This window comes from Eleutherodactylus coqui, chromosome 6, assembly GCF_035609145.1.
Source record: "Eleutherodactylus coqui strain aEleCoq1 chromosome 6, aEleCoq1.hap1, whole genome shotgun sequence".
NCBI classification, from domain to species: Eukaryota; Metazoa; Chordata; class Amphibia; order Anura; family Eleutherodactylidae; genus Eleutherodactylus; species Eleutherodactylus coqui.
The window spans coordinates 22,664,734-22,736,822 of record NC_089842.1 but is presented as its reverse complement, the minus strand read 5'-3'; the positions used below and the strand labels follow the sequence as shown (position 1 = coordinate 22,736,822).

Here is a 72,089-nt window from a genome sequence, read left to right as displayed (position 1 = left end):
TTCCAGTGCCCCAGGACTCGGCTAAAGTTCTCGGCATCAAATTCGGCCGGGGAGATTACCCCATGCAAAATTGGGTGGTCAGGCACGATGGTGCCACTCAGAAGGTGGCCCAGTGGAAGGGTTGGTCTTTGACCCTTCGGGAAAGGGTTAACCTGATCAAAACATACCTGCTCCCTTTATTCATCTACCTGGGCAGCGTATGCATTTTGCCAGAACCTCTCTGGACCCGGGTCTACAACCTGTTCTTCCTAATGTTGTGGGGGAACAGGTTGAACCTAATTAGGAGAGATGTCACATATCGCACGAGGAGACTAGGGGGGTTATCTATGGTCAACCCCGTGGTGTTTCTCGTAAACACCTTTGTTAAGATCAATATAGGCAACCTCTGGCAAGAGAGGGCTCCTCCGTGGGTATTCTCCTGTTGGGGATGGCTTCGGCCTTTCTTCCAGGAATGGGAGACAGGAGGGCGAGTGAAGGATCTTCGCACGCCGCACGGGCATCTCCTGGCTTACGCTACCGTGGTTCTGAAGATGATACGTCGGTGGGGTCTGGGGATGTGGGAGATCAGAACTCTGTCGAGGAAACTCCTCGATAAGAGGGTTCTGTTGACAAATTTCCAGAAGCCCGTGGCGCTCAAGGACTGCCCAAGTCGGGACCTGGAGGGAGGGTTACGTTTATTGAATTCTGACAGGATCCCCTTGAAGTTTTGGGACTTGACTTGGCGCTGTTTCCACGGGAGACTGTATGTAAGGGGCAACTTGAAGAGCAGGCCTCTGGTGGATAGGGGTTGCCCCCGCCAGGAGTGCAGCAACGTACTGGAAAGCATGGAGCATTTCCTGCTTCAGTGTCCCTTTAATACAGAGGTGTACAAACGGGTGGGAGCCTCCATTGGTTGGCCCAGGTTGGCACGCCTCTCGTATGCGGAATGGGTCTATGGGGCATTCGGGGACCTTGGTGGCAGGGACCGGTGCACTTTATTCTTAGTCAGCCTAGTAGTCAGGTTTCACATTTGGAACGCACGGTGTTTAGTTTCGACGGAAGAGAAAATCCTCTCCGTGGATGAGGTGAATAGAAACATCCTGGGTGACCTGGTGAAGGTGCGCTCTCTGGATTATGAGAGGTTGGGCACGACTAAGGCCTCTCTCCTATGGAGAGGGTTTGTATTTCGTTAGGGACAGTCTTCTTATTGTTAGGGTCTTTGTAGGGACAGAATAGGGAGAGGTAGGGACAGTTTCTCTGAGGGTAAGTTTTAGGGAAGGAGTAGGGACATTGTAGGGACAGATTAACTATAGGGATAGTTTTTCTCTATTTGGTCGGTGCCCGGCTTATCCTATCCAGTCCTGGTGGAGGGCTGTGTGTGACACTAGTAGAGTTTTTGTTTTCGGTCAAAGATAAAGTATGTACGGCTGCAGGTAACTGAACCTTAGGCTTTCGGGTATTAATGTGTAGTGTTGGTTTATAGTGGTGTAATATAAGATATGTTATATGTTTTGTTTTGTATATAGGGCTAGGGGTTATAGATAGGTTGGGTGGGGGTTTATTGGGGGGAGGGGGGGGGATTTATGCCTCAGCCGTAGCTTGACACGTCCCGGACAATGAACATTGGGCACGGACTGTTGGTGTGGGCGTGGCCCTCAGGCTGCGGCGGGCAGGGTGTGTGTATGCGGTGCAGCTCGGCTCGTCCTGGACATAGACATTGAGCACGGACTTGGGATGCAAGCGTGGCTCCCAGGCTGCACCGTAGGGGGTTGTTTGGGGTGTGTGGTGGTTTGGTCTGGGTATAGGGTTAGTTTAGGATTATGTAAGGTTTTATTCTTTAGGTGGTGGGCATTTAAAAAAATAAAAAATAAAAAAAAAAATAAAAATATAAAAATAAAAAAATAAAATATAAAAAAAAAAAAAAAAAAAAGGGATTGGGTTGTTCTTCTTATTATTGTTATTATTATTACTTTCGTTGTTGTTTGCATTATTGTTATATCATTGCTTCGGTTATTAGTCATATTTTCTTTCTTCTTTTGGGATTTCTGGCTGGATCCTGTGAGTTAGGGATGTTTTCTTACATGTGTGTATATTGTTATATGTAGTATGTAGCGTATATGTATTGGTGAGGATGAGTGAGTGTAGTTTGGAGTGCAGGTTGGTGTAGTGTGCTGCGTGTATTGTTTGGACCAGATGGACCTTTTTCTTTTGTCCTGCAGTAAGGCAAAGTACAGTTAATATGTGATAATTTGTTTTGGTTTTATGTTTATGTCTTTTATGCCAAGTGAGCGATATTTATGTTCTGTTTATTGTTATGTTTTTCACTTTTATAATAAAAAGATCTACAGGATATAACTCAGGGTCAGTACAGGATAAGTAATGTATGTACACAGTGACTCCAGCAGCAGAATAGTGAGTGCAGCTCTGGAGTAGGTTGTGTCTTGGAGAGCTCTGCAGGAACCAGGGTGTGGTCAGGAGTCCCAGGTGGAGATCTTGCTGGGATCCCAGGAAGAGTGCACTTTCTTGGGTGCGTGCTTGCTATGGAGTCCCGCACCTCCTCCCTCCGATCTCGGTCGGAGGGAGGGAGGGCAGTGATGGCGGCGGCATCAGCGACTGCAACATCTTCGCTACAGGTGCCAGAGAAACCAGCAGCGAAGAGGAGGCTTGGAGCTACAAGCAGCACGGTGAAGAGAGCGGGTTCTGGTCGTAGCTGCAGTGACACGGCCCGGGTTGACAGCGGGGCCACGACGGACGTCGCAGCAGGTGAGGTTGTGACCCGCAGTCAGGCCCGCAGGATAAAATGTGAGCCACAGACAGAGACAAAACTGTCTAAATGGAGTGATAGACGGGAGGAGGAATCTGTGATAGACCTGGCCTCCAGGTTGGCAAAATATATGCAGGATTACCAGACTGCGGGAAAGATGATCGTCCTGCAGAAGGGAAAACTGCAATCTGCTAGAATGATAAAAGAGCAGAAGTCATCCAAGGAGGATAAAGCAGTGGCCAGGAGGGCAATAAGAGACTGCAAAGACTGTATTAAAATGTGGCAGGAAGTCAGAGAGAAGATCTTGGAGGAGAGCGGCCCCTTTAAGGATAAACTGATAAATGACGATCGGTTTGCAAAAATGGCGGCAGGGCGCAGTGGCCATGCGCAAACTGACACATCAGGTGATGGTGAGAGCTCGGATGAAGAGCAGTATGAGGATGTGCAGGAGAGTATGGGGGAGCAGCCTGTGTGCTCTGGTGAGCAATCACTAACCCAGAGCAGCACCACAAGTGCCAGAAGTCTCCTGCCTGAGGAGGTAGAACTGCCACCGATCTCAGAGGAGTCTGAGGTGGAGGGGAGAAGGAAGACAGGAGCACTACAAGTGCAGAAGACCCCACACCTGGAAGCCCCTCCTGATATGGGGGGCTTCATGTTTGGCAATGATTTGCCAGAAAAAGACTCTGTAGTTCATAAAAGAAGGCAACAGAAGAAACCAGAGAAGGTGCAGGAGAGGATGGTTTTTGTAGCAGTCCCTGAGAGCACTGGTCCAGCTGAAAAGTCGGATCAGGGCTCTGACCCCAAGAACCCCCCTAGCTCAGGCTCTGAGGTGGGCCGGGAGCGGGGCGTTGGGAAGAAAAGGGCCGAGCTGGTCAGACCCCCTGTCCCTGTGTTAGGTGGTAATGGGGACAGAGAGGTCAGAAAGAATAGTGCAGGAAAGGCCAGTACAGCTGGAGGAGACCGAGGTGATGGCAAGGAGAGCGGCAGCGGTGCCACTGGCAAGGAGAGCGGCAGCGGTGCCACTGGCAAGGAGAGCGGCAGCGGTGCCACAAGCAACATTGCAAGCGTGGCCTGTGATGCAGAGGGGGCTTCTGGCCAAGTAGGATCTCAGGCTTCCAGCGATGCGGAGGCCAAAAAGAAAAAAGGGAAAAACAAGAATAAGAATAAAAACAAAACTGATGAGGTCCTACCATCTACCTCCGGAAAGGCCAAGACCCAAAGTTCAGATCCAGCTAAAGGAGTGAATGTGAGAGAGAATGCTGGTGATGGGAGAGAGGATGCTGGGGGTGCTGGTTGTGCCTCTGCTACATCTGGCAACGGTGATGCCACACAAGTGGATGCTGGTTTGGGTGGAGGTTTAAGGGAGGGTAATGCAGTAAGGCAAGAGGGGTTACAGGTTCCAGTCGCATAACTCCTACCAGGTGTTGTCGCCGCTGGAGGGAGTGGGTCCTCCTTGTCTCCAGGCTCTAGGGAGGGCATTTTGCAACAGCGTCTCCTGGAGGCTTTACGGAAGGGGGAGAGTACAATCACAGTTGGAGGAAGAGAGGTGAACCTATCTCTCTGGAAAGAGAGACATGGCTTGGGTGCCTTCCGAGAGCAAAGGGGGGAGACCGCATGGTCCCTACCGACACCCGGGCAGGACGCAGGTCGTAGGAATGTGGTCCGTCTTCGTTGGAGAGGCAATGATGCATGCCCCCCGAGGGCAAGGGTAGTGGAGCTTCTGCTGAAGATGGGCTTCAGGGCGGTTGACATCTTTGCCCTGATCCATCCCTACGGCACGTCTGAGTTTGACATCAGTTTCGTTCGCCCAGAGGGCCTATAAATCTTCTGGGGGAATTACGAGCTGGTGAAAAACGAGCCCGGCTGGCGAGACTTTGCCATCCAGGTGGTGTCTCGCCAGAACGACATCAAGAAGGTGACCGTTTTGACTCGTAACGAGTCACTTTCTTGCTTTGACATTATGACGTGGCTCAGTAGGTATGGAGAGGTGACGGAGATGCCCCAAAAGAACAGGGATGAGCACGGCATATGGTCTGGGGCCTGGACGTTTATGGTCAAGCTGAAGCGTTCAGGTAACTCAGTGGCACACATACCTTCTGCAGCCTTCCTCGGCAGGGATCGTATCTTGGCCTTTTACCAGGGGCAGCCGAAGCTCTGCCACAGGTGCGGCGACCCCTCACACTTGAGCGTCGCTTGTAAGACCTTGAAGTGCGCTCTGTGTGGGGGTCTGGGTCATCTAGCCGCCTCCTGTACAGAGATTAGGTGTAACCTGTGTGGTGACCTCGGTCACCCATTTAGTCGCTGTCCGCGCTCCTTTGCCAATGCGGTTTCAGCACCTACGGATGGGGGTCATGACGTGGCCTCCGGGGGTGAGGGGACCAGCAGAGGTGGAGGAGCTCAGGAGCCAGGGAAGAACCGGAAAAAGACGCCTGCGGAGCAGAGGCGTCAGGAGAAACGCAGACGGAGCAGGGAGCGGACAGGAGCGCCCACAGCAGGTGGGTCGATGGTGGCCCCTGTTCCAGAAGCAAATCTCGCGGCTGAGGCTTTGAGGGACAGCGATTTAGATGAGGAGGACAGGAGGATCCAGAGGGAGGAGACCAACTCTGCAGATTCCTCCCACTGTGAAAGTGTGGATGGGGAAGGCAAGAGATGGCTAGAGAAACGGCGTAAGCTAGGTGCCACGAGGAGGAAACGAAGGGGGGATTCAAGATCTTCTCCCACCCCGGGCCAAGTACTGGAAGGAAAAGCCTGCTCACCTCCAGTTGGACTCTCCAATAGGTTCCGAGCCCTCCAAGACGTCTCTTCCTCCTCTTCTGAGGGGGAGGCGGAGGGAAAGGTTCCTAGGGCTAAGGAAGGGTCAACAGGGGGCGCTGAGTCTCCACCTCGTGAAGGCATAGTTCCTTCCGGGGTGGAGGCTACTCTGGAACCTGGAAACAAGGATGACGGGGTCGGGGGATCCCCTGCTATGGACACATCTGTGTCCAAAAAAAGAGGCAAGGGGCTTTCCTCTGACCCCGAGGAAGCGGGTGTGAGGAAGAAAGCTGTCTAATTTAATCACTCATGATGGCGGCACCCACTCCGCTGACTCTGGCATCAATTAACGTTGCTAGCATTAAGTCGGATACGGCTAGATTTGCGGCCTTTGATTTTCTCGGCCGCGTTGAAGCCGACATTTTATTTTTGCAGGAGACCAGGCTGTCTGACTTGGCAGCCATACATAAGGCAAAAAGGGAGTGGAGGTCAGGCCTTCCTACTGGTCTCTTGCGGCCAAGCCGTATAGCGGAGTGGCGGTACTTTTTACCGCAGCGGTTGAATGCCGACGAGTTATTGAATTAGAAATGGGAAGGTGCCTGATCTTAGATGTCCTCATGAAGGGACAAGAATTAAGACTCGTCAACATCTACGGTCCCCAGTCAAAAAAGGACAGGAAGAGTCTCTTTATGAGGATCAAGCCCTACCTTTTTACCAGCCGCCAAGTTGTCTTTGGAGGTGACTTTAATGCAGTCACAAGAGCCCGCGATAGGGGAGGCTCTGGAGACAGGCGGTTGACTTTTGACAGCGTCGCACTTAATAGCATAGCTAGCGAGGCTCGCCTGGTGGATGTCCACATCCGGCACACCCCAGGCCACGAGGGGTTCACCTATTATAGAGGTCAGAGCAGGTCTAGAATAGACAGGTTTTATTTGAAGGAGGAAGCCATCTCTTCACCAGTGTCCGTTGTTGAGGTGGAATTCTCCGACCACTGTCTAATATTGTTTTCTCTGAATGTTGCAGAGACCCCCCGGATGGGCAGAGGTTTTTGGAGACTGAATTCATCACTCCTGGAGGAAGTAGAGATAAGACAGTCCTTTGAGGATTTTCTGCAGAGCCAGGTACCATTACTGGATCTTTGTAGCAGTAAGTCAGAGTGGTGGGAGATGTTCAAGAGGAGGGCGGCGAGGTTCTTCCGAGAGCTCTCCAACCTCAGATGCCTGGACAGGTACCGCCTGTACAACGGCCTGAGGAGGAAACTCGAACATCTCCTTTCGACTGGAGGTAGCCGCAAGGAGATCTCCAGAGTGAAATCTTTGCTCAAGAAGTGCCAGTACGATAGACACGCATCCTTGGTTTTTGAGAGGGATTTCGGGAAGTACCGCTCGCCCGACCCTTACAGAAACTGTAGGATGTCAGTGAATAGTAAAGTGGTCACTGGACTGATCGATAGTACAGGATCCCTGAATCGATCCAGATCAGGGATTCTGGAGGTCGTCAGATCCTACTACTCGCAACTCTTGGGAAAGAGGGATCTAGATTCGGAAGTGATGTCGGCTTTCCTGGCTGAAACTGTCCCTGAGCCGGGGGTAGACACCTCTCTTGATGTTTTGACAGGAGAGATCAGAATAGAGGAAGTTAAACTGGCGATTGATGGGCTCCGGCTCAAAAAATCGCCAGGACCGGACGGACTAACATCCGAGTATTATAAGACCTTCAAGGACCTCTTGAGTCCCCTCTTGACGGAGGTATTAAATGAGTGTCTTTCCTCGGGCACTCTGCCAAAGTCAATGAGGAGGTCAGCTTTGATCCTTCTGTCAAAGGGTAAAGACTCGAGCCGTATTGAGAACTGGCGTCCCATAGCACTTCTCAATACGGACAGGAAGGTTCTGGCAAAAGTGCTGTTTAATCGGTTGGTCAAGTTTGCACCCCGGCTCCTCTCGGGCGCCCAGCATTGCTCTGTTCCAGGCCGTAGCACCTTTAGCGCTGTTCTTGGTGTCCGGCAGGCAGTGGAGCAGGGTAGGGCTGGTCACTGGGAGGGGTACTTGCTGTCCGTGGATCAGGCCAAAGCGTTTGATCGGGTTAACCACGAGTACCTCTGGTCAGTCCTTCTGAGATACGGCCTGCCAGTGGGGTTTGTTGATTGGCTGCGAACATTGTATGCAGGGGCTGAGACTTTCCCGCTGGTGAACGGTTGGCTTGGCCGCCCTTTCGAGGTGGGGTCCGGTGTCCGTCAGGGCTGTCCTCTAAGTCCCCTGTTGTATGTGTTTGCGATAGATCCCTTCCTTAGGAGGGTTGATCGTGGACCTATAGCAGGGGTCGGGATGGACCGGGCGGTGCCGGAGGCTACCCTGAGGGCAGTGGCATACGCCGATGATGTCACGCTCTTCGTATCCTCAAGGGAGGAGGCGGAGTTTGTGGTGTGAGGTGGATGGCTACTCAGAGGCATCTGGGTCCAGGGTCAACTGGGATAAGTGCGAAAGTCTCTGATTAGGAAGGGGGGATCCTGTGTTTGATCTCCCGGACACTCTTCCGGTGCCCCAGACTTCAGCAAAAGTTCTTGGCATCAAATTTGGCCAGGGGGATTACCCCATGCAAAATTGGGTAGACAGGCTGGACGGTGCCACTCACAAGGTCAATCAGTGGAAGGGTTGGTCTTTAACCCTTCAGGAAAGAGTTAGCTTGATCAAAACATACCTGCTCCCTTTATTCATCTACCTGGGCAGCGTATGCATTTTGCCAGAGCCTCTCTGGACCCGGGTCTACAACCTGTTCTTCCTAATGTTGTGGGGGAACAGGTTGAACCTGATCAGGAGAGATGTTACATACCGCACGAGGAGACTAGGGGGGTTGTCTATGGTCAACCCTGTGGTGTTTCTTGTAGACACCTTTTTTAAGATCAACATAGGCAACCTCTGGCAAGAGAGGGCTCTTCCGTGGGTCTACTCCTGCCGGGATGGTTTCGGCCCTTCTTCCAGGAATGGGAGACAGGAGGGCGAGTGAAGGACCTTCGCACGGATATCTCCCGGCTTACGCTACCTTGGTTCTGAAGGTGATACGCCGGTGGGGTCTGGGGATGTGGGAGATCAGGACTCTGACGAGGAGGCTCCTCGACGAAAGAGTCCTGTTGACCCATTTCCAGAAGCCCCTGGCGCTCAAGGACTGCCCAAGTCGGGACCTGGAGGGAGGGTTACGTTTACTGAATTCAACCCGGGTCCCCTTGAAGTTTTGGGACTTGGCTTGGCGCTGCTTTCACGGGAGACTGTGCGTAAGGGGTAACTTGAAAAGCAGGCCTCTGATTGACAGGGGTTGCCCCCCTCAGGAGTGCAGCGACGTGCTGGAAAGCATGGAGCATTTCCTGCTTCAGTGCCCCTTTAATACAGAGGTATACCAACGGGTAGGGGTCTCCATAGGATGGCATCAGCTGGCACACCTCTCCTATGCGGAGTGGGCTTATGGAGCCTTCAGAGGCCTTGGTGGCAGGGACCGCTGCACTTTATTTCTAGTTAGCCTAGTGGTCAGGTTCCACATCTGGAGTGCACGGTGCCTGATTTCGACGGAACTGAAAGTCCTCCCCGTGGATACGGTATGTAGGAACATCCTGGGTGACCTGGTGAAGGTACGTTCTTTGGAGTATGAGAGGCTGGGCACATCTAAGGCTTCTCTCCTATGGAGAGGGCTTGTTTTTCGTTAGGGACAGTCTTTTCTTAATCTTCTAGGGGCAGAGTAGGGAGAGAGGAGGGACAGGATAGGGAGAGAGGAGGGATAGGGCAGGGACAGTTTTCCATGAAGGGTCAGACTGAGGGGCAGACTAAGGACAGTCTAGGGCAAATTAGGGAGAGAATAGGGAAACCTTTTTTTTAAATTCAAGGGATAGTACATTGTGATGTCTGTGCCCGGCTTATCACCTCCAATCCCGGTGGCGGGCTGTGAGTGCACCATGAAGCTTTTTGTTTTGATTTGGGCAAAATGGAATGAAGTAGGGCTGCAGGAGAACTGACCTTAGGCTTTCGGGTTATGTATATAGTATATATTATGTATGTTGGTTGGAGTGTATTATGGTTTTGTATATATTGTATATTGTACATATTCACGTTTTGGGTGGTAGGTAGGTTGGGTGGGGAGTTGGGGGGAGTGGGATTCACGCCTTGAGCCGTAGCCTGGCACGTCCCGAACATTGAACTCTGGGCACGGACTGGTGGAGCGGACATGGCCCCCAGGCTGCGGCGGGCACAGTGTGGTATTAATAAAAAAAAACCCTGGTGTGGCTTGGCACGTCCTGAACTAAGAACTCTGGGCACGGACTGGTGGAGCAGGCTCTTGGCCCCCAAGCTGCACTGGGGACCAAAAAAAAAGAATATTTTTAGTTAGTTTTATGCCAGTTGGCTCGGTCTTTCTGTTGGAATTTGCTTATTTATGTTGCTATTTCAGTTATTTATGTTGTGTTTATGTTATTGCTTACATTGCTTGTGTGGGTACAGTGCGGCACGGCTGGACCTGGAGTTATAGTTTACAGGGTTTTATGTAGTTATAGTTTCCTTAGTTTTATATTTTAGGTATATAATTGTATATTGTGTTATGGTTGTATATTGTGTTATATGTTGAGTGTGTATGTGTGTGGGTGTGTACGGCGGGGGGAAACCCGGATATGGACATTTACTTTGTTTATGGATCACGGACTGTGGGGGAAGGGCCTTATATTGCTTTATATGGTTATTCTTATTGTTACAGTTTGTCTTTGTTGTGTTTTTTACTTTTATAATAAAAGATCTACAGGATGTAACTCAGGATCAGTACAGGATAAGTAATGTATGCACACAGTGACTCCACCAGCAGAATAGTGAGTGCAGCTCTGGGGTATAATACAGGATGTAACTCAGGATTAGTACAGGATAAGTAATGTATGTACACAGTGACTCCACCAACAGAATAGTGAGTGCAGCTCTGCAGTATAATAGTGGATGTAACTCAGGATCAGTACAGGATAAGTAATGTATGTACACAGTGACTCCAGCAGCAGAATAGTGAGTGCAGCTCTGGAGTATAATACAGCATGTAACTCAGGATTAGTACAGGATAAGGAATGTATGTATACAGTGACTCCACTGGCAGAATAGTGAGTGCAGCTCTGGAGTATAATACAGGATATAACTCAGGGTCAGTACAGGATAAGTAATGTATGTACACAGTGACTCCAGCAGCAGAATAGTGAGTGCAGCTCTGGAGGATAATACAGCATGTAACTTAGGATTAGTACAGGATAAGTATATGGCTATGTTCAGATCTGCATCCTATTTTCTGTTTTCAAAGGGTTTTTTAGCACTAGTTTTACAACTGCACACAATGTGATTTACGGAATAGTTTCCATTTGTGTCACTGAGTACAATGTAAAAAACAATGGAAATCTCTATTTTTTTTCACTTTTTGTTTGCATGGAAAAAATTCCTTCACTTTTTTTTTGTTGTCAAAAAAACGGAAACCAGCTGGAACGGAAGCTGAAACAAAGTCCATCGAAGTCAACAGAGAATTTACTAGATTAGTTTTTTCCATTTGTCTGCACTTAGGATGAAACATAAAAATGGAAAAAGAAACACTGATGTGAAGTCAGCCTAAATAGCAGTGTAGTCAGGCAGGACAAGGAGGAATGAATGTAGGGTGGCTGCAGACAAGAGGAACGTGCAGGACCTCTACTGAGGACAAGCAGCATTCTCCTCAATATCAGATGGAAATCACGTATAGGTTTTATCCAAAGCCAGAAGTGGATGCGGAAGGAGGAGAAGTGCAGTAATGATTGCAGATCTGGAGTATGAGCTTGGTTCTGGTATTCACTGAATGTGCTGGAGTTTTTATATTATGAGCTTGGTTGTGGTGCTGTATTTATGTTATGAACTTGGTTGTGGTGCTGTATTTATGTTATCAGCTTGATGCCGATGCAATATTTATCCACTGGGCTGTTCTGGTGTGGGTATGCTGCTATCTTGCTGCTTTGTGCACAACCAGACTACTGCCTGCCTATCAATGTAATATAGATTGCTTTTTTTTTTTCTTATGACAGTTGGGCAAGAAAAAAATTATTTACAGGATGCCACCTAACCAAATGTTGGCCCTGAATGCAGATCTGTGCTGTGATACATCCCTGGCAATTCTATCAGTGTGTCCGGTCATTCAGTAGGAAAGCTGGGTGCCATCCCCTTCTGATAACTAAAGCCATATAATTTAAGACCAGTAACATCGGAATAGGACATAAAACAAACCTCCCCAGAGTCCTTCCTAATCAGTCCCAATGCTGGATGAGCAGGAAACCATTATTTTTTATTCTGGGCTTTCTAGTTCATGAACAAAATGCAAAAACACAGTTAAGAGTGACACAGACAGAGCAGTTATATAGGGTTATAAAACAATGCAGATTTCTAAGTCATTCATGGTCTTTGAGAGGCCGGGCAGACAATCCTTGTGGGCACTGTAATCGCAGCAATTAGTGGTAGTCCCTGTGGAAGAGACTCGGCAATGGATGACTCAGGGGTGGAGCTCCGACATGGTGAATGTGATTGGAATATCCCTGGAAATCCCAGAATAGTTGGCAGTGCGGAGTACGGAAAATTGAGACAAATGAACAGTGAGCAAGGGGTCTGGTGGGAAGATGCCCAGCTTAGGGGCACAGATGCAGGTGTATGGTCTGGTATGGAATGAGGAGAGTCAGGATGATGCCAGTGGAAGGATGGGTTATATGAGGACACGCGGGAGGGCTCTTATGCAGCAGGACTGAGTCTGTCAATGTAGCAGAATGCAGAATATGAAATGAGGTGGGGCCGAGTATGTTAGATATAGCAGAGCCGAGTATACCAAGGAGGAGCTGCTCCTAGTAGCAGTGCCAAACGTGTCATGTGCAGCACAGCACAATTTCTCAATGCTCTAAGCTTGCCAAGTGCAGCACATCAGTATTTGGCAGATGCAGCAGAGACGAATATGCCAATGTAGCAGGGACGAGTTGATTAATGTAGCAGAGCTTAAAAGAGAAGTAAGTGTTGAGCGTGTAAAGTACAGCAGGGGCAAACATGTCTGGTGCAGCAGAGTTGAGCGTGTAGGGTTCTACAAACTAGATATACCAACACAGATGCAGCAGAGCTGAACAGATAGGGCTCCCCAAGCTACTGTAGATATAAATGTATTAGGGATGAGTAAAATGGGACTGTTCTCAGTAAGAGAAACCAAGTATTCTTGTAGATATGATACCTTTTAATGGCTAACAAAAATACATGATGTTAGGCCTCCTTCCCACGAACGGATTTCCGCCGCGTAATTCGCGGCGAAAATCCGCTGCGTTGCCCGCAGCTATTAGGTTCTATTGAACCTAATAGCACAATGCTCACGATGCGTAATTCCAGCGCGGAATTACGCACCGCGATTTCTCCCGTCCTCACCCGCAGCATGCTCTATTTTCTGCGGGTGAGGACGGGCTGTACGCACTGACGGCTTCCATTGCAGTCAATGGAAGCCGTCCGTTCACGCTATCTCCCGCTGTAACCAGCGGGAGATAGCGTGAAAAAACGCTTTCCCGCCCACCGCCGCGCGTCATCTGACGCCAAATGACGCGGCCGGCCGCGTCACGTGACACGGCCGGCCGCGTCACGTGACACGCTCGGTGACGCGGCGGTGGTGGGCGGTGACGGGCGGTGACGCGGCGGTGGTGGGCGGGGAAGCGATTTCACGCTATCTCCCGCAGGTAAGTATAGGGGCTCTGGGGGGCGCCGTGACGGGCTTCACTGCGTAATATTACGCGGCGGACCCCGTCACGCTCGTGGGAAGGAGGCCTTATAGTGAGCTTTCAGACCTCTCAGGGTCCTTCCTCGGGCATGATGGAACAAATCTAAAGATGTATTTACTATAAACACATGATCACATGGGAGAGCTCGACATGGTGAGCTTAATTTGCACTAGATAAATACCAGAGACTGAGGGTAAGGGGGCACAGACATGTTGGGATTAATAACACTTAGATAAATAGCAAGGAGGGATGAGCATAACAGTAAATAATTAGTCCAGTGACAAGGAATGTGAAATCTTTCCTTCAGACCTGCAAATAAGGAACAATACCTCTGTAGCGCCACCTATTGGATGGCAGCGTTCCTTCAAATCAATGTATGAGTTTTTACCAAGTCTGTAAAATAATGATTGGAAATAGCACCCTATTTGGGTGCTCTCCTTGGGGAGAGATGATACCATCCCCTGACCCACTCACCCTCAGGTGTCTCCACACAACCCCTGGGTGATCTCTTTAAAGGGGTTCTGTCATTAAAACAAAAAAATTCTATACTTATCTATTCCTCCCCGTCAGTCTACTTACCAAATCTTCACCTCACTGAACTTCTCCTGTCTTCTGTAGTCCGGGATAGGGGAGGGGAAGTGTCACCTCACTTCTAGCTGACTGATTCCTCTCCTTCCTGTGAGGTTACGTACATTGACGGCCGTTTCCTTACTGCTAGCCAATGTACGTTATGTCACAGTTCACAGGCCAGCACGGGCAGTGCCGATCCACTTCAGAGACTGCTCATGCGAGCTGTTTCTGAAATAGATTAGCATTCCTTCGTAGGCAGTGAACAACGTGATCTTCACTGCTCGGCCCAGAAGAAGAATGTGAAGTATGCAGCCTTCATAAGAAGCCGGACGGCGTGCAGAGATGTGACCTGGGGGCTCTTCAGAAGTTCAACGAGGAGAAGATGTGGTAAGGAGACTGACGGGAGAGGAATAGGTAAGTATAGAATTTTTTTTTTTAATGACAAAACCCCTTTAAGGACACTCCTCTTGACCTCCTTCAGACTTTCATATTCTCCACTAATGCAAGAACCCCAATCCGAGGTTCAAGTAGAGTGAAGTAGAGTGTGTCCGATACAGCAGAGTACAGTGTGTCAAGTGCAGCACAGCAGAGTATGTCAGGTGCAGTAGAGAACGATTTCGCAGTATAGATGCTCTAAGGAGCAGTGTATACGAATTTTGCAGATGTAGCAGAGCTGAATATGACATTGCAAAAGATGAGTTTATTAACGTAGAAGTGTCAGGTAGGGCAGTAAGAGTTGAGTGTGTCAGATACAATGGATGCAATCGTGTCTGGTGTAGCAGAGCTGAGCATGTAGGGTTCTACAAAGTAGATTTATCGTTATAGCAGAGCATTATTTCTCAATGTAGCTGCTCTAAGCTTGTTAAGTGCAGTAGAATGTTGCAGACGCAGCAGAGCCGAATATGCCAATGTAAAATATGAATTTATTGATGAAGCAGAGCCAATGTCTGGATCGGCAGAGTGGAGCACAGAGGGTTCTACAAATTTAGATTTATCAATATAGTAGAACCGAGTTTGTCACATGCAGTAGAGTGTGTCAGGCATAGCAGAGTGCAGTGTGTTAAATATAGTAAAGCCGAGTATGTTAGGTGCAGCAGATGTAGATGCTCTAAACTTCATAAACTCAACACATCGGAATTGGGCAGATGCAGCAGAGCTGAATATACCAATGAGTTTATTAATGTAGTAGAGCTGAGCAGAACAGTAAGACTTCAGTGCGCCAGGTACAATGGAGCAAATCATGTCCGATGTAGCAGAGCTGAGCACATAGGCTTCTACAAATTAGGCGAGCTGAAACAAGGCGACTAGTGAACTAATTCCCGCTCGCCAACTGCTTGCTTGGCATGTTTACAAGGAAGAACTTTTGCGTACTTTTTCTATATCGAGCGATTATTCGGACAGTGCTTGTCCCATGTAAAGCCACCTGGGAAGGCTAGAAACTGTACAGGTGAGCAGTGTGGGCAGGTCTAGCAGAGCTGAGTCTGTAGTCAATGTAGGAGAACCAAGTATGTAATTTGTTCACAAGCCATTATTCAAGCGGTTTTACATAGGACTGCAAGTAAACCTACTGAACCATTATAAGTGTATATTATAATGGATGGCAGCGTGGGGGGAGGCTTCATTCCTTGGGATGGGGGTCAATTTATAACAAATAAAGGGGACATAAAAATTTTCCCGCATCTCCTCCGCACTCTCAGCACTAAATCAGCTGCAAACAGCCGAAGCATCTCTGAAAAGCAGAGGGCCAATGAGAGAGCAGACGGGGGCTCAGGCTGCCTGTGATTGGCCGAGAGACAGAGCCCCTTGGGAGATAGGGAACGAAAAAGAATAAATGTAAGGACCCCCCTCCTCCTCCTCCCTCCCCACCTCAACCAGCTGTGTGACTTCAGGTCTGCAGCATCCCCAGTATAGAAGAGCAGGCAGACACTACACCGTATAGCTTACAGCACGCAGCGGGCTCTGCTACATGCATTGAGTCTTGGCATTGCGTCCACCCATGCACACACCATACAGGACATCAGCAAGCATCCCGTAGACTGTCACCGCACTCTACACCGCAATACAGGGACAGGAAAACTAGTGTCGCTCTCACCTGCGCTGCAGCATGGCCACCCCAACCGAGAGAAGTGGAACAGGTAGGAAGAAGGAAAAGTGCGTGCATGCACATATATATAGAGCATACATATTCCACAGCGCTGTACATCACTAGATACTGGGTTCTGTTCCCATTGGGGCTCACAGTCCCTCGGTGTGTATACGTATATTTATACACATATATGTGGTGTGTGTGTGTGTATATATATATATATATATATATATATATATATATATATATATATATGTGTGTATATATATGCATCTGCGTATTTGGCCCTTAGGTGCCAAGTGGGATTGATAGAGATTTGGATTCCAGAATCTGAGCCTCAGGGGGTTAATACACTTTGGTCCATGCCGATTGGCTGCAAAAGCGTTTTATAGGGCCTGGAAGGGTTAATGGGTTTTTTAAGGGGTCGGTTCCGGCCTCTCTGTCATTTCTTAGAGGTTCTGAGTCCACGTTGTGCGGGAAGACAATCTTCTCTGCAGTATGTTCCTCCTCCATCCTTACTGCAGGTGCATTGCAGTGTCCCAGCTGAGTAGCTCTTCCAATGCATTGCCGCAAGCAGAAGCACATGGGGTTAATGGAGGAGCAGCAGGGCGACCCTGTGGGGGCCATGGGCTAAATAAGGGGGCTACTGACCATGTGGGCAATTTGCAGGGTTTAAGGTATTTCCTGGCACTTGTCTGGGCTCATGGAAAGTTCTCTGCAGTCATTAAGATCATCTCGCGCGAGGGGTTATATGGGGACAGGTGGGCTGGGGGTCAGCATTATCCCGCTCTAGGCGATTTAATGGCATAAATATAGGGGCGGGCGGAGCTGGGGGTCAGGTTTATCTAGTTTTAGGGGCTATAGGGGGGTGGATATAGGGCTTGAGGTTAGGATCATCTCCATCTCACGTTAGGGGTTATATAGAGATGGATATAGAAGCGGAAGGGGAGATGGGGGTCAGGGTCAGTGCACTTTAGGGGTTAGGCGGGGACATGTATACAGGCGGGGCAGCTGGGGCTCAGGATCATCTCACTTTAAGGGTTACATGGGGACAGATATGATGGCAGGCAGGACTAGTGGTCAGGGTGCTGTCACTTTAGGGGTTAAATAGGGATGGATATGGAAGCTGGGGGTCAAGATCGTTTCACTTTAGGGGTTACATGGGGGCGGATATGGTGCAGGGGGCTGGATCATCTCACTTTAGGGGTTGTATGGGGACGGATAAAGTGCTGGGGGGAAGAACCACCTCACTTTAGGGGTCTGAGGTGATGGATAAGGGGGTCAGGATCATCTCACTGTAGAGGTAAACAAGAGAACGGATTTAGAGGCGGGGGGACTGAAGTTCATGGGGACAGATATGGTGCAGGGGGTTGGATCATCTCACTTTAGGTGTTACATAGGGATGGATATGGTGCAGCGGGGGTGGGAGTCAGGATAATCTTACTTTAGGGGTGTTATGGGTACAGATATAGTGCTGGGGGTTCAGGACGACCTCAGTTTAGGGGTTATAGGGGATGGATATGGGAGTCAGGATCATCTCACCCTAGAGGTAACACGGGAACGGATATAGAGGCGGGGGCACTGGAGTTCAGGACCATCTCACTTTAGGGGTTACATCGTAGGGTGGGGCCGGTGGGTCAGGATCATCTCACTTTAGGGATTACAAGGGGGCGGGTGTGGGTATAGAGGCAGGGGGGTCCGCTGCACGCAGGCACAAACATTGTGTCCTAGATTCTCTGCAGAATGACAGACTTGGGCTGAGCTGCATTAAGATATAAGAAGGTGCGGGATCTGCTGGAAGGAGACTTGGAGAAAGTGCAGCAGAGGATGAAAGGAGAAGCGGAAGGGGTTACAAGGAGGCTCGCTCTGTACAGCGCTGTGGTATGTCGTGCAGCCCAGGTAGAATGTTTGTACATGTTATCATTGCACAATCTGCACATACTGGTGGCCCAAAAATATTTGATGTGACCCAACATAAATGATGACCGCCTACTCTGTATAGACCAAATGGGGGTGCAGCACACTGCTTTGTGGATTTGGGCAGTAGATAATAATAATAATAATAATAATAAACTTTATTTGTATAGCGCCAACATATTCCGCAGCGCTTACATAGACAGGGGATACAGAAAGACAAAATACAAACATTACAGAACCACGGATACATAGTAATCAATTGATGGAAACAATAGGGGTGAGGGTCCTGCCCCAACGAGCTTACATACTACAAGTAATGGGGGATACAGAAGGTAAAGGGTTGGAGATGTGCACTGTATGGCGAGGTGGAGAGTGAGTGATGTTATACACATAGACAATGGTCAGACATTTAGCCGTGTGACGACAGATTCGTTATGACTGCAGGAGCGGTATATGGTGGCTAGCAGGGATTGCAGTCAGTAGGTCAGGGAGCATGTTATCAGGCGGAGTACAGAGAGGTTTGTTTAGGGAATGCGGTATGCCTCCCTGAAGAGGTGCGTTTTTAGAGCACGCCTGAAGTTCTGCGAGTCCTGGATTGCTCGGGTAGCCTTTGGTAGTGCGTTCCAGAGGACAGGTGCTGCTCTGGAGAAGTCTTGGAGGCGGGAATGAGAAGTTCGAATTAAAGGGGCGCTCAATCTGGTTTCGTTAGCAGAGCGGAGAGCCCGGGCTGGTTGATGGATTGAGATGAGGGAGGCGATATAGGGGGGCGCTGCACTGTGGAGGGCTTTGTGGATGAAGGTGGCGAGTTTAAATTGAATTCTGTATTTAACGGGCAGCCAGTGTAGTGACCGGCACAGGGCAGAGGCGTCAGAGTAGCAGCTGGACAGGAAGATGGCCCAACATTAGTTAATCCTAGTACTGCCCCTTCCCTCCGACTGACAGGGGGGTCTGTGGTGTAGTCCAGGCATGCACAACTTTTTCTGGTGAGGGCTACATTGCCATACTGAGCCATTTCCAAGGGTCACAAGGGTATTTCCCATCTGAGACAGTTAAGGTAAATCCTAAGTATATGCCATGATATATCGAAGTAAGTTCCACTTCCAGGACTCCCACCTGTTGGGAGAATGGAGGACAATTGTTTTTCTTTAAAATGTTTTTTTTTTTCTTGGTGTTAAAGTAGTAAAAAAAAATGTAAACTCTACATAAACTTGGCATTGCAGTAATCGTGCTGATCCAGGTAAGAAAGCTATCATGTCATGTTTACCAAATGGCAGAATTTGGGAGGGGGGTTCCATCTTTCCCTCAAAAAAATGTAATAAAAGCTATACAACACAAACCCTCACGCAGTGATGTCATCGAGTCATGGCTTGTGCAATGAGATTATGAAAATCGCTTGGTTCTTAAGGCACAAAAGTGGCAGGTCACTTAGGGGTTAATATAGCCTAATAGGGTAATAAGACTCTAATAATGAAAATTGGAACAGTAAAAATGGGTAATTTTGGCTTCTTGCCTGTCCTGGAATGAATAATGGGGCCGCCGGCTGCTTAGGTTTTCCCGGTGCTTCCACACAACGGGGACTCCTGAAATAGGATCTCCTCTCTGTTCTCTAAGAATGCAGAATACCCGCTGCCCCTCCCAGTGCCGCTCGGTGGTGCCAGGCTGTGCAGATGTTTAAATGTATTCAGTTTTAATGAACATGCTGAACCAAAGCAGTGACCTATAAAAAGAAAGCGCTTTACATTCACTAGCGGCATCACCTAACTAATTGGCTTCTTCCCATGTCTGGTCAGTCACCTAGCAACTGCTGAAGATATTCCTAAAGCCTTCTACCTCGAATCGTACCTGTAAAGTATGAATGGCACAAAGTCCACTTGTCAGCTTAAGCAATCCACTTTAATACACTTTCCTATTCAGGAATTTTGGGGTAAAGGCGTTGTGCCACAGGATAGGGGATAACTTTCAAATTGGTGGGGGTCCAACTGATATGAGCCCTACTGAGAATGGGTCTCCAACATGTCTTGAAGAGAGGGCAGCTGCGATTGCACATGAGCACCACCGCTCCATGCACTTCTGCCATAGATAAAGGAGCACTTGCATTGGCCTATCTATGGCGGCGCCATTGAAGTTAATGGAATGGGGGTGTACATGTGTGGATCCCCCTGTGTCATGCTGTGACCTCCACCGATCTAAAAGTTATCACCAATTCTGTGAATAGCTTTCAAATATGGCACAGCCCCATTAATGACAGGGATATTCCATTCAGAGTAGAAAACTGCTACAAAGAGTGTCTCTTGCTCTGGAGGACCTGGCATGCCAATGCATCACTCGGCTGGCACAGGGAAGCATGTGGTGCCTCATTCGCCTTTAGTAGCATAATTCGACACCCTCACTATCGGCACTTTACACTATCACCTTTGATCATAAGGGAGCTTAGCTGAGTTCTGTTGATGACCTAGATTGCAGTTTTTAATGTTATTAGCTGAATCCTGTTAGTCTGCATATTTTCATTTACATTGCCTAGAATACTAATAACATCAGTATGCTCTTAGGATTTTACAGATCTGTAGTGTCACCTCTAGTCATAGGGGAGCTTAGTAAAGTTATGAGAATGGCTTAGGATAGCACTATAATTGTACCAGTTGTATTCTGGGGATTTGAGTATTTATCTGTCTCCTTATGGGCATAGCTTAGAATAAGGTGATTTTAGAGCTCTGTTTTGTCACCTTTGGTCATAGGGTAGCTTAGTTAATTTAAGCATGTTGTCTAGGGTGAAGTCATTATTGTCATTTGTAGTGTCCTGTGAGTTTGACTATTTATCTATCCCCCTAAGTTCATGGCCAGCTTAGAAGGGAAAGTATTTTTGCAGCTCTTCTGTGTCACCTGTTGTCATGGATGAGCTTAGTTAACTTATATAGACAGCCTACAGTGGAAATGGGTACTATTGTACCTTGTCACCACCGGAAGCTAGGGGCTAACAGCCTTAGCTGCAGTAGACACCCCTTGTCACGCCCCTAGCTTCCCATTGGCTCATGGTCTGCTGTGTATTTCATGAAAATTCGGCCCTCACATCTCCGCATCCCCGGCGCTGGCTACTGCTGCAGCCACCCCACAGCTTGGTCCAGCCATGTGTTTTGCTGGCAGCACACATCTCCCTCAAGGTGTCTGGTACTGCTCCCCTGCCTCCTCTCCCTTCAGGAGCTGTCACCGCCGCCGCTGCTGACTGAGAGGCAGATGGGGAGTGGAGTATCTTCCCGGGTGAAGTATGTTCCCGGACGGCCAGCCAGACAAGATTCTCAGAGCTACAGTATAGGGGAAGGTTAGCGTCTGTATTGATGTTTGCCAGGCCTGGAGGGTTAGGGTTAGTTTTCCTGTTAAGCTTACATTAATAGCTCTAAATACTTCCATGTTACACCTGTAACATGGAAGCATGTTCAGCGTATATTGTAAGCCTAACAGAAAAATGAAAGCTACAGGTTTAGGGACAGTGAGCAACTGCATCAGCCAATCAGCTCCTGGGGGCGTCACCGGCCTGTCAATCAGCCTAAATCTTGTCTCCACCCCTACTTCCGGTGGTGACAAGATACAATAGTGCCGTGGAACTGTTAGCGCTATTTGTTGTGTCCTGTGGGTTTGACTGTATCTATCAACCTATGTACATTGTCTAGAACACAGGTGGTTTTTACAGCTCTATAATGTCACTTGTACTTATAGGGCAGTTTAGTTAAGTTATAGAGATTGGCTTGGGTGTAACTGTTGTTTCTGTTTGTTGTGTTCTGTGAGTTTTTTACAGCTCTTTTGTATCACCTGTAGTCATAAGGGAGCTTGGAACAGCTTTGTAGATGACCTGTTTTTCTTGGTATTATTTGAGTCCTGTTAGTCTGAGTATTTTCATGTACATGTACTAGGCAACAAATAACATCAATATGCTCCTACGATTTTACAGATCTGTGATGTCACCTCCGGTCATAGGAGAGCTCGGTCAAGTTATAAAGATGACCTAGGGTAGCTCTAAAATTGCTACCAATTGTGTCCTGTGCATTTGAGTATTTATTTATATCCTTATGGACATAGCTGAGAGTACAGATGGTATTACAGCTCTCTTTTGTCACCTTTGATAAGTTATACGGATGGCTCAGGCTGGAGCCTTTATTGTCATTTGTGGTGTCCTTTCTAAAGTCTTAACTATTTAATTATTGTATTATATTAATTATGCAGATGGCCCACTTGGAAGGAAGAATTTTTGGCAGCTCCGTTGCATTACCTGTTGTCATAAGGGAACTTACTTGAATTTTGGGAAGGACATGGCTAAGAAGACTGCTGATACAACATTTGTCTTAAACGTTAGACTTGATAATTAGGTGGAAACTATAAATCACCAGTAAAGATGGTTACCAAGTAGTGGGCAACAGTCGGGAGTTTAATATATGAAGCTTCCCAAACCAATATTGACAATGTCCTCTTCTCGAGCTGAGAGCATATATCTGCCCAGAGTGAACAACTAATCCAGTTACACATTAAGGGCATTACTATTAATCTGACCAAAAGGCATGATCCATATGATCCATATTCCTTTTAGTGTGTCATATTGGAATTAATCCACTCTCTGACTGAAGTCGAGTGCAGAAAACAGTAATTATATGAAAAACTAGCACAAAAATGTCAATGCACTTAGTCAGGATGAGTTACAGTAAGTAATGGCAAAAGAGCCAAGAATGCAGTAGTAGAAACTACAAACAGCCACTCCAGACAGTAAGAAAAACATTTAAAAACTACAACATTGTTATATCCTTGTACATAGGGGGCAGTATTATAGTAGTTATATTCTTGTACATAGGGGGCAGTATTATAGTAGTTATATTCTTGTACATAGGGGGCAGTATTATAGTAGTTATATTCTTGTACATAGGGGGCAGTATTATAGTAGGTTTATTCTTGTACATAGGGAGCAGTATTATAGTAGTTATATTCTTGTATATAGGGGGCAGTATTACAGTAGTTATATTCTTGTACATAGGGAACAGTATTATAATAGTTATATTCTTGTACATAGGGAACAGTATTATAGTAGTTATATTCTTGTACATAGGGGGCAGTATTATAGTAGTTATATTCTTGTACATAGGGGGCAGTATTATAGTAGTTATATTATTGTACATAGGGGGCAGTATTATAGTAGTTATATTCTTGTACATAGGGGGCAGTATTATAGTAATTATATTCATGTACATAGGGGGCAGTATCATAGTAGTTATATTCTTGTACATAGGGGCAGTATTATAGTAGTTATATTCTTGTACATAGGGAGCAGTATTATAGTAGTCATATTCTTGTACATAGGGAGCAGTATTATAGTAGTCATATTCTTGTACATAGGGGCAGTATTATAGTAGTTATATTCTTGTACATAGGGGTCAGTATCATAGTAGTTATATTCTTGTACATAGGGGCAGTATTATAGTAGTTATATTCTTGTACATAGGGAGCAGTATTATAGTAGTTATATTCTTGTACATAGGGGGCAGTATTATAGTAGTTATATTCTTGTACATAGGGGCAGTATTATAGTAGTTATATTCTTGTACATAGGAGCAGTACTATAGTAGTTATATTCTTGTACATAGTAGCAGTATTATAGTAGGTGTATTCTTGTATATAGGAGGCAGTATTATAGTAGTTATATTCTTGTACATAGGGGCAGTATTATAGTAGTTATATTCTTGTACATAGGGGCAGTATTATAGTAGCTATATTCTTGTACATAGGAGCAGTATTATAGTAGTTATATTCTTGCATATAGGAGGCAGTATTATAGTAGTTATATTCTTGTACATAGGAGGCAGCATTATAGTAGTTATATTCTTGTACATAGGAGGCAGCATTATAGTAGTTATATTCTTGTACATAGGGAGCAGTATTATAGTAGTTATATTCTTGTACATAGGGGGCAGTATTATAGTAGTTATATTCTTGTACATAGGGGCAGTATTATAGTAGTTATATTCTCGTACATAGGAGCAGTACTATAGTAGTTATATTCTTGTACATAGTAGCAGTATTATAGTAGGTGTATTCTTGTATATAGGAGGCAGTATTATAGTAGTTATATTCTTGTACATAGGAGGCAGTATTATAGTAGTTATATTCTTGTACATAGGAGGCAGTATTATAGTAGTTATATTCTTGTACATAGGGAGCAGTATTATAGTAGTTATATTCTTGTACATAGGGGGCAGTATTATAGTAGTTATATTCTAATACATAGGAGCAGTATTATAGTAGTTATATTCTTGTACATAGGAGGCAGTATTATAGAAGTTATATTCTTGTACATAGGGGTCAGTATCATAGTAGTTATATCCTTGTACATAGGAGCAGTATTATAGTAGTTATATTCTTGTATATAGGAGGCAGTATTATAGTAGTTATATTCTTGTACATAGGAGGCAGTATTATAGTAGTTATATTCTTGTACATAGGAGGCAGTATTATAGTAGTTATATTCTTGTACATAGGAGGCAGCATTATAGTAGTTATATTCTTGTACATAGGAAGCAGTATTATAGTAGCTATATTCTTGTACATAGGAGGCAGTATTATAGTAGTTATATTCCTGTACATAGGAGCAGTATTTTAGTAGTTTTATTCTTGTACATAGGGGGCATTATTATAGTGGTTATATTCTTGTACATGGGGAGCAGTATTATAGTAGTTATATTCTTGTACATAGGGGCAGTATTTTAGTAGTTATATTCTAATACATAGGAGCAGTATTATAGTAGTTATATTCTTGTACATAGGGGGCAGTATTATAGTAGTTATATTCTTGCACATAGGGGGCAGTATTATAGTAGCTATATTCTTGTACATAGGAGCAGTATTATAGTAGTTATATTCTTGTACATTGGAGGCAGTATTATAGTAGTTATATTCTTGTACATAGGAGGCAGCATTATAGTAGTTATATTCTTGTACATAGGAAGCAGTATTATAGTAGCTATATTCTTGTACATAGGAGGCAGTATTATAGTAGTTATATTCCTGTACATAGGAGCAGTGTTATAGTAGTTTTATTCTTGTACATAGGGGGCATAATTATAGTAGCTATATTCTTGTACATAGGAGGCAGTATTATAGTAGTTATATTCCTGTACATAGGAGCAGTGTTATAGTAGTTTTATTCTTGTACATAGGGGGCAGTATTATAGTAGTTATATTCTTCCACATAGGGGGCTGTATTATAGTAGTTATATTCTTGTACAAAGGGGGGCAGTATTATATTAGTTATATTCTTGCACATAGGGGCAGTATTATAGTACTTATATCCTTGTACATAGGAGGCAGCATTATAGTAGTTATATTCTTGCACATAGGGGCAGTATTATAGTAGTTATATTCTTGTACATAGGAGGCAGCATTATAGTAGTTATATTCTTGTACATAGGGGCAGTATTATAGAAGTTATATTCTTGTACATAGGAGGCAGCATTATAGTAGTTATATTCTTGTACATAGGGGGCTGTATTATAGTAGTTATATTCTTGTACATAGGAGCAGTATTATAGTAGTTATATTCTTGTACATAGGAGCAGTATTATAGTAGTTATATACTTGTACATAGGGGCAGTATTATAGTAGTTATATTCTTGTACATAGGAGCAGTATTAAAGTAGTTATATTCTTGTATATAGGAGGCAGTATTATAGTAATTATATTCTTGTACATAGGAGGCAGTATTATAGTAGCTATATTCTTGTACATAGGAGGGAGCATTATAGTAGTTATATTCTTGTACATAGGGGGCAGTATTATAGTAGTTATATTCTTGTACATAGGAGCAGTATTATAGTAGTTATATTCTTGTACATAGGAGCAGTATTATAGTAGTTATATACTTGTACATAGGGGCAGTACTATAGTAGTTATATTCTTGTACATAGTAGCAGTATTAAAGTAGTTATATTCTTGTATATAGGAGGCAGTATTATAGTAATTATATTCTTGTACATAGGAGGCAGTATTATAGTAGTTATATTCTTGTACATAGGAGGCAGTATTATAGTAGTTATATTCTTGTACATAGGGAGCAGTATTATAGTAGTTATATTCTTGTACATAGGGGGCAGTATTATAGTAGTTATATTCTAATACATACGAGCAGTATTATAGTAGTTATATTCTTGTACATAGGGGGCAGTATTATAGTAGTTATATTCTTGCACATAGGAGGCAGTATTATAGTAGTTATATTCTTGTACATAGGAGCAGTATTATAGTAGTTATATTCTTGTATATAGGAGGCAGGATTATAGTAGTTATATTCTTGTACATAGGGGGCAGTATTATAGTAGTTATATTCTTGTACATAGAGCAGTATTATAGTAGTTATATTCTTGTACATAGGGGGCAGTATTATAGTAGTTATATTCTTGTACATAGGAGAAGTATTATAGTAGTTATATTCTTGTACATAGGAGCAGTATTATAGTAGTTATATTCTTGTACATAGGGGGCAGTATTATAGTAGTTATATTCTTGCACATAGGAGGCAGTATTATAGTAGTTATATTCTTGTACATAGGAGCAGTATTATAGTAGTTATATTCTTGTACATAGGAGGCAGTATTATAGTAGTTATATTCTTGTACATAGGAGCAGTATTATAGTAGTTATATTCTTGTACATAGGGAGCAGTATTATAGTAGTCATATTCTTGTACATAGGGGCAGTATTATAGTAGTTATATTCTTGTACATAGGGGTCAGTATCATAGTAGTTATATTCTTGTACATAGGGGCAGTATTATAGTAGTTATATTCTTGTACATAGGGGGCAGTATTATAGTAGTTATATTCTTGTACATAGGAGGCAGCATTATAGTAGTTATATTCTTGTACATAGGAAGCAGTATTATAGTAGCTATATTCTTGTACATAGGAGGCAGTATTATAGTAGTTATATTCCTGTACATAGGAGCAGTATTTTAGTAGTTATATTCTAATACATAGGAGCAGTATTATAGTAGTTATATTCTTGTACATAGGGGGCAGTATTATAGTAGTTATATTCTTCCACATAGGGGGCAGTATTATAGTAGTTATATTCTTGTACATAGGGGGGCAGTATTATAGTAGTTATATTCTTGTACATAGGAGCAGTATTATAGTAGTTATATTCTTGCACATAGGGGCAGTATTATAGTAGTTATATCCTTGTACATAGGAGCAGTATCATAGTAGTTATATTCTTGTACATAGGGGCAGTATTATAGTAGTTATATCCTTATACATAGGAGACAGTAATATAATAGCTATGTTTGGGAGCAGTATTATACAATAAGATATGTTCATCTCATATTAGATGTCCTTTAGTAAAGAAATCAAATGGATACTGCTATGACCTGTATAAAGTCCCCCTTTAGGATTTTCTACGCTTTACATTATGTCATTCACTAAGTCATTCCTAAAATTGCTGCTTCAGTAAAGTTGCCATCCAAAATGCTTCAGTGACCTTCACTTCTCCGCCAAGGGCATGCTGTGTTTAGATGCTTACTGCTCAATATTTCATTAATGTCACTTTGGGTTACATTATAAAACACTTATCTGCTGGGAATGTAAATGAAGCAATCGTTCTTATGCTAATAACATCCATAAATATATCATCGATATAACATATTTTGATAATAATAATGCGGTATAATGATAATATTGATGATAACGATAATCATTATTAATCGGGTTACACAACATGTGGGTCGGTATATTATACAGATCTTCGGAGCCTTTCTTCTTTTCTATCATTGCACATTTAGGCTGAAAAATCAGATATCTCCCAAATTCGATCTGATAGGTAGAGTGCGTCCCTGCCGCTGCCGATAACACTGTGGTTAATGGACGGCTTTCCTCCGGCTCTTGTCAGGAGCAGTCGGGTGTGAATGTGCTGACTCAATGTCTTCTTACAAGCCGGTGAATGAGAGAAGCTACATGAGATGCGCTGAGGATTCCCTGCTGGCCAATGAAATCTCCAAAGTGCTGTCCGTCCATTGCTATCGCCCCCCAGACTCTCTGCAGCTATTTCTGAGCCTTTAGTGAAGTTATGAAGGATTTGTTCCTAGAACTATTGTTACACGACTAACAAATGCCAGATTTCTGATAGAATGACACACGGAGATGGAGATAGAAGATGGCAGGCCTCAGAGCAAAAATCAAGATGACCTTTGTACTTGAAGCTGGTTCGCTTTACTATGCTTTCTTATACAGGGGCAGATGAGCCCATCCCAACACATTGCCCTCAGAGCAAAAATCAAGATGTCACTACCTTCTTTGCAACATTATGCTCACCTATACCAGGTCTGTATCATTACCCTGCATAGGAAACAAGAAGAGAAAGACCCTTAGGACAGTCCTCTCTTAAGCCCGAACCTGAGTTTCCCATTTATAGGCTCCATAGCTGATAGAGCGGCTGACTTTCTAATATGAAGGCCTTGTCATATACTGCATATAAGTTTTAAGAACAGGGGGCAAAATATCCTGAGCAGTCCCCAACCCAGGTAAGATATGGCTACAACTGCAAAGGTGCATCTTAAACATTGTCATTATACAATATACAAGATCAATATTACCCCATACAATGACCTTTATAGCTGTATATAAGGCTCTATACAGGCGCTCTATAACTGATTACAATACCATTACATTTAGGGATGACTGGTAGCCTCCCCTTTGACTGGAGTCGTTGACATTCCCTTTTCTTCTCTATCTGGCCCAGACCACCATGATGTGTTCTTCGAGCTACATCTTGTGTCTTCTTGCTTTTCCGGCACCATTCCTACCTATTATCAGTCTTCCCAAACTCTCTATCCTGCTACTACGCCCAGTTCTATGTCTGTCACTGCCCCATCTACCCCTTGTACTGTACTTCAGAAATATTGGCGTAATTTCTCTCCTAAAATAGTGCCACACAGACAGCACCAATGAAAAGAATGTTAGCTGATAGAATATACCCAATAGGATAACAGTGGACCACAGAGTAAAAGTACAATTGTTTTGTACACAAACACTAACAGTGTCATATTTTGTACTGAGTAACAGTGATCTTTTCAGTACCTCACATAGGGATATCGTCCCCCTCTGTGCTTGCAAAAAAACCCCTTATTTTTGCCCCTCTTGAAAGTAATAATGTTCCTTTGAAAGTGATAATGCCTGCTGTATGCCCTTTTGATGATAATATCTAATGAGTGCCCCTAAAAAAAAATAATGCCCTTAAGTGCCCCCTAAAAATTTAAGAACGACAATTCCAAAAAGGTTTGGGTGAAAAATGTAAACAATTCTAAAGAAAAAAAAAATGCAATGATTTCGAAATCTCGTATAATAATATTTTATTCCCAATAGAACTTATCAGAGGGGGAGGTGGGGTGGGGGGACACATTTTTCCATTTCATTTTTAAAAATTAACTCATTTAGAAATTGATGGCAGCAACACATTTTTAAAAAAAGTTGTTGCAGGGCCGTGTCTACCGTTGTGTGGCATCTCCTTTATTTTTACAACAGTCTGTAAACATCTGGGAAGTGAGGAGACCAATTGCTGAAATTTGGAGATAGGACTATTTTTCCATTCTTGTCTGATGTAGGATCCTGGCTGCCCAACTCTCCTGGGTCGTCTTTGCCAGATTTTTTTTTCGTAATGTGCCAAATGTTTTCTGTTAGTTAAAGGTCTGGACTGCAACTTCAGCACCCGGACTCTACTTCTGTGAAGTCATGCTGCTGTTGTGGATGCATTGTGTGGCTCAGCATTATCTTGCTGAAATATGCAAGGCCTTCCCTGAAGGATATGTTGTCTGGATGGAGCAGATGTTGTTCTACAACCCCTATATACTGCTCAGCACTGATAATGGCTCTCAGGATATGTGCGCTGCCCATGCCATAGGCACTAATGCAACCCCATACCATCCAAGATGCAGAACTGTGCCCTGATAACAAGCTGGATGGTTCCTCTCCTCTTGTGTCCACTGAACACGACATCCATGGTTTCCAAAAAGAATTTTAAATTTTGATTCATCTGACCGCAGAACAGTTTCTATTTTTCCTCATTGCATTTTAAATGAGCTTTGGCCCATAGAAGACGCCAGTGTTTCTGGATTGTGTTGAGATACGGCTTATGTGCTTTAACTTGCATTTGTGGATTGTGAAGCGACCGGTGTTCACAGACAATGGTTTCTGGAAGTATTCCTGAGCCCATGCAGTGATCTGCATTACAGAATCATGCCTGTTTTTAATGCAGTGAGTTTTACGGTACATGGCTCCATCCATTCTCCCATTCATGCTGTGAAGTAGTCCTGTGCCCTTAGCAGCGAAACACCCCCAAAACATGTTTCCCCCTCCATGCTTGACAGTGGGGACGGTGTTCTTTGGGTCATAGGCAGCATTTCTCTTCCTCCAAACACGGTGAGTTGAGTTAAGGCCAAAGAGTTACATTTTTGCCTCATCTGACCACAGCACCTTCTCCCAATCACTTTCAGAATCATCTTCAGACGGCCTGCACATGTGCCTTCTTGAGCAGGGGGATCTTGCGGGCACTGCAGGATTTTAATCCATTACAGCGTAATGTGTTACCAATTGTTTTCTTGGTGACTGTGGTCCCAGCTGTCTTGAGATCATTAACAAGTTCACGCTGTGTAGTTTTAGGCTGATCTCACCTTCCTCATCATCCAGGATACCCCACGAGGTGAGATTTTGCATGGATCCCCAGACTGATTCCGATTGACAGTCATTTTGTATGTCTTCCATTTACTTACTCTTGCACCAACAGTTGTCTCCTTCTCACCCAGCATCTTACTTATGGTCTGTAGCTCATTCCAGCCTTGTGCAGGTCTGTGATCTTGTCCCTGACATCCTTACAAAGCTCTTTGGTCTTGCCCATGTTGTGGAGGTTAGAGTCCGACTGATTAATTGAGTCTGTGGACAGGAGTCTTTTATAGAGGTGACGATTTACGTCAGCTCTCTTTATTGCAGGTAACGAGTTCATTAGGAGCGTCTAGTCTGGAAGAGCCAGAACTCTTAATGGTTGCTAGGGGATCAAATGGGTGCAAAATGCAAATAAATATATATAATTTAGACAATGTGTTTTTCTGGAATTTTTTTTGGATATTCTATCTCTCACTTTTAAAATTAATCAACCCTAAAAATTATAGACTGTTCATGTCTTTGACAGTGGGCAAACTTACAAAATCAGCAAGGGGTCAAATACTTATTTCCTTCACTGTGTGTGTGTGTATATGTATATATATATTCTCATATAATCAGTTTATGCAGTTGTTTTATGGCCCATGGGGAGTAGTGGCTCCAACTCATGGACAGAGTGAACCGGTGAGTGCAGGTCTTCAACTCTCAGTAGTTGACTAACATTTTGGTACCCACTAAGTCCCATACCCAAACTGAAGTGCATGCCACCCTTCGATCCTACAAGTGTTGGTAGGTGGTACAGCAGGGGAGGGGCCCTGGCAGTCCTATACAGCATTTATGTAGTTGCTATACAGTGTCAATTCCCAAACAATGTGTCATGGAGAACCCCTTAAAGAAAAGTTTCACTTCTTAGGGACCCTATAACAGTATTAATGTATCTTGACGCCACCGGAAGTAAGGGGTTTGCCAGGAGGAACGCCCCTCTCACACCTCTAGCACATGATAGGGTTAAGGCTGAAAGGTCCTAGCAGCACAGTATGCATTGCTTGTAGCCGGCAGAGGTGGATTAGGGTAAGGGTCATTTTTCCATTTAGGCTTACATTATGAGCTGTAATAAGAAAACCAACCCTCACCCTAACCCACCAGGGACGACAATAAGCAATGTACAGGCTTCTCCTCTGACTCGCTCACCACTCGCGGGGCTGGAAAAGACTGTTCAGGGAGCTTGTTTGCAGTCTGAGCTCCGGGAAAACTGTGAGGGGGGTTCCGTCGTCTGACTCGGTAAGCCCCTTGCATCAGGGGCTGTAGCGGGGGATGCTGTATGGCTTCTAAGAACATGTACACTGCCCTTCCAGGACCTACAGCCTTGGCAGATAGGCAGCCAATCAGGTACAGGGGGCGTCAACCCCCCTGTCAATCTTGACTCCACCAGCACTTGCTGGTGGCATCAAGATACAATAATACCCCCTGTAACTACCCATTTATGCAATAAAAGTGACCACTCATGAGGATCCAGTAACCTGGTTCCAAGAGTCTACCGTACAGCATGGTGACATATGGCGGTTGTTTTTATTTAGGCATTAGCATAAGATTACATCATTCATATTGTGCAGCACAAGTCTTGGATTATGCATTTGGGCCTGAAATGCAAAGCCAACTCGCTGCTATTCCTCTTAATAAACTGGAAAATGTAAATTGCAAGGAGCCCGCTTTTATTTTTGGTCTCATTTCAGACGAGCGGCATAAATGAGATGCAGGATCCTGCCTAATTCAATCTCCGACTATTGGTCTGATACTAATTAACTTTGTTTTGCTGCATAGTTTGGTTTTCAGTAAACATCTCTCAGCTCTTGCTCTCGGCTGCCCCTAGTGGCTGGCAGGATAATAGCAATCCGGACTCATTGAGTGTTGTAATACTCTGTTCTAGGCCGTTAAGCCCTACATAAAATGTGCAGCCATCAGATTCCCAGCACGGTGCTAAAAGTAGACTCAGCCACTTAGAAATGAAATCAATGCTTGACTTTCAGCTCCGGCCCTCAGGAATAAATGCTCTTAAGGATTGTGAAATCACTTTGCCTCGTTGCATCTAGATGGTTAGACAGGGGGGGGGGAACTTTCTTTCCCCATCGGCCCCCCCATAAATGCAGTCGCGAGACGCCGATGGGTAACCATAGCAGCCAGAGGTCTAGGCAAGGCCCCCAGATATGTCATAGCTGCATGATTATATGCTGATTATAGCCTGATAGATCGCTCTGCAGTCTTAGACTCCCGGGGAATAACTTTTTGCCATACTGATAATATCAGAGCAGTAAAACAGTGATGCAATGATCACATTGTGACGTCTCCGGTGGGACTCAGTCTACAATGGAATAAATGTGAATAAAGTTTATTAAAAATGTATACGGTTAAAAAAAATGTTTTATAAAGTGGATATAAAAACTCTCTGCAATCATGACCGTATGATTACCTCCATACTGCGACTGCGCTAAACGCACTATAACAAGACCAAGAATCCCAGTAATAACTCTATATATGGGCCAAATAATATCACCATACAAACATCAATGTTACCATTAATAGCACTGTATGAGGACCTAATTATACCGCCACACCATGATCACGTATTACCGCAACATAGTGACAGAAAAATACCACCCTACTGTTATTGAATACTAACCACTACAAAGATCAATATTACCAATAATAACACTACAAGAACCACATAATACCCACATACTGTGACCAAATAATGCTTTCAGTGTTATTGAAAAAACAGCACACAAAGACCAAGATAATCCCCATCCAGCGATACATACCAGTAGTACCAGTATATAAGCACTCTGCAGACTTTTTCAGTGATTACATTACAGTTACCTATAGTGATAACAGGTGACATCCCCCTCTGACTGAGGCCTTTCACTTTCCCCTTTCTTCTCCATCTGGCCCAGACCACAATCATAATGTCTCCCAGCCATAAGCTGTCTCTGCAGAATTTGACACACAGACATCATTGATTCTTGAATTTTTCAGCCACCTGCCTTTCTTTTCCACACCTGTATACAATCTTCCCATCCATAGTGCCCATATAGTAGTAATACATAATAGTATCCCCTTTTTGCGTTCCTTATAGGCTCCACACAGTAACTACCACTTTTAGTGCCACATACACAGTAACGATGCCCCATTTTATGCCCCCACTCAGTAATAATTCCCTTCATGGCATCCATAAAGCGGTTTCCATGGCATTAAAATAAACTTATACAGGGATAAAATAGAAATTAAATACTTATCTAGCCTCGCTGATCCCCATCCATTGCTGAGGCCATGATGACCAACACGCAGAACCCAGAAGAGGCGGGCGGTGACCTGACATTCGCTGTCCACATGACCGCTCATCCACTCACAGGTTTCAGCGGTCATAGAAGAATCACTGCTGAAGCTTGTGAGTGGTTAAGCGGCACATCACCGCCTGCTGCCTCTTCTGGGTTTCATGTGGCAGGCACCATAGCTGCAGCGCTGGACAGGCAGTGTCCAGGATAGGCGAGTATCCAATTTCTATTTATTTTAACACTGTATAAGTTTTTTTCAATGTCCCAATATTGTTCTACCTGGACCTTGTTTGGCAAAAATAATGCCTCTCCTGGCCTGCATTCAGTAACAATGCCCCTCATGGCCTTCTTCTTCTAATAGTAATGCCCCTCATGGTCCCCTCCTTCTAATAGTAATACCTCTTCTGGCCCCCTTCTTCTAATAATAATGCCTCTTCTGGTCCCCTCCTTCTAATAGTAATGCCTCTTCTGGCCCGCTCCTTCTAATAGTAATGCCTCTTCTGGCCCCTTTCTTCTAATAGTAATGCCTCTTCTGGCCCCTTTCTTCTAATAGTAATGCCTCTTCTGGCCCCTTCTAATAATAATGCCTCTTCTGGCCCCTTCTAATAGTAATGCCTCTTCTGGCCCCTTCTAATAATAATGCCTCTTCTGGCCCCTTCTAATAGTAATGCCCCTCATGGCCCCCTCCTTCTAATAATAAGCCTCATAGCCCCCTCCTTCTAATAGTAATGCCTCTTCTGGCCTCTTCTGGCCCCCTCCTTCTAATAGTAATGCCTCTTCTGGCACCCTCCTTCTAATAGTAATGCCTCTTCTGGCCCGCTCCTTCTAATAGTAATGCCTTTTCTATCCCCCCTCCTTCTAATAGCAATGCCTCTTCTGGCCCGCTCCTTCTAATAGTAATGGCTCTTCTGTCCTCCTCCTTCTAATAGTAATGCCTCTTCTATCCCCCCTCCTTCTAATAGTAATGCCTCTTCTGGCCCCCTCCTTCTAATAGTAATGCCTCTTCTGGCCCCCTCCTTCTAATAGTAATGCCTCTTCTGGCCCCCTCCTTCTAATAGTAATGCCTCTTCTGGCCCCCTCCTTCTAATAGTAATGCCTCTTCTCGCCCCCCCCTTCTAATAGTAATGCCTCTTCTGGCCCGCTCCTTCTAATAGTAATGCCTTTTCTATCCCCCTCCTTCTAATAGTAATGCCTCTTCTGGCCTCTTCTGGCCCCCTCCTTCTAACAATAATGCCTCTTCTGTCCTCCTCCTTCTACTAATAATACCTCTTCTGGCCTCTTCTGGCCCGCTCCTCTTAATAGTAATGGCTCTCTTCCCGCACCATGCCCATGATATGCATTAAAATAAATAACCCACATACTTACTTCTCTCTCTCCCCCGGCCAGTGCAGTCTGTGCGCACGTGTCCCACGCTTCCTTCTGTGTTGTGCAATCACATGATCACTATGTCCAGTCCGTGGTATCAGCACTGGTATGGGCGGGGATAAAGAAGTAGCGATCATGCGATCATGCAACGTGGAAGTAAGCGTTGGACCTGTGTGGTGTGGACTGCAGTGGCCGGCAGCCAGAAGGAGTTCTTTATTTTTTGTCACTTCCGCTGCCACATTTAAAAGTCCCAGCCAGCCTACTGGGATTTTTTGCTGTGGGTACAACCACCAGTCCTGGCCATACTGTCCGCCTGTAGTAATAAATAGCCATAATGTCCCCCTGTAGTAATAAATAGCCATAATGTCCCCCTGTAGTAATAAATAGCCATAATGTCCCCCTGTAGTAATAAATAGCCATAATGTCCCCCTGTAGTAATAAATAGCCATAATGTTCTCTGGAATATATAGCCACAATACCTCCCTATAATGCTGCACATTAACACATTAGTACTTTATCCACCAGGGGTCACTAGCGACCAAGAACCTTCAACATGAAGCAATCTGCTACTACATTAAGGGCTAATTCCCACAGTCGGATTTGTGCTGCGGTTTACGCGGCGGAAATCTGCTATGTTATCCCGTAGCTATTAGGTTCTATTGAACATAACACAAGGGGCACCCTCTGCTACCAAGTCCCCTCACCTCTTTTTCCACCTATGCATTTAAAGGGGTTGTCTCACACCGAGACGGGGTTTTTTTTTTCCATAGGCCCCCCCGTTCGGTGCAGGACAAACCCAAGGGATGTGTTAAAAAAAAAATATATATATATTACTTACCCGAATCCCTGCTCTGCGACGTCTTCCTTCTTCCTACTTCTTCCTTCACCAAGATGGCCGCCGGGATCTTCAACCACAATGCACCGTGGGTCTTCTCCCATGGTGCACCGTGGGCTCTGTGCGGTCCATTGCCGATTCCAGCCTCCTGATTGGCTGGAATCGGCACACGTGACGGGGCGGAGCTACGTGATGATGCGTAGAAGGGGCGGAGCCAGAACGCCGCTCGTGCCTGAACCGAGCAGAAGGGGAGAAGACCGCACAGCGCAAGTGCGTCTAAAAAAGCAAGAAGATATCAGAATTAGACACTCCTGTCACGTGCCGATTCCAGCCAATCAGGAGGCTGGAACTGGCACACGTCATGGGGCAGAGCTACGCGATGCCGCGTACAAGGGGGCGGAGCCAAAACGCTGATGCTGCCGAGCAGAGTCGAAGGGAGAAAACCCATCTGCGCAAGCGCGTCTAAAAAAGCAAGAAGACCCCGAAATTAGACGGATCCATGGCGACGAGGACGCTAGCAACGGAGGAGGTAAGTGTATAACTTCTGTATGGCTCATATTTAATGCACGATGTATATTACAAAGTGCATTGATATGGCCATACAGAAGTGTATAACCCCACTTGATTTCGCGGGACAACCCCTTTAACAAACACATGAATTCATCTTTATTATTTGATCAGTTAAAAAACGAGAAGAGATAAACGCAAGAAAAACTGCGGCCAAACCAAAAGCGGATGAAAGTCTACGATTCATATTTGTTTACACACAGACATGAAAGGAGGACAGATGTGAGCTTGTAAAAAGGGAGGAAAAATAAAACCAACCTAATGGGAAGCGAGTTCTAAGAAATCTTCTGAAGTTCACGATCAGCAAGAAGTGATAACTGTGAGTGAATCCCTATTAGAACGCGGATGTTTCACGGTTTAAGAAAATGCCAGACCAGGCACCTTCACCCAGGACATGCCACGTGTTTGCCAGCTTCATCTGGGGTGGTTGGCATTGCATTGGCTCCACCCCAAATGCTAACGAGCTACTTCTTAACGTACCCATCATGAAGAGCAGGAATTATGGCCCACAAACACATTGGTGTTTATTCATCTGAACCTGCCAATAAGCACCATGGATGATGGAAGATGTTGGTGCCACCAGGTTCAGGATAAAAGGGTGACACCAGATTACAAAGATATAGCTTTTTATTACAAATAATAACAACAAGTAGATAAGCTTCAATGAGATAAATGAAAGATAGTTAACTATTACGCAACACTTTAATGTTTAGTAATTAGGCCTCATTATCACTATCTAATGATCACAACACTTGCAAGCACGGTAAGCAGTGTACAGTTGGTGCAGACAAATACCCATCAAGCGGGAAAGTAACATCTCTAGAGAAAAGGATATGTCAACAAAAAAAACAGCAGCTATCCCCACACAATCTGTAATTAACGAAGAGTTCCTTTTAACGTAAAGTTACAATGATGAACTGAGTAATATATCAAAGTCTCTACCTAGCAGGCCTGCTTACTTGTCTGTCTCTACTTGTTTGTGTGCGCTCACTTTATTTTTACTAAGGCAATTCCTCACTTATGATCTCCAGCGTCTTCTTCACGGTTATGGGGGTACAGAGATTGTCTGTTGCTGGTCTCTGATTTGATAAGCTGTAGAATAATGGGTCAGTCTCTGTAATGGCTCTGGCAACGTCCCTCTAGCTGTGGCCTTTGTGACACTGCAATACAAACGTCTGCAACAGCCCAGCGCTGCTCCAGACAGTTAGCAGCCCACTGAGTCTTTCAGCTGCTCATATTCTTGGACAGCTTCATGAAGTTCTCGATGGCTCTCTCCGCCATCTCTTATAACTGGAACGCTTCCCAATTCCTTCCCTCATCCTCGGAAAGTTTGCGTCCATTACAGGAGCGCAGCTTCTTTTGGTGCAAAAATATTTGCTTGTGCAAATATTTGCAAGTATTTGTATAAACTTACAGAGTTGCTCAGATTTCCCCCAATAGATGGTGTCTGGGGAAAGAAGGATGTTTCGCTGCAACAAAACTACGCAGTGTTAACGTGGCCTAAGGGTATGTTCACACGGGGTGGAAATCCTATAGACTTTCCATAGCGGAACTGGCTGCAGGAAATCAGCAGCTTTTTAGAATACCAGCAGTCTGGATGAGATTTCATGAACATGCATACCGTAAACTGATTGATGACCATCTATTGACCGTTCCAAAAAAGAACTAGCTGATAGGGGCCCTGCTCCACAAGCACTGACGGATATAGTTCAGGACTTGATCCAGATATTAATCTAACTTTTTATTAACAAAAATTAATGGACATAAAACTATGCGTTTCAACTCCAGAATGGGGTCTTCCTCAGGTAGATATGGTATTTTTTTTGGAATACTACACTCAGTTTTGAACCCTGGGAAAGGCCCCCTGATGTACCAGGAAACGCTTGCAGACCCCTTCTATGATGGACCTATCAGATCTGCTACATCCTATTGCAAAGTGCAATCTAGCACAAATCCATCACTTGAGAGCAATGGTCAATTGTGTCTTATCCACTCCATCTGTTGCACCGAGAAACTCGACCCGATTTCGCACTTACCAACGTGCGGTTTTAATGCTGATGCGAGGTTTTTGATTCAACAACTCGTAACAAACAAACCTTGCACAAAACTCTCACCCGGGTGAACGTAGCCTTAGGGCTCCTTTAAATGGACGTATTTGCACACGTTGTACATGCAGTACGCAGAAAATAGAATCCACTGATTTCAATGGGTTTGTTCCCATGTCCCTTTTTTGCGCACACACAAATAACACAGCATGCTCTATTTTTGTGTGAATTTGTACACCAAAGGTCACCATAGAAGTCTATGTGGTGTGTGCACACGCCATACACAGGGAGATACACAATATGCTGCGCAATTCCACTGAAAAAAGAAGACGTCTGAAACTCATTAGGCTAAATAGCCATTTAAATCTGGACCTGGTTGTCCTGCGCACATAAAAACATGCCCTGTGGATGCAAAAAGATCTTAAAAACCCTGATACGCGTGCAAGAAAATATCATTCACAATTGTGCCTACGCCCATGTGAAGAAGCCCTTTGGCCGGGTCCACAGGCAGTGCAAAAATCCTTGTGTTGCTGGTTGCAGCCACCAGGGACAGGATGACTTGGTACTTGTTTGCCCCTTCTCCTAGAGGGAATCCTGGCACAGTTTCTCATTAAGATATGGGATGATACAGAGCCCCCTTTTTGAAAGCCCCATAGTTTTCTCTAATAGTGTATACGCTTTTGCCTGTACACTCACGCCCCTAGAAGAAATTGACGTTTTGCTGCAAAACTTGTCCTGCAGTTCCATCTCAGGCAAATATATAAATGATGAGAGTTGTGGAGTGATTAGACGAATGGTCTTGTCACCGGAGGCCCTAAAAGTGGTTCCCCTTGGCCTATAAAAGGCTCCCAAGAACTTGTGTGTAGTGACCTCTTCTTCCGCTTGTGTGGAGCTTGTTGACCACTAGAGAAGCGTCTGACCAGACTGGTAGGAGGTGTTGGGACCAGTGGATGTGTGAGGGCACACAAGGTGACCGGGCTCAGGACACCCCCTAAAGACCACCAGTAGAGGAGTGTCTGTCCACACTGTTAGGAGGTGTTGGGATCAGTGGATGTGTGAGGGCACACAAGGTGACCGGGCTCAGGACACCCCCTAAAGACCACCAGTAGAGGAGTGTCTGTCCACACTGTTAGGAGGTGTTGGGACCAGTGGATGTGTGAGGGCACACAAGGTGACCGGGCTCAGGACACCCCCTAAAGACCACCAGTAGAGGAGTGTCTGTCCACACTGTTAGGAGGTGTTAGGATCAGTGGATGTGTGAGGGCACACAAGGTGACCGGGCTCAGGACGCCCCCTACAGACCACCAGTAGAGAGGAGAGTCTGTCCACACTGTTAGGAGGTGTTTGGGCCAGTGGATGTGTGAGGGCACACAAGGTGACTGGGCTCAGGACGCCCCCTACAGACCACCAGTAAAGAGGAACGTTTGATCATCCAACAAGCACCAGCAGATCCAACTGTTATTCAATTTCGACAACTCCTATGTCCTTGATTTTTTTTACCATGAGTGTATTAAAAGTGGGGATTACTCATGTGTTTGCCATGACTTTGGTCACCAAAAATGTACAGATGGGATTCTACAAAGAGAAGTGCCCCATATCCTTAATAGTCACATAGATAACCTGAGGCCATATCATGGAATGGTAATGAAAGGAGCCTGGAGAATTCCATTACCTAAAGTCAGAGTTCCCCTTTAAGTCTGCAGATCAAGCTCTGGGAGATGAAATGACTTACATTACTCTTTACCCGGAGCCCTTAACACATTAACATATTCAGATACCAGAGTAAATGTGAACTTCACCCTTAAGGATCGCTTGTGACTCTTTAAGGACATGGAGACTGGAGGCAAAGTACAACGTAATCTTAGATTTTTCCATTCCCATCCTCGTTCTTTGCTACAGATGTTGAGAAAAGAAGGGAGATAATAATAGTGTGGGCTCCATTATAATGTCATGGTCCACAGGGTAGGCGGCGGAGGCAGTGTCAGACTAGGGGGGCTAGGGCCCACCAGCAAGATTGACCCTGAGGGCTCACCTTCAAGTTAGAAGAAAATATTACCTGTTCCATTCTTAGATCTTCAGAATGCAGCAACTTGTCTTAGTTTTTTTTGTTCTCACATTTAAAGAGCCACAACATATCACCATGTATATAGATATAGGAGGGCTTGATTGTCTCAACACCACCATTAGGAGGTACATAGTTAGGGATTTTTTTTGGGGGGGGGGGGTTTGGAGGGTCAATGCATTACTGTCTTTCAGTGTGTGTGTTGTTTTTTTACCGCTTGCACCATGTGATATAACTTACATAACTATTCTGCAGGTTATCATTGTTGCAGCAATGCCAAATATGTACAAGTATAGTATAGTATAGTATAGAACAGTAAACCCTTGGGTAGCATTGCTCTTAAGTAACACTGTTTTCAACTTAAGTCGATGTGTCAGGGCAGCGGCGGTCCCTCAAATAAAGTTGCATTCCTCAGATAAGGGCGCCGACCGCTCCATGACCCCGGGCGCCGCTCAGTGAGCCGGCGCGCAGCTGATGCCGGTCACTTCCTGCTTCTCCTGCATCAGCGCACACCTACTCCTGCCCCTCCCCTCTCCACAGTGCCGGCTGAGTGTTGCTGTGTCTGCCTGCCTCCTGAGGCCTCGGTCACACGACCGTTTTTTGGTCCGATCTGCAGACGCGCTTGCGATCTGCAGATCTATAGACCAAATGCATCTCAATGGGATCGGTGACATGTCCGCTTTTTATGCGGATGTGCGATCAATTATAGGACACAACGATTCGCAGAACGCGCCTATCTGCAGCTGTGGCAGAGGAGAATGATGTTCGCCCATTGAATTCAATGGAGCCGGCAATACAGCTGGCTCCATTGAAAGCAATGGGCTGCCGGCGAGCGCAGGATGAATTGTCGGGAAGGGCTTAAATATATAAGCCCTTCCCTGAAAATCATCCTAAAATGTGTAAAAAAAAAAAAATGTATACTCACCTTTTCCCTGCAGCCGGAGTTAGGCCACGTCCGGACAGCAGTTCTCCTGAACTGCTCTATGTAGTATTCAGCAGCCGGGGATTTAAAATCCCCACCTGCTGAATGAGCCACCTCTGATTGGTCACAGCCCTCACCAATCAGAGGCAGCTCTCACTCACCCATTCATGAATGGGTGAGTGAGTGCTGCCTCTGATTGGCTGAGCGCAGGGACCAATCAGAGGCAGCTCTCAGCTATTGAATGACAGCTGAGAGCTGCCTCTGATTGGTCCCTGCGCTCATCCAATCAGAGGCAGCACTCACTCACCCATTCATGAATGGGTGAGTGAGAGCTGCCTCTGATTGGTGAGGGCTGTGACCAATCAGAGGCAGCTCATTCAGCAGGCGGGGATTTTAAATGAATACTACACAGAGCAGTTCAGGAGAACTGCCGGCCGCACGCGGCTAAACTCCGGCTGCAGGAAAAAGGTGAGTATTAGAGATGAGCGAGTATACTCGCTAAAGGCAATTGCTCGAGCGAGCATTGCCTTTAGCGAGTATCTACCCCGCTCGAGACAGAAGGTTCGGGTGCCGGCGCGGGGGAGCAGTAAGATCTCCCCTCCGTTCCGCCCCGCTCTCCCCCGCAGCTCCGTGCCCGCTGCCGGCACCCGAACCTTTTGTCTCGAGCGGGGGAGATACTCGCTAAAGGCAATGCTCGCTCGAACAATTGCCTTTAGCGAGTATAGTCGCTCATCTATAGTGAGTATACACTTTATTTTAATTTTTACACATTTTAGGATGATTTTCAGGGAAGGGCTTATATTTTTAAGCCCTTTCCGAAAATTCATCCCGCGCTCGCCGGCAGCCCATTGCTTTCAATGGAGCCGGCTGTATTGCCAGCTCCATTGAATTCAATTAGCGAACATCGTTCTCCTCTGCCACAGCTGTGTGGCAGAGGAGAGCGGGCAGTGTGGGGCGGTTTCACTGAAAACGCTGCTAGGTGCAGCTTTTTCAGCGAATCGTCGGCCCCTGTCACGCGATTTGCAGATGCGCATCCGTTATGCGATCCACAAATCGCGGGAAAAAACGCCCGTGTGACCGAGGCCTGAAACAGTACAGCAGGTGAATCCCCAAAGGGCCGGCTGAACGCTGCCTGCCTCCTGAATCCCCACTGTACTGCAAAATGTAAGTACTGTACAGATGAGTACAGTAAAGAAACGTTTGCAAATAAATACTGCAGTCCTATGTCAAAGCACAGATAACACAGTGATACGTACTGCTATAATGATATCCCTGCTATGTTAATTTATTCTTTACAGTTGTGTTTTATATTCATTCAGTATTGTTATTGTTTTTGGTATTAAAGACCAGAGTTATTCCCTATTAAATGGGGTTTGGTGTGTTTTTTGAAACGTCTAGAACCAATTAATTGGATTTACATTAATTCCTATGGAAATAATGTCCTCAACTAACATTGATTTCTACTAAAGTCCATTGCTTCTGGACGGATTAATGACGTTAGTTGAGGTTCTACTGTATATGTCTGATTTTTATACTTTTTGCCTTCCTCTGGATCAACAATGGGGGGTAACAGGCTGAACTAGATGGACAGATGCCTTTTTTCCGCCTCACACACTATGTTACTAGGCACAGTAAAAATCTGTTTTCTGGAATGAAAACAATATGTCAGTGTTGTGGCATTCCAACTTTTTTTTAATCTTTGGATGTAACTGAATTGGGCTGTGTATTTTGGGGGACAAGTTCTAATTATTAGCACCATTTTTGGGTTTTATTCTTTTTTTTGGGTGGGGAAATGGATAAAATAGTAAATCCACAACTTATTTTTACTTTTTTTTTTTACGCCACGTGTCGAGCTAAAAGGGAACCTATAAACTAAGTTATGTTGCTGTTCTGAGGGGAGACAGGCAACCGCTGATGTATTTTTTTATACTCCCCTGCTCCCTGGTTCCTGCTCTGTCACCTGTCTTTAGTCAAGCGCAGCTACTCTGCATGCCGCCGGGCGTAGTTGTTCCCACACCCATCTGAGTGTGCTTTCATACATGCAGGGATATTCTGTGTGGAACATATCTGCACCAACATGTGTAATGTGGATTTTGATGTGGATTTGCGCTGGAATCGCTGTGAATTTTCAATGGTGATGTCGCCACTGCAATTCAGCCGCAAAACCAAAAAATCCACACTAGACATCCAGATTTTGATGCGGCTAGCTTTTGCGCAGAGGATTACGACTCGTGTGAACGTCTTTTAGGCGAATGTTCACAGCGGAATTTTCATCATAAATCTCTCAAAAAAGTGTCAAAACCTGTGGCTTTTACACGTGGAATTCTGATATGGGAAATAAAAAGAAGTCACGTCACTGCTTTTTAGTTTCCACATCATAATTTCGCACACAGACCCACCAGTAGGGCAGATCCACTGGCTTCAGCTAGGACGGGCATAATCAAGGCAGGATCGGTTATCGGCTCTCTGCAAGGGGCAACCAGAACGCACCCAAGGCAGAGTCTTACGAGGAAGATGTGGTAGACCTGAAGGTTGTCCTACCTGGCGCACATCGTATCTGCGGTTCCTGCATTAAAGCACTTGACGATGACGCGGTGATACAAAACAAGTGAATAAAGGGGTCTCTAATATCTCAGAGGCGCAAAAAGAGAGAATAAGTCCCGGCGCTCCAAGGGTTACAAGCACTAAAGCTAATATTCAAAACAAAATAAATCCACTTATTTACAGAGGGGCCCCAAGAAGAGAGCACCGCCTTAATCCAGATACGCCAAATGGTCAACGCCGTAGTAATTGGGTAAACAACTAGTTTTTTATTTATAAGTGATGCATAACATATAAAAAATGAAGACTCAATCGAAGGGTGGAATGTGTTTAAGATTACCTCTAAAGAAACGCGGGAGGTGTGGTTTGAAATTCCCGCCGTTTTGTCAAATTTTGAAATGGTGGGAATTACAAACCCCACCCCACATTTCTTTAGAGGTAATGTTGGACTCTACATCTACACCCCGATCTTATGAAGCCTACAAGTGCTTGATAAAGGAGTTATTAGCTTCCCCCGAAACGCGTTGGTAAGCCTGAGCGGCACGGGTCCATTTCACGGATTGAAGCGTTGGGCTACCCTGGACTTTGGTTGCGGATCTTTTCAGTGCATCCGTGCGGAAAAAACCCACAATCTGCGATATCCCGCAAGCAGTAAAAAAATCAATTTAATGAAGCCTCGCAGTGCATCCGCTGCAGAAATCTACGCGTGCCGTAGACATGAGGCCTTACTGTCCGCTGGACTAATACTGCCTCTCCCGTAGGGAAAATATTTCCGGCAACAGGGCTCTCTGCTTTTTCTCAGTCCCCAAACTACCTCTCAGACGCAGCCCCATGCCGAATCCCCTCACACTCACTTACTGAGCCTTAGGCCCACCTACAGCAGCTGGTACTGGCCCACCTACAGCAGCTGGTACTGGCCCGCCTGCAGCAGCTGATACTGGCCCGCCTGCAGCACGTGATACTCGCCAGCCCACGCTCACCATAGCTGACCTCCCCTCTGAAAGGTACAGTTCTTGAACATAACTTTGCAAACATAATAGAGTTACTACCGCCACCCTATTACATATACATACATGATACACACACATGATGAACATATACACTATACACACATTATCATGCAGGAAGACCAGGACAGCCGCAGAGAAGTCAGCAGACAGGACAGGACTCAGCTTCCTCCTCTTGTCTCTATCCTCCTCTCTACAACGTCTTCTGCATCATTCCCTCCCTTGTATGCCTGGCCCCACAGCACAGTACAGAGAGCAGGCCGTGCCAGAGCGAGTGGCCAAGGCTTCCACTACAAGACAACCAACGGGGACCGTCTCCATAGGGGTGGACGGCTACTAAGGGCAGGAAGTGCTATGTCAATCATCGAAAACAAGTCTGCTTAACCAATCAGAAGCAGTGGCTCCATAGACTCATTAATTAGTGTTTTACACTCTTCTATACGGGGGGTTGGGGAATCTCTATCCAAGGTTTGAATTCGACAAAATACATCAAGGTCATAAATTCCCAGTCTTCCATTGTAGGCTGGTACTGTCATGGAGGCTGCTATGATGGAATCCATACATTTGTATTTGGGGAGGGGCACAGATCATGTGATCGTTATATCAATGTAACATTGGCTTTTTCTGTCTTCCTTGCAGTTAACATATATGGAAATGAAGACCCTTTTGTTTACGGTAAGTAGATGCCTTCTAGAACATTGGACGTAATGAGGACTTGCCATGAAGACCGACTATACAGTACAATACTTCCACCCACTAAAACAAGGGATATCCCAGACTAGTAGCAGGTGATCGTTGAATTCAAGGGCTGTACAGAGGTTTCTGCAATGAGGTGCCTAGTTGGAGCTCAGGTTCACCTTGAATGGAGTAGATGGTTGGGATCACTGAATGTCACCACTGATGTCTAGAAATACTGACTGTGCCAGAACAAGAAAAGTTGGAGTGACATAATGTGAGAGTTGCAATGGATTGCACACATTGTGAGTCTCAGAGCCTTCCTATGTGTGTATCCACATAAATACCGCTATATAACTCCAAAATAATACATACTTAACAGTACCCAAATAGTAATGTCACACACTGAATGGCTGCTTTATTAGGGACCCCCATCTAGTAGTACGTTGGACTTCTTGTGGCCTTGAGAACCGCAGTAGTTCATTGTGATGTAGATTCTGCTAGGCAGTATATTGTTCTACAGGAATATTGGCTCATGTGGTGGAGAAGCTTCTTGTAGTTGCCGCAAATTAGATGGCAGTGCGGACATGTTCTGTGCAGATGACAGGAAGGGTTCATCGATTCATGCTGCTTATGCAAAATTCTGACCCTCCCTTTAGCATGGTGCAATAGAAATCATAGACTGGTAGAGTTGGAAGGGACCTCCAGGGTCATCGGGTCCAACCCCCTGCTCAGTGCAGGATCACTAAATCATCCCAGACAGATGTCTGTCCAGCCTTTGTTTGATGGCTTCCATTGAAGGAGAACTCACCACCTCCCGGGGTAACCTGTTCCACTCATTGATCCCCTCACCGTCTAATATCTAATCTGTGTCTCCTCCCTTTTAGTTTCATCCCATTGCTTCTAGTCTTTCCTTGTGCAGATGAGAATAGGGCTGATCCCTCTGCACTGTGACAGCCCTTCAGATATTTGTAGACAGCTATTAAGTCTCCTCTCAGACTTCTGTTTGCAAAAAAATGGATTAATCTGTCCAAGTGATGTGCTTCTTCACTGCTCAGTGATGGAACTTTTGGAGTCTCGCTTTTCTTCTGAGACACAATGGCGCTGGAACTGCTTATCTGCTGTTAAAGCCTATCCGTGCTAATGAACGATAAGTTGTACATTCAGACACGTTAGTTGGAGCACCAGCATTGCACACTCTTTATCAAGAAGAAGTTGCCGTTTTGCTGCAAAATTCGGCATGCAGTTCAGTCTCAGGCTAATATACAAGTGATTAGAGTTGTAATGCGATTAGATGGACGGTCTTGTCACCTGATACCCTAAAAGTGGTTCCCCCCTTGGCCTATAAAAGGCTCTCGGAGGCTCCTTGTGTGTAGTGACCTCTTCTTCCGCCTGTGTAGAGCTTGTTGGCCACTAGACGCCTCTACGACGAAGAGAAGAGATTTCACCCCATTACCAAAGTTTGAGAGGGGCACATTATTGGGATGTGAGAAGCTAGATGGTGGTTGCGATGAATTGTCCCCAATCGGGCCATTCTGACCAGACTGTTAAGAGGTGTTCGGACCAGTGGATGTGTGAGGGCACACAAGGTGACCGGGCTCAGGGTGCCCCCTACAGACCACCAGTAGAGAGGAGCGTCTGACCAGACTGTTGGGAGGTGTTGGGACCAGTGGATGAGTGAGGGCACACAATGTGACCGGGCTCAGGACCCCCAACAGACCACCGGTGGAGAGGAACGTCTGATCATCCGACAAGCACCAGCAGCTCCAACTGTTTCGTTGTTCGCCATCCAGAGACATCAATACAGGCTTCTGTGTCTGTTAGGACCATTTCCAAGCACTTGGCTGAAGGACATTTGATCTCACAGTACCAAGTATTTTTATTGCCTTTGACTCCCACCGTCGATGACACTGGACACTACGGAGTGGAACTGGATTGTGTTCAGCGAGGAATCCAGATTTAGTTTGGGCGCTGACAATGGCCATGTTGTTGTCTGGAGACCTCGGGGTGAGCGCCTCAATCCTGCCTTTGCTGTGGAGTGGCACACTGCGCCCTGCTGGTGTGATGGTCTGGGGGGCATCGCATACGACAGTCGGTCACCCCTAGTGGTGGTACGAGGGACAATGACAGCTCAGCGATATGTTCAGCACATCCTGCAGCCACATGTGTTCCTCTCATGAGGACTCCCAGTAGGATAATGCTCGTCCGCACACACAAGGGGGTCACAGGAAGCCCGCACAACATTGTCGCAATTCCATGTCTGCCCAGCCGCCAGACTAATCACCAATAAAACATATATGGGACCATCTGGGACGCCAACTTCGACTGCCAGGTTTGCACAATGTGGTGGCTCAGTTACAGCAAATGTGAACCAATATGCCGCAGGATACCATATAGAACCTGAAGCCTCCATGCCCGCACGTATCACATCTAGTATCCAAGCTAGAGGCAGTACAACAGGGTACTAGAGCCTCCATGTCTGCACGTATCACATCTAGTATCCAAGCTAGAGGAGGTACAACAGGGTACTAGAGCCTCCATGTCTGCACGTATCACATCTTGTATCCTAGCTAGAGGCAGTACAGCAGGATACTAAAGCCTCCATGCCCGCACGTACCACATCTTGTATTCAAGCTAGAGGCGGTACAACAGGGTACTAGAGCCTCCATGCCCATCTGTATCACATCTTGTTTCCAAGCTAGAGGCGGTACAGCAGGGTACTAGAGCCTCCATGCCCACCCGTATCATATCTTGTATCCAAGCTAGAGGCAGTACCACAGGGTACTAGAGTCTCCATGCCTGCCCATATCACATCTTGTATCCAACCTAGAGGTGGTACAACAGGGTACTAGACCCTCCATGCCCACCCTATCACATCTTGTTTCCAAGCTAGAGGCGGTACAGCAGGGTACTAGAGCCTCCATGCCCCCTGTATCACATCTTGTATCCAAGCAAGAGGCGGTACAACAGGGTACTAGAGCCTCCATGTCTGCACGTATCACATCTTGTATCCTAGCTAGAGGCAGTACAACAGGATACTAGAGCCTCCATGCCCGCACGTACCACATCTTGTATTCAAGCTAGAGGCGGTACAACAGGGTACTAGAGCCTCCATGCCCATCTGTATCACATCTTGTTTCCAAGCTAGAGGCGGTACAACAGGGTACTAGAGCCTCCATGCCCGCACGTACCACATCTTGTATTCAAGCTAGAGGTGGTACAACAGGGTACTAGAGCCTCCATGCCCGCACGTACCACATCTTGTATTCAAGCTAGAGGTGGTACAACAGGGTACTAGAGCCTCCATGCCGCCTGTATCAAATCTTGTATCCAAGCTATAGACAGTGCAACAGGGTACTAGAGCATCCATGCCCACCCGTATCATATCTTGTATCCAAGCTAGAGGCAGTACCACAGGGTACTAGAGCCTCCATGCCCACCCTATCACATCTTGTTTCCAAGCTAGAGGCGGTACAGCAGGGTACTAGAGCCTCCATGCCCCCTGTATCACATCTTGTATCCAAGCTAGAGGCGGTACAACAGGGTACTAGAGCCTCTATGCCCCCTGTATCACATCTTGTATCCAAGCTAGAGGCAATACAACAGGCTCTGATATAGTAATCAGTTACTTATAACAATGTTACAATCACACAGAGAAAGTTTCATCCCTTCCGACAACTTCTAGGGGAGAGATTGGTTTTGACAATTAGCATAATTTGGCTTCTCCTGACTGTGCAGCCTGTTGGCCAGAACGATTCTTGACATCCTCCTCTGACTCCTTTCAGACGAGTTGTTTCCAACGACAGGATCCCCTTTCACTTGATGTTTTTCTGAATCACGCCATTCTCTGCATACTCTTCCCACCACTGAACGAGAAGCTTGGCCGTGAAATCATAACCTTGGCTAGTGTAGCACCGATCACCTGGCCTCGTTGGAAGTCGTTCATATCGCTGGATTTTCCCTTCGAATGTAGATTCACACTCAAACTGATCACGTGATTTCCCTCTGCACTCCACGGTGACGGATCTAATTTCCATACAGGGAAGCTGCAGTGGGCGAGGGTCTCTAATAAAGTGGCCTTTCAGTGTACACCACCGTACCCTGCCCAAATAATACCAATGTAGAACTGTAAATAATGTCCCTATACAACGCCCATATAGTAGGACCGTTAGGTGCTTATATAGTTTCAGCATGTAGGACCACATACACGCACCTCCATCACTAGAGATCAGTCCAAGAAAGGGCGACGTGTCCCGCAGGAGCTGTCTATGCATGTCACCATGTGATGGCAGAATAGAAATGCCACTGAAGTCACAAGTCCTGCGCCAGGTCCGCAGTATCCTCCAAGTAGCGTAGGATAAGTAGTTTGCAAATAAGGAAGATGGAACAATAACTCTGCAGCGCCACCTATTGGAAGGCAGTATTCCTGCAAGTTAATGTTAGACTATTTATACAAGTCTTGTAACAATGACTGCGAATTGAAAGCCAAGCCAGAGTCCATACACAGACAGCTGTTTCGGGGTGTTTGCCCCTCATCAGTCTACAGCAGGTTTCGGGCTTGTGACGTGGGTCAGGAATGTTAGCTTTTCCAAGTAGTTTCACAAACTTGTACGCACCTCACAGCTTGTTATCACTAACTTTCTCTGATTTCATCTAGATTATGAAACTCTCCGGATGACGGGGCTTATTCTTGCGATTGTTATGTTCGTACTGGGCATCGTCACCGCTATTAGTAAGCATTTCCATTCCTTATCCATAATTAAAGGGATTAGAAAAATATGGCAGCGCCACACTGTCCACAGGTTGTGTGTGGTATTGCAGCTCAGCCCTTACACTGACACCGTGACCAGTTGATCAGTGGGGGCTCTTGGTGGCAGGATGCCATTTATCAGCCACTAATGACTTATGCTGAGAAAAGCTCGTCAATCACATCAGTTCACGGCTCGACAACCTCTTTAAACTTCGTATAATGTAGACGTCTGCAAAATTCTACTATGCGCTTCAGTTCTTCACAACCTCTGCTTGCTGTCAGCAAATAGAAACAAGCGGTTTCCAGTAACGAGCACTTCAGCTGTGAGATGCAAGTGGTTAGAACAGGAAGAGGTCTGCTGGCTCCCACGGAAGGGATCTTTACATGTGGCGGTTTCTGTTCAGCGCATGGATTCTGCAGGACAGTCACAAATTTGAGAAGCTGACCCACAATCAGACATCCCCCCCCCAACCAGGTCTGATGCAAAAACTTGAAACTTCTGGGCCCCAATGCAAAACCTGTAAGTAACCGGGCCCCAAACTATAATGCTTTATTTCTAGTACTGGGCTCCCTACATGGAGAAGAGAGGCCTTATGGGCCCCCTAAGGCTCCAGGGCCCAGGAGCAACCGCATCCCTTATAGTTACGCCAGTGCCCCCCATTATACTCACCCTCTCTGCTCACCACCCATTTCAATCCCGCTCATCTCCCTGCAACCGGTCACATGCTGCTGCAATCCCTGGCCCCAGTGTTAGCATGACTGAGGCCGGAGATTGGCTGCAGCGATCATGTGCTATCAAGCCTGTGACCAACTGTCAAGACTGAGGCCAAGGGAGATAAGCGGGATCCAGAGGGGGCACCGAGCAGAGAGGCAGCGGAAAGGTAAGTTGACTGGGACACCTATTGGGGGTTACTATTACTATTGGGTCTACTATGGGAGGTCACTAATACTAGTGGTGTCACTAATGGGGGCACTATTACTACTGCAACCGCTAACGGGAGCACTATTACGTCTAGGGGCACTATCACTATTTGGGCCGCTAACAGAGGTCACTGGTGGCACTATTGCTACTGGAGGCTGCTAAAGAGGGCACTATTACTACTTGGGAGGCTAATAGGGACAGTATTACCATTGGGGCCACTATGGCTGTATTTACATGGCAAATAGCGAGTTGCACACGAGATTCTCGAAAGCAGCTCGCATGGTGCAGCCCAGACACCCCATCCGTGTCCTGTACGATGTGCAAGACAGCACACATTGCAAGTCCTATTCTCATGTGAGGAGTCGCTGAAGGGCAGTATTATGGGTTACAGAGGGCGTGTGATTTAGCGTTAAAGGGGCATGCCCTGTCATAAAAACTTGTCATATCATACATAGCACATAGCTACATTTGTCCCTCCTGTCACTGCTCGTAGTTTGGGAGGTATGCCAGAATGGGGTTGTTTCTACAGCAAGTGCAAGGAGGGGTGTGGAATGAGGCCCAACTAGATGGACATCGTCTCCCTTCAGCCTAACATACTATCTTAAGGCTCATGTCCACGGGCAGGTTTGAATTGCAGAATCCGCATGGGGTACCTGGGTGGATGCTCCGCCGTTCAAGCTGCCCCTAGGGAGACATGGGCGTCCGCAGCTTAATTAAAGCATGCTGATTTGTTATGTTTTTCCAACCAGAAGGTCTGCAAATCGCAGCATGCTCTATCTTGCTGCAGATACTGCAGGGTCGGCTTCCATTGAAGTCAATAAAAGCTGTCCGATCTGCGGCACGCCCGTAGCTGACAGTGCAGACATGCTGTGGATCCCACAGGAAAGCAGGAGATTTAAAAAATATATATATATCCACTGCACATGTGCGACGGTGCACCTGCCCACATCCACAGAGGAGAAGACGGAAGACCCGCGCAGCCACGCAGAGGATCCGGAAGGGTAAGTAATGTCCTCTTGCCACAGGCGGGGTGGGATTCTGCTGCGGGCCCCCGCCCACAGAATACGACCTGTCCCTGCACATGAGGCCCTACTATGTTACTATGTTCCAGAAACCGCATTCAAATGTCATATAAGTCCACAGAGTGTCACCTACAAGGATACAATGTAACGGCGGCCTCAACCAGTACAACTGTCGTCCAAATAGTCGCTCGATAGAGCGTTGTTTCGTGTAAACACGGCCACCAACCGGGTGACAAGCGGCACTTCGTTCACAAGTCCCTTTGTTTCAGCTCGCTGGTTGATTGTCATTCGGTGTAAACAGGTAATTGACAACCAGCCAACAACTTTGCAAGGAGCTGTGCGCCTGTTCATTGTGCGCCACTCACCTTTTTTTGTTCGTTTTGCCCTCCCGTTTTACACTCATTGGTTCTTGAAAACACATAAATCCATGTGAGTGATCCTCGACTGAAGGCTCCCGCTGGTCTTCATAAGATCACTCGCTGCTGCCGCCTCTGGCTGCTTTTGGTCTAGCGAGAGAACGCAGCAGCGAGTGTTCACTTGAACACTGCTGGCATGAATTTATGTGCGTGCGGTGGACTCCGCGGCCAATAATCGTACGGTTCGGAGGGGCTGAGATCCACCAAAGATTCTCACATCTGTACGTAGAGCGACTATTCAGATGCAGCTGTCCCGTGTAAAGCACCCCTTACAAACTCTCAGCTGTGAAAGCAGGACCAGGTTGAGAGGATTTTTTAGCAGATTCATGTAAACAAGAAGGTTTCTATTCACTGACGGCAAGCAGTAGTCTAACAAATTGTGAAGTAAAAAGCTTGTGGCCCGACACCATCCCCAGCAGCATGGCTAAGCCACTATATGGCAGGGGGGCACTTATTATTCAGCATCACAGGATTTTTTCTCCGTAGGTATGACGCCCTTTTTACACGGGACGATTATTGTGCAAATCGCTCGTTAGATGGATCGGCTTGCAGGATGATTGTGTAAACGCATGCAATGAAAGGCCCAGCTGTGGCGCTATTGCATCTTCCATGCAGACCATAAAATCATTGTTGGTTCGCCGCTCCATTTAAACAGGCCATCGTACAACTATGAAGGATAGCCGGTGAATGGAGGTGGCGGCCAGAATGGTCTCCGACCCGCACCGCATCCATTCACTGAGTGATGATCCTCCTGTGAGCAGTAATCACGGAGATGGTAGTCGTTACATGTAAAAGGGCTTTAGTCACTTTCCCCTCTTGGTGCTGATGTATACTACAACAAGCCCAACTCACCTCAGAGGCAGTTCTTTCCCAGCTCCTCCTCTTTCATTGCCCTGCCTATGAAGAGCCCCTGGCAGGCTCACATTATCCATGGGAAGCAGGCAGGGGCCACCGTGATCTGGGGCCCTCAGTGGGGTTGCCTGCATGGTATGTGCATCCATTCATTGTTGTATAGTAAATTAGTCATACTTGGTTGTAGAATAGTCTCTATTGTTGGGTGAAATCCCTGCAGTGTGTTCCTGAACTTTTCCGCAGTAGCCGGCCGTGCGGAGGAAGGAGGGATAAGTTGGTGCCAATATGTGTTTCTTAGATGATAATATATTAGTTATCTCTTCTGCGTTTTCTCTTTTTTTTCTTTTATTATAAAATATTTTCTATTATTCCACAGGTAACAAATTCAAATGTAAACCAAAGAATGCAAAGTAAGTGATAAGCCCCGCCCCTAGCCCCACCCCTGCTCAGATATCATGTCTATTTTTTATCTTCCTTTAAAGGGGTATTACATCCAAAAACATTTATCACCCATCCAATGCAGAGATAAATGTTTCCATCAGTGCCACAGACTTTGAATGGAGTGGCAGGGCGCATGATATAACACCGGTCTATTCAAACGACTTCAATCTGCAGTTGGTGACAATAGGTGTCCTTTGTTCTGGCGATGGGTGGGGGTCTTAGCCTTCAAACCCCAAACAGTCTAGTATTTTTCACTTACCCAGTGCATTGTTCAAATCCCTCAGACTGAAATACCCCTTTAACTTCATATTAAAACTCTTTAGAACAATTCCGCCAGACAAAACCTTCTCTTTCCATCTCCTCGCTGCCCCCCCTGCAGGGCTGGATGAATGCAGTATAACAGCACCAGTGTGATACCATCCCTTACAATAGCAGCTTTTACAGGCAAGTGATTGTTGTCAATCTGCCCTCAGTGAGCGGTCAGCTCCGGGTGAACCTGCTGCCACCAGAGGCATCGCACCTGCTGTTCCAGCTTCTATAATGAATTGCGCAGTCCTTTTATGCCAGCCGACGCGAGCTGCAGCTGAGGCTCAGACAGAATGTTATATTTATAGAGTCCGTCTCCCGCTTTGTCTGTTATTCATCATTAGCTGTTAAGCTTTAATCATTCGAAGCAGCTTCAATGGCACGGAATACACATATGTAGAGGTACCAGCAGGGGGCGACATTTAACATCTTCAGCAGATTTGCTTTGCAAAACTGTTGCAAAATGTATTTGGAAGTTTCCCCAGTGAGGACCCCTGCAGCCCTGGATATGGTTTCCTGTATAGTTCCAAGGAGCTTAATCTCCATGTATATTGTGTTGACTAAAGTATTGGGACGCACATGGAAGGTAATGAAATTCGATTTTTATTCACACTTTTCAGTATGTTTGGCCTCAATGACTGCAGTAACCCTCCGCAGACACTTTCCAGTAAATTCCCATAGATGCGTGGAGGGATTTGCCTTCATTCCCCGAGGAGAGCTTCCGATAGTGATCGGGGGATGATGGGCATGGATATGGCGTTGTAATTCGCCCCGCTCAATGGGATTGAGATCCGGACATTGAGCCGGCCAATGAAGTTTGCAGACGTTCTACGCCTCAAACCAAGCCTGAACCCCGTATGGCATGGCGCTCGGTCATGTTGGTAGAGACACAGAGCTGTACTAAAGCAATGCCACAGGGGAGGTAATGCCACATTCTGCGATATTCCACTGGCACAGCCGTGGGCATGAGGCCTAAAGCAAATATAGGCGAGTGTGTGAGCTGTATTATAAGTTGCTGTTTCTTAATGGCCCTTTTATGTGGGACTACAGTTGGGTAAATGTCTACACGAGCGCTGACGCCCCCACTAAGGTCATTAGCGCTCATGGAGAGCGTTGAGACTGACATACTTCACAGCTGGATTCTCGCTTGGCGCCTTACCTTAAGGCCCATTTAGACGGGACAAATGTCAGGCAAACAATGCCCGACACTTGTCCCCGCACATACTTGCTCTCGTGCTGCTGCATAAACAATTGACGATGAGCTGATGGCTGATCGCTTAGTGTAAATAGCAACCGTTCAGTATTGAATGGCCGCTATGTTATGTCAATGGGGAGGGGTGGGGAGCGCAAGAGGAGAGAAATCTCCTGCAGCTGCCCCACCCTCCTGCTGGCTGCTCTGTGAGCGAGCCAGAGATACTAGCTCCCATGCAGCAGCACGGGAGGGAGTGTAGGGGGGACGAGTGTCGGGAATTGTTTGCCCAACATTCATCCCATCTAAATGGGCCTTTACACTGAACGAGTGATTTTTTTTTGCATGTACACTGCATGATAATCGCTCACATTTGTTCGTTTGATAATCGGCCCGTGTAAATGGCCCATGAGGCCGGCCTCACACAGGCGTATTGGCATTTTGGTTGTGCAGAAAAGAAAACAAAAACGCAGCATTCTATATTTTTCTGTGCATTTGTGCACCACAAGTCCCCATAGAAGTCAATGGGGATGTGCAGATGCACGCAAAATACACCAGGAGATGCGTGAGACGCTACGTTATTTGTGCAGCAAAAAAAATACATCTGGAACTTATTAGACTAATTAGCCGTTTCAATCAGTGAAATTCTTTTGATGTGCGCAAATGTACATGCCTTGCATGCGGAAAAAGGATACAAAAATATGCTGATGTGCAGGCAAAAAAAACATTGTTCATTCTGCAAAAGTGCTGCGTTCATACTCGCATAAGCATGCATACGCTCGTGTGGCTTGTGAGCGTTGGAACTGCCGAGGGTGGCTTCACAGAGGCGAGAAAATAGTGCAACCTTCTCGTGATGCGGGTCAGTATAAGAAACAAACGATTTACAAGGGTTTCCTTCCCATCAGCGATGTTTTCACTCATACGATGTTGCAAGAGCAAAAAAATCGCGGCATGCTTTATCTTTTTTTGCGATGTGCGTTTTTTTTAGCTCCCATGTTTCCCTATGGAGCCTCCTTTTTATCGCATCGCCACAAACTTGCGATGCAATGTAAATATTAGAAAGTCCTATTGACTTTCACTAAAAAAGTTGCGGTAAAATTACGAGCGGCAGCAACGATTTTGGTGGAAAAGCGGTGCTGACGCTCAAAAATCGTGGGATTAAAGACGCGATTTTGCCACGATTTTCTCATGGCAAAATCACAATCACCCGTGTGAAGCAAGCCGGAGCGCAACTTTCCCTATTTTATTTGTTTATTTAGGTTTTATATGAAGTCCCAGTAATCTTTTAGTTCATACATTGTAGCGATATTGTTTGTCTTTTTCCTAGAAATTTAATACATCGTGTTGAGGGGTGTATTGGAGGGTTAGATTGTTACTAAAGATGAGCGATGCTTGAGGAACTGCTTAGTGATCCGAGCTGGCTCGGGTGAGCTGCGGGGGGGGGGCGAGATGTCTCACTCTCACTCTTCCTCCCGCTCCGCCCCCCCATCCACAGCAGTTACTTGAGAAGAGCTCAGTGCACTGCTCCCATCTTGTCTCGCCTCCTCCCCCTGAAGAAAGGGACAGCGTATATCAGCCGGACCTGAAAACCCGGCCGATATACGCACGTCTGAAGAAGCCCTCAGCCTGGATCTGTGTCCTTTCCAAACAGCGGAGGAGACGGGGTATTACTAATAAGAGCTATAGAAAGCAAACATAAGTGAGTGTGAAGTGTGTGCCCTGGGATTAGTGATTTTGGAAGAGCCACTTGTATTTAATTGCTGCTCATCTATTCTGATTTTTTGCATATATTACCTTTATCTAATCTCTCTGCATGATGCCCATTTAGAGAGTGCTCAGTGTGTGACAACGCCGTTCCGGGTACATCTTGTGCCGTGTATGCAGTCCCTGAACTGCGGTACGAGATGTGAGCGTGTTGCGCATTTGGAAGCCCAGATCCTGGATCTAAATGAGCGACTTACAACACTGAGATCCACTGGCATCATGGAAATGAGTTTGCTGCTCACTGAGCTGCACTCGCTGGGGTAGATGTGGGGGTCTATGGTAGTTCGGGAGAGCAGGATGAGCAGCAGCTAGCTGGGTGATAGGAGGAGGGGTAGAGGGAAGAGATCCAGGGAAGGGAGTCCTGAACTGGCACACCCTAAGGTTGGTAGATGAGGGGGATGCTGCAGGACGACATGCCCTCTGACCACCAGGGGGATGTCTACTCCAGTAAGAAGGGAAATAGGAGTGCAGGGCAGGCTAGACCTGTCCTGGTAGTTGGGGAATCTATTAGGGGGACAGACAGAGCAATCTGCTACAAAGACTGGGATTGTAGAACAGTATTTTGTCCTCCTGACTCTCAGGTTCGACACATTGCGGATTGAATTGACAGATTACTAGGAGAGGCTGGTGAGGATCCAGCAGTCTTGGTGCACATTGCCAAAGTTAGATGAAGGTCCTTAAAGGAGATGTCTCGAGGAAGCAGTGAATTTTTTTTTTTGCCCAGTCCCCCTAATTAAGCATACATTAATAAGCCCCCCTGTAAATGACTTTTCTAGCTGGATTCTACTTACAGTTCCAGCGTTTCAGCAACTTATAAAAATTTTCCCAAGATGGCCGCCGGCTCTTCTCCCTTCGCTTGCTGCAGCCCGACGTGCGCGCTCCCGAGACGCTACCAGCTGTGTCTCCCTGACAACCAGACGCCCCGCAGCCGCCGACCGGACTCCGGGATTGAATGCCGCCGACCAGTCACCCACCGCCAGGCAGCAGGTAACCGGCGCAGCCCCCCCGCCCCCCGGCACAGCGACATTTCCCCCCATCGCAGCGACAGCCCCCCCATCACAGCGGCAGCCCCCCCCCCCCCCCCGGCACAGCGACAGCCCCCCCATCGCAGCGACAGCCCCCCCATCGCAGCGACAGCCCCCCCCGGCACAGCGACAGCCCCCCCCCGGCACAGCGACAGCCCCCCCATCGCAGCGACAGCCCCCCCCATCGCAGCGACAGCCCCCCCATCACAGCGGCAGCCCCCCCATCACAGCGACAGCCCCCCCCGGCACAGCGACAACCCCCCGATCGCAGCGACAGCCCCCCCATCACAGCGACAGCCCCCCCCCCCCCCCCGGCACAGCGACAGCCCCCCCATCGCAGCGACAGTCCCCCCCGGCACAGCGACAGCCCCCCCCATCGCAGCGACAGCCCCCCCATCGCAGTGACAGCTCCCCCATCGCAGCGACAGCCCCCCCCCGGCGCAGCGGCAGCCCCCCTGGCCCATCACTTACCTGGGCGGCAGGACGGCGAGACAGCTGGGCGGCTTTTTGGGACAGCTCGGCGGCTCTGCACCTTCCTCTAACAGAGGATGGTACAGAATGGCCGCTCCAGCGCGCTCCCGAGCAGTGACAGCTCGTCTGCGCATGCGCAGAAGAGCTGTAGCCGGGAGCACACTGAAGCGGCTCGTGCTGAAAGGAGAAGAACGGACTGCGCAAGCGCGTCTAAAAAAGCAAGCCGCCAGCGAATTTAGACGGAACCATGGAGACGGGGACGCTAGCAACGGAGCAGGTAAGTGAATAACTTCTGTATGGCTCATAATTAATGCACGATGTATATTACAAAGTGCATTAATATGGCCATACAGAAGTGTATACCCCCACTTGCTTTCGCGAGACAACCCCTTTAACAATGATTTCAGGGAACTAGGATATAAGTTTAGAGCGAGAACCTCTAGAGTAATATTTTCTGAAATACTACCTGTACCACGTGCCCCACCAGAAAGGAAGCAGGAGATTAGGGAGGTAAACAAGTGGCTCAAGAGTTGGTGTAGGAAAGAGGGGTTTGGGTTCCTGGAGAACTGGGCTGACTTTGATGTTGGCTACAGGTTCTACTGTCGGAAATGGGCTGCATCTCATTGGGAGGGGGCAGCTGTGCTGGGGGAGAAGATGGCTAAAAGGTTTGAGGAGTGTTTAAACTAGGGACTGGTGGGGGGAGGGGGAAGACAGTGTAGACAGTGACCTGGGACTATGTAATGGGATTGGGTGTGGAGTGATGGTTAGTGTAATTAAAACTGCAAGAACAGTTAGTAGGGATACAATTAACATAAAAAATAAGAAATTTGTTCTAAACTGTAGAATTCTGACCAATAAGTAATAATATCCAAGGAAAACTACGACATAGTGGGAATAACAGAGACCTGGTTGTATAAAACAGATCGTACAAACCAGAAAGGGTGAGGGGTTTGTCTTTATGTAAAATCCTCTTTAAAGCTCAAAATTCCTGGAGGATATATGGGGGGAGATGAACATGGGGAGTCTCTATGGGTAGAAATTAGAGATGAGCGAGCGTACTCGGAAAAGCACTACTCGCTCGAGTAATGTGCTTTATCCGAGTATCGCTGTGCTCGGGTCTGAAGATTCAGGTGCCGCTGCGGCTGACAGGTGAGTCACAGCGGGGAGCAGGGGAGAGCGGGCGGGAGAGAGGGAGAGAAAGATCTTACCTCCGTTCCTCCCCGCTCTCCCCTGCAGCTACCCGCTCCGAGCCGGCACCCGAATCTTCAGACCCGAGCACAGCGATACTCGGATAAAGCAAATTACTAGAGCGAGTAGTGCTTTTCCGAGTACGCTCGCTCATCTCTAGTAGAAATACATGAAGGGAAAAATAATAAAATCCTCATAGGAGTTTTCTATCGACCACCAAATATAACAGAAGACACTGAAAATCTATTATTGAAGCAAATAGATGAAGCAGTCAATCACAATGAGGTAATTATTATGGAGGACATTAACTGTCCGCATAAAAACTGGTAAGCCGAAACCTGCAGAATTCATAAAGGTAACAACTTTCTGTTAATTACTAAAGACAATTACCTTTTCCAACTTGTAGAGGACCCGACTAGAGGGACGGCCATTTCTGACTTATTATTAACCAACAGACCTGACAGAATAACGGGGGTGCAGGTTGGGGGGGGGCTGGGAAATAGTGACCATAGTATAATACATTCCAACTTGTGTTTCAAAAAGGAATTTTGTGCAAATACTACACTTAGGAAGACCCAGTTCGATCAGCTTAGTGATACCTTTAACTTTATTGACTAGGATAATGTATAGGATTTGTATGCTGGTTGAAAGTAAGCGATAACAAAAAGTAAACAAATAGTAAACAAGGTTTTTACATTTAGATATAATTATTGCAAATTTACCTTCGTTTAAATAAATTTTGTGCAATAATTGCCTTGTGTAAATAGCTCTTAACCCAGGAAGAACTGCAGAGCCACCATAAATAGATTAAAATAGACAATCCGCAGGGCCCCAGTGGCATACACTGCCGGGTGTTAATTGAATTAAGTAATTATTAAGTGTAATTTAGACACAATGATTATCGCTCAAAAGCCGTCTTTGGAGCAATAATCGTTGTGTCTAAACGCGCGACCATCGTGCAGTTTTCGTTAACGATTCGCTCATACAATGCCGTGTGCCGAGTTCTCAGCGTGATACCGCTGATACTATTGTCTCAGCTGGTATCCCGCTCGAAGAACACGACAGGAGTATGCAGAAGATGGTGCTTCAGCTGTGTTCTGCATACCCCGCTCGCAGCGCTCAGCAGGATACCAGCCGAGCGCTCTGAAAACACAGCAGCTGTATACAGAAGACACTGCTCCCTTCATTTACACACCAATAAGCTCTTAGGTAGCTAGTTAGCTACTTAAGAGCTTATGCAAAGTGAACGCTCAAAACTGTCACTCAAACTGCCATTTGAGCGAATTTTGAGCGATCATCTTGCCGTGTAAATGCACACAACGATTCACTCAAAAGATTGCCTTTAAGCGAATTTTGAGCGATTAATCGTGTCTAAATGGGCCTATACACAGACCCCTGTTTCTTATATTTAAAGACCCTATAGTGATGGGGTCTGTTCCACTGGATTGGCGCATAGCCAATGTGGTGCCAATACTGAAATAGTGAAACTGGAAACTGAAACAGCCGTTAAGTCTTACTTCTATTTTGGGTAAAATGTTTGAAGGGTTTCTAAGAGATGCTACCCTGGAGGACCTCAAGGAAAATAGCTGTATCACTCCATATCAGCACGGGTTTATGAGAAATCGCTCCTGTCACACCAACCCGATCAGCTTCTATTTGGAGGTTAGTTGTAAACTGGACCGGGAGAGAGTCATTGGATCTTGTGGATCTGGACTTTTCCAAAGCGTTTGATACTGTGCCACATAAAAGGTTGGTATATAAGATGAGAATGGATGGTCTGGGGGAGAATGTGTGTAAGGGGGTTAGTAACTGGTCAGTGATAGAAAGCAGAGGGGGTTATAAATGGTACATACTCTGATTGGGTCACCGATACTTGTGGAGTACCACAGGGGGCAGTATTGGAGAGGTCATCATTACTAGTGCAGTACCACAGGGGGCAGTATTGGAGTAGTCATCATTACTAGTGCGGTACCATGGAGGGCAGTATTGGAGGGGTCATCATTACTAGTGCGGTACCACGGGGGGCAGTACTGGGTGCTATTGTTTTTATTAATCGCAATATTTGCAGATGATACAAAATTATGCAAATACAAGAGAGGACAGAAGGCAGTAGAAAATGGATCTGGAGAAGTCTGGAGGCAGGAAAGTGACAAATGAGGATTAAGACTGATAAATGTAAGGTTCTGCACACGGGCAGGAAATACATGTCACCATTACACACTAAATGGGAAACCACTGGGGACACTGACATGGAGAAGGACTTGGGGATTTTAGTTATCTGTAAGCCTAACTGGAGCAACCAGTGTCAGGCAGCTGCTGCCAAGGCAAATAGGATCATGGGGTGCTTCAGAAGAGGTCTAGGGGCGCATGACGAGGACATTGTTCTTTCTCTGTACAAGTCACTGGTCAGATCACACACGGAATATTGTGGACAGTTTTGGGCAGCGGTACTCAAGAAGGATATATCAGAGTTTAGGTGGGTATAAAGGCAGGCAACTAAAGTAATACATGGAATGGGCGGACTACAATACCCAGAGAGGTCATCAAAATTAAGTTTATTAAAATTAGGAAGGTTTCTACACTGACATAGAAGGGGGTTCTTTACTGTAAGAGCAGTAAGACTGTGGAACTCTCTACCTGAGGATGTGGTGGTGGCAAACTTGATAAAAGCATTTATGAGGCGTCTGGACTCCTTGAGTGTAATAATATCACATGTTATATCACTGATTACTTCAGAAGGGTCGGTGATTCAGGGATTATTCTGGTTGCCAGAGTAGAGTCAGGAAGGAATTATTTTCCTTAAATGAAGAAAATTGGCTTCTACCTTCTTCTGGATCAACATGGGGGTTGGGGAGAGGCGGGTAGTCGGAACGAGATGGGCATATGCATTTTTTCAGCCTATAATACTATGTAACTATTGCAGGCGCCTCGGTGCTTTCACTGCTGTGATGTTGGGCTTGCCGTGCAGCCGCTTCTCCACCAGTAACCCTTTGCATGCAGTTCTGTATGGATGATTCTGGTGCTAATAGATGTTTTGAATGGCGGTGAGACCTCCTGAGGGTTTCTGCAGACAATTTGCGCTATGCCTTCATATAAGGCTACGTTGTCCACGTTCTGTCAGTTTGTGAGACCCCCCCCCAACCCCCAACCTAAATGTTGTCCATTTTCCAATAACATTGCCAACAGTGGACTTTGGAAAGTCCAAAAATCGCTGCAACGTCCCATACTGATTGGTTGGTGACATTCCACCAAAGACCCCGTTGTCAGCTTTACACCTGGTGGCTTTCTGATGGTCTGTACTGGGGTATGCCGTGTGATACTCTCATTTATACCTAATGTATCACACATCCGCTTTGCATATCCTTTTCACCTAACACAGAACTAGTTGGGGTCCCAATACTTTTGTCAACATATTGTATACTGCATTTGGGAGGGCACCTCTAAGATTCCCATGCCTGGCTGGAGAGTGAAGAGGTGACACACATATTATTATATCAGATGTTGAAGTACACATTTTTTACTATAGAAACAAACATTTTTTGTCTTTTGCTTCAGTGGATCGCAGTCTGACGGACGGCAGCCTCTACAAACTCAAAGTAAGTGGTCACCAAGAGTACTTAAAGGAATTGTTCACTTTAGATGGCCTCTTTTTATTAGAATAGTGATTTGCTGATCACAGGTTGTCCTGTTGCATCGGCCCCTAGTAATCAGCCTGAATCAGCAAGTGTTTAATTTTTCTGCAGCACCTCCAAAGGAGAGATGAAGTATTACACCATTCACATGAATCAATTGGTTCTCTGTGTAATGTACAGTAGTTACAGGTCGTTCAGATGTAGAGATACTCTTTGTAATGTAGATGCTCTCCATATTGCATAATAGAGAGGGCATATCAAGTAAAGGAACCGCACTAGCAGTGCATATGAACAGGGCTTGTCTTAGGCAGAATACCCCTTTAATTCAGGACTGGACTGTATGGCAATCACAGGGTGCTTCACAGATTTGCCCTTTCTCACTTTATGGTGCAGCACATTGGTGAGCGGCAGGAAGCATCGCTCTCATTTAATATTACATTTTTATAAGTTACTTAATACTGCAGGAAAATAATGGAAACCATAGATGTCATGGATGAAGGATGGCGCCATTGTAAGATCAGGGTCTGTTGTGTGTTCTGTTATTTGTACAAGACGATCCCCCTGCCACCAGACGCCGAGAACAGAGTCAATCAACAGTAGAGTGGGCCTGAGAAACTCAACCACAAATGTGGGCCAGAAATGTGCTCCCATTAGTTGTCACTTCCCCTCCCCCGCTGCACTTAGAGTCTGTAGAAAAGATCATGACTCAGCAGGGGGTGACAATGAGGGGATATGAACAGAAATAATAGGAGTATGAAGTAAGAAAACCACAGACTGGAGAAGGGCAAGATAAATATGGGGGCAGTGCCACATTTCTTGCATGGGATGGTGGTGGAGACGCATTTCTTGAAGAAGATAAAGATGGTGCCAGGTCTCTTGAATAGTATAAGGATGATGACAGGTTTTTCGAAAGGGATATATTTGGTGCCAAGTTTCTTGAAGAGGATGGGCAGTGGTGGAGGTGGTAAAGATGGTGCCACTTTTGAAAGGAAATGAGGGGTAGTGCCACCCTTTGAAGGGAGTGGGGGCACTGCCACCTTTCTTGAGCGGTGTCATTTTTCTCGAAGGGGAGAAATATGGTGCCAGATATCTTAAAAGGAATGGGGATAGTGCCAAGTGTTTTGGATGGGACCAGGGGATGGGGTTGGTGCCAGTTTTCCTAAATATCTGTTGTTTAACCATTTTGTCCCCGTCTCTCTCTCCCTCAGCTCCTGCCGGAAGTGTATAGTCATCAGTCTCCGCCCTTCATTTCTGCTGCTGGATTGAGTCTCTGGACTCTCCCTCGTGATGAACCGATGGGGAAGGGATAGAATGGAATTTGCCCTCCTCCCATTAACGTCAATGTCCCAGATAGCGTGTTCAATGCATGCGTGACTGTCCCCTGCGTAACAACCCTATTACCACAACCAAAAACACAAAGAGCTTCCATTTCCCCTCCTAGAAGGCACCTCCAACCCAATACACAGAGCAAGATGCACAAAGAGATTCAGACAGGGGGCGCTGTAACTGAGCAGACACTTTAAATCACTACCTCTCCCTGCCCCTCCCCCACCTTGTCTATAATGGTGATTATATAGATATAGAATTAGGCAGCAACCAAACATATGGCACCTGTTAAAGGGAATCAAATGGTTTCTCAATCCTAATACAGGGGGTTATGGGTAATAATGTCCCCCTCCCCATATTAGTCTATGAAGCTAGCACTCTAACTGGTCTGCTTGGTCACTGACACCAAAGTGTATCACTGCTGCGCTCCTGCAAGTCTCTCTTTCATGGATGAATGGGTTAATTTGGTGGACTTTGGGAAAAAAGTGACCTCCCCCATTAAATTATTTGTATATAGCATGTGATATAAATCTATATTAATAAATGGCTGTAAGAGGATAGATCTATATATGATATATGCGCATGGATAAAATATGCAAATTAGTCTTTTTTTTTTGCTCTTCTTCCCCAAACGCACCAATAAAAATAAGTTATTTCTATATTTTCTGGGCTGTGTGTGTTTTATGGCTCTCAGGAGAAACAAAATAGCAATATTCATGTGAAATACTTATTTAAAGGGCCAGTATCCATTACAGATACTGGGGAAAACAATGGCGACCCCCCACGCCCCACGCAAAAACAGTCTGCCAAGACAAAAGTTGCAATGTGACGTCACCCGAGGAGTCAGTCATGCTTGCTTCGGGTGACTTTACCTTAACCTATCCATACACATGTCGGCTTATAATAGTGCCAGTGCATTATAAGGGAGAGGGGCTGATATCAGTCACATATGATGTATATGTCTCTGGGGGTTATATCAGTACTGCAGCGTTATAAGGGGAGTGGCTGATATCCGTCAGCACTGAAGATATGTGATATAAAACAGTGATCAGGAGTCGCCATCTGCTGGTCATGTGTGATATTGTTGTCACTAATGTAACAAATCAATAACCCTACTTAGGAGATATTGGTATAAACCAGTCCATACTTTCAGCCACAATCACACAGGATCGCATTAGATATATCAGTCTGAGGCTACCTGCACCTGTCAATTTTGGCAGTGGCATTTAAATTGGATGACATCGCAGGGTGCTGTTTGGTTGCCAATGTCGTGGCTTGACAGACTGCCTATCAGATCGTGGTATAATGTAGTACTATGGCATTACATTATATTGCAATGTCAAGTCCCCTATGGGGGATAAAAAACAAAAAGTTAAAATTAGTAGAAAAAAAAAAGTGACCAAAAGACATGTGACCTCTCTCTGAAGACCCTGGCAGAGACAGCAAACATGTTTATTTTTCTCACCCCTATGGTGGTATGTGTCTTTCTTTACCTTGGGTCTTCTACCAGAGGCCTGGGAGTTTGTGGGTTCTGTGCAGAATCTAGGCTGTTCCTAGTATTACACACTCCTGAGTAGTGTGCTCCAATGTTGTTGGAGCCATTCCCCCAGTTTAGGAGTCACAGCCCCAAGTCCTCCTTTCACCACTGGGATCACTTTGGCCTTCACTTTCTATATCCTCTAGTTCTTCTTTCTGGCCCTGCTCCTTCTCCAGTTTCTCATACTCTTTCTTCCTCTTGTTGCTGTTGCTTGGTACCTCTATATCTATCATCACCACTGTCTTCTGATCCTTATCAATTACCACATTGTCTGCTTGGTTGACCAGTACCAGTTTGTCTGTCCATATCTGTAAGTCCCACAGGATCTTAGCTCTGCTATTCTCCACAACTTTCTGTGGAGTCTCCTCTCTGGATTTTGGAGGGTTTGCATGGTTGTGCCATTCAGTGTATGCTGTTCCTGTTGTGTAGTACCCCAGAGTTGGGGTCCCACTGCACTACTATTGCTACCTCATGTGAAGTGTGTATATATTTGTAAATTGTGTGTATGTATCTATAGCTATGGTAAATTATGTGTATGTGGCTTTAAATGGTCAACAATGTGTTAGGTGGTAGGAACACCAAAACTTAACACTGTATGACTGTGCAGAATACACCCCAACCTGCTCTCACACCTGTCAGGCACTCCAAGATAAATCTGGTTTTGGCTAGTTAGCTTTCCCTTAGCTCAGGATTGGTGGACAGGAAAAGTATAAAAGGTAGAGAGTGGGCGGGGTTAGTCAGTCTAGTTCAGGGGACCCTGAGATAGAGGCCGGGGAGGAACATGGAGAAGATCTTACCACTCATCAGAAGTAGCCTAGTCCTGGAGATGGCTGAGCGAAGACAGCCAGAGATAGAGACCAGGGAGGAACAAGATGAACATCTCTAACAAAGTCTTCTAAAGAGAACATCTGCAATAGTCAGTGTGATGGAGAGCTAGAACATCTAAGTGTAAGTACCTGAAGCAAATTTATGTTGGAGTGTTAGCAGTGGAGAGAGTGAGAAAGGACAGAAAAGAGGAAAGAAAGGAGAAGATCAAGCAAGCCAGTAATCTTTAATGTAATAGTCAAAGCCATGGAGAAAAAGCTGGAAGTCAATGTTATTCCCCTGAGAAGAACAAGGATCAAAGGTGATCCAAGTCTAGAAGTGTGTGCTGAATTCATCAATGTCTGCAAGTGTCATTTCATTTCAGTATCTGCCTCAATTTAATGCAATGTGACTGGAACGTCAAGTGCTCTCTGTGCCTGTAATAAAGAGTTGTTTTCATCATCTATAGTCCGGTTCCTGAAGTCTCTTCCCATCGTCAACATACTGCACTGGAGTCTCACACGACACTACAGAAGTGCAATGACTACTACCCCCATTATTGTTTAGTTCTCCACTTTCTATATTTATTATTTTTGTCCGGAATAGGTCCCTACCTGTATACAGACTGGCATCATGGCAGATTAACATCTTCCCCTACCCGACTCCACGGGTAGCAGGCCATAACAACTGCCTATATTATTTATATTTATCACTTTATTTAGTTGCTTTTGCCACTTCGCATGTGGCCTACCGGTGGAGAGCACGATTCGCCATGTTAGAGTGGAGCAGCAGAGCCACCATTGACGACCATCTTATTCCCCACTGCTTTATCCTTGTCGCTGGTCTGCGCTCAGTCTGGCTCACTGCAGCTGCATCTTGCATTCTGCCACTCACTATGTGTTGGACTGTCTCCCAGGCATCTATGCAAAGCCTTGGATCCTATCTGTTGATGGTACATCCCATGCAGGGGATTATCTTCCTATGGCCCTTCTTCCATTTGTTCTTCTGTCTATGTCTGCTGCTACAGCCTTAGGCATTCTCTCAGTAGTTCATCTCTGGGTGCCATATTATTAATGTACTCCTGGATGCTCCGAGTTTCATTTAGGATGGTGGCTTTGACCCCATCAGACCCCATCCACCAACTTTCTGGTTGCTGTAAAGTCTCTTGAGTGTTGGACTTCGGGTGGAATCCTATGTACATTTTGAGGAGCTTCTGGGTCTTATCATCTGCAGCCTCCATGTCTTCTTTTGGCCAACTCACTATACCAGCAGGGTATCTGATGACTGGCAAGGTATGCATGTTGATGGCATGGATCTTCCCATTTAGCTGACTCCATTGGACCGGTCTTACTTTTTGGTGGTACTTGGATGTTGCTGTCTTCTTATAGAGGAGGTGGCTGATGGTAGTTCCTCTCTTGAACTTGTATCCGTATCCAGTTCTTGTGAATATTTTATATATATCGTGACATTAGGGGATTAGTCACTACTCAGGATTGCCATCTTCTCGACTCAGGAATGGTTCACAGTATTCCGAACTGTACATTAACAGGTAGACAAAGTAAACCCTGACCGCCTGGTCACTCACTATACGTCAACTGTGTCCCTCTCTTGTCAGCCTTATGCAATAACTCATAATACATCATAAACTATGTCCATTTACCTACAGTCTAGTTGCCATTCAGAGAGCCTCACACCGTCTGGGTTCACATCTGTCCTACCCAGGAGCCTCAAGCGGACTGCTGAGGGAATCACCTCCCCTTTATCAAACCTCATTAAGTGCCTCCTATTTAATTTAAGGTGCGTTTACACACACAGACAATCGCTCAACATTTGTCAGAAACTGCATGTATTTAGAGAATAGCGGGTGGTCTATTCTCTAAATACATCGCTATTCTGCCACAGGACAGCGGCTGTTAACCCCTTAATGACGCGGCCCTTTTTTTTCCCATTTTCGTTTTTTCCTCCCCCCCCTTAAAAAAATTATATCTCCTTTATTTATCCATCGACGTCACTGTATGAGGGCTTGTTTTTTGCAGGACGAGTTGTATTTTTCAATGGTGCTATTTAGTGTACCATATAATGTACTGAAAAACGTAAAAAAAATTTTAAGTGAAGTAAAATGAAAAAAAAAAAACACATTCCGCCATCTTCCGGTGCGTCTTGTTTCTACGGTGCACAAACTGCAACAAAAGCGACATGATAAATTTATTCTATGGGTCAGTACGATTAATACGATACCAAACTTGTATAATTTTTTTTCACTACACTACTCTTTTTTTTCAATTATTTTCTGCGGTCATTTTGTGTGCAATAACTTTTTTTTCTTCCATCGACATAGTTCAGCAATGGCTCATTTTTAGTGGGATGTCCTGTAGTTTACGTTGGTACTTATTCGGAATACGTACGACTTTTTGATCCCTTTTTATTGTGTTTTTTTTCTGGGAGACAGGGTAACTGAAAAAGTGCATTTCTGTCGTTCTTTTTTTTTTTTTTTGGGACGACGTTCACCGTTCGGGGTAAATAATGTACTACTTTGATAGATCAGACTTTTACGGACGCGTCGATACCAAATATGTATTTTTAGACTTTTTAATTATAGATATGGCAAAAGGGGGGGGATTTAGACTTTTATTCCTTTTTTTTTACGATTAAGAAAACTTTATTGCTCTTTTTTTCACTTTACTTTTAAGTCCCATCGGGGGACTACAGCATGCGATACTTTGATCACTCCTGCAGTATGACATAATGCTGTAGCATTACGTCATACTGCATTCTCACAGGAAGCCTATCAAGCCACCTGACAGGGATGGCTTGATAGGCAGTCTCTCAAGGCAGCCCTGGAGCCTTTCAGAAGGCCCCTGGCAGCCTTGACACCTGCACGGCTCCCCGGATCTCATCGTGGTGGGGCCGTAGGGCTTTAAATGCCGCTGTCAGAATTGACAGCGGCATTTAAAGGGTTAGTAGCCGCGATCGGCCGAACAGCCGATCGCGGCTATTGCCTGCAGGTGTCAGTTGTACTAAACAGCTGACGCCCGCGCTGTATGCAGAGAGGTTGCCCTGCAACCTCCCTGCATACATACCCCGACGCTCCAGGACGTACATTTAGGGAAGGGGTTAAAGAATGTTATCATCTGTTATCAGCGCTGCCCGTGCGGTCCGTTTTATCTTATCCTGAGGGACGAAGATTTCATGCGGACCTGAAGTCAGCGATGGACAAAAATGCATGGCAAGTGCGCGGAGAGCACATTTACACTCAACGATAATCACTTAAAAGATGGGTTTTGAGCTATCATTGTTATGTGTGAAAGGGCCTTTAAAGCAGCCTTTCTCTGCCAAAACATTGCTATAGATCCCTCTACTGGCCATATCTGACACTATTTTACTATCTATCTATCTATCTATCTCCTATCTATCTAATATCTCATACCTATCTATCTCATATCTATCTAATATCTCCTATCTATCTAATCTCTCATACCTATCTATCTCATATCTATCTAATATCTCCTATCTATCTCATATCTCCTATCTATCTCATATCTCATACCTACCTATCCCATATCTATCTAATATCTCCTACCTATCCCATATATATCTAATATCTCATATCTATCTAATATCTCCTACCCATCTATCTCATATCTATCTAATATCTCCTATCTATTGGTAATATCTCCTATTTATCTATCTATCACATATCTATCTATCTATCACATATCTATCTATCTATCTATCTCATATCTATCTATCTATCTATCTATCTATCTATCTATCTATCTATCTATCTATCTCATATCTATCTATCTCATATCTATCTATCTATCTCATATCTATCTATCTATCTATCTATCTCAATCTATCTATCTCAATCTATCTATCTCATATCTATCTATCTCATATCTATCTATCTCATATCTATCTCATATCTATCTATCTATCTATCTCATATCTATCTATCTCATATCTATCTATCTCATATCTATCTATCTCATATCTATCTATCTATCTATCTATCTCATATCTATCTCATATCTATCTATCTCATATCTATCTCATATCTATCTCATATCTATCTATCTATCTATCTATCTATCTATCTATCTATCTATCTATCTCTCATATCTATCTATCTCTCATATCTATCTATCTATCTATCTATCTATCTATCTATCTATCTATCTATCTATCTATCTATCTCAATCTATCTATCTCATATCTATCTATCTATCTATCTATCTCATATCTATCTATCTCATATCTATCTATCTCATATCTATCTATCTCATATCTATCTATCTCATATCTATCTATCTCATATCTATCTATCTATCTATCTCATATCTATCTCATATCTATCTATCTCATATCTATCTCATATCTATCTATCTATCTATCTATCTATCTCTCATATCTATCTATCTATCTATCTCATATCTATCTATCTCATATCTATCTCATATCTATCTCATATCTATCTCATATCTATCTCATATCTATCTCATATCTATCTCATATCTATCTCATATCTATCTCATATCTATCTCATATCTATCTCATATCTAGCCATCCATCCACATTCAGTCCCTT

At 45.6% G+C, this 72,089-nt stretch overlaps 1 protein-coding gene across 1 annotated transcript; it reads left to right on the top strand.

Moving 5' to 3' along the window:
- The first annotated feature begins 15,713 nt into the window (after positions 1-15,713).
- On the top strand, positions 15,714-65,153 carry LOC136572010 (sodium/potassium-transporting ATPase subunit gamma-like). Its single transcript, XM_066572633.1, has 6 exons — positions 15,714-15,964; positions 45,822-45,857; positions 50,515-50,589; positions 54,196-54,229; positions 63,759-63,799; positions 65,044-65,153. Exons 1-6 carry the CDS (start codon positions 15,934-15,936, stop codon positions 65,061-65,063), a joined length of 237 nt encoding a protein of 78 aa, XP_066428730.1. The 5' UTR covers positions 15,714-15,933; the 3' UTR covers positions 65,064-65,153.
- The last annotated feature ends 6,936 nt before the right edge of the window (positions 65,154-72,089 follow it).

Bases quoted from the DNA above. Each gene is read 5' to 3' on its own strand.
- LOC136572010 (XM_066572633.1), top strand. From the start codon at position 15,934: ATGGCCACCCCAACCGAGAGAAGTGGAACAG. The intron at 54,230-63,758 runs GTAAGTGATAAG...CTTTTGCTTCAG, and splicing joins TGTAAACCAAAGAATGCAAA to TGGATCGCAGTCTGACGGAC. The intron at 63,800-65,043 runs GTAAGTGGTCAC...TCTCTCCCTCAG, and splicing joins GCAGCCTCTACAAACTCAAA to CTCCTGCCGGAAGTGTATAG.